The sequence below is a fragment of the Argiope bruennichi genome, chromosome 5 (assembly GCF_947563725.1).
Source record: "Argiope bruennichi chromosome 5, qqArgBrue1.1, whole genome shotgun sequence".
NCBI classification, from domain to species: Eukaryota; Metazoa; Arthropoda; class Arachnida; order Araneae; family Araneidae; genus Argiope; species Argiope bruennichi.
In genome coordinates this window covers 124,444,027-124,502,415 of record NC_079155.1, presented here as the reverse complement: position 1 = coordinate 124,502,415, position 58,389 = coordinate 124,444,027, and the positions used below count along the sequence as shown (strand labels likewise).

Here is a 58,389-nt window from a genome sequence, read left to right as displayed (position 1 = left end):
TGTCTTTTGATATCGAATATTGAGTTTGGCAGCCATATATTTTTCTTTTGCAGTTTAGGCTTTCTTTGTCTGTAATTGTCATGACACATTTTGTTGCTTCTTAAATTATTTAGTAAAATTTAGAAGGAATGCATTAATATCGCTTAACAATTAAAAAACAATTTTTCAAATTAATTTGCATTTGGGAATCCATTTTTAAAAACAGTAAAAATATTTTCTATGATTCTACTCTAAGATAATTAATATTGTGTCAACATTTTTTTTATATAAGGGGCAATTAAAAAATGTTTCGTTTTTTAATATTCTTTAATTTACTTAACCTTTTAAAAGTCAGTGCTTTAAGCTCAGGAAACAAAACAAAGCTCGTAGAAAATTGCAAAAGTAACAATCAGTACCCTGTACTGATCAGGGTAAATCCTTTCCCATAAAATATATTTAAAATAGAAATCCTTTTAGTAAAAAAATGTAAATACACAAAATCCTTTTTAAGATATATATATTAAAATAAAAGAGGAATTGAAAAATAATTAATGTTAGAATAATTCAAAGTCTTAACAAATCCAGTAAAGGAACTTCTATAATTTACCTTATTTCAAAATCATCTGCATTAAATTTTCTTAAAAAGAACAATCAAAAGGAAAATTGCAGGAAAAATGAAATTAATATCATTAATAAGGTAAAATTAATATAATTAATTTTTTATTACTTCTTCGAAATTCCTGCGGAAAAAGGCAAAACAGACGCCCTAAAATTTCTTACGCCCTAAAGTCTCTGTTGCCATCTAACATCTGCTTCCTTTCTTCGAAATTCTTTTCTTGCTTTCGTTTGAGTGATTGACTTACACCTGCCTTTAGGCATTGTTCCATTACTTCTTTGGAACAAATAAAAATCTGGTAAGAAGATATTTACAGTACATGTTGTTCAATGTAATATCGGGATTTAAGAATTTTTATATTATTCACCGATTGATAACAATTACCTGATTGTATAAAATTAGTTATATTTTAATTACATCAAGGGGAATGGGAAAAACACTCGTTTCAGAGCTATCCATAATTTATTCAAAAATTATTTAAAAAAAATTCCTTTATTGTAGTTTATTGAAAAATATTCCTTAATAGTTCACTTATATTTTGTCTATACTCTTACCTTTTTTAAAAATTTTTTGAACTATACTTCTCGCCGGATTTCAAATTAGCATATGTTTGACTCATTTCAGCGTTCATTAGAAAATTTTCTGCAACACTTTTATTTATGACAGAAATATCAATGCTCACTGTTTGGTTGTGCTACCCAAAACATCAAGATTTTCAAAATTTTGCGAAGAAAATGTGATATTTTGAACTGCCCGCATAATTGCGATGACTCACTTTTACTTTCTTGTATAGGAAGTATAGAGAAAGTATTGTAATCGTCAAACAATTTGAACTCGAGAATTTGAAGAATCTCCAGTTTTAAGACATAAGTTTAAAAAACATATTTTTGGAAAAAGTTTGTGACAAAGATAACTCAAAAACGCTTTGAGCTACATGGATGAAATTTGGACTTTACACCAAATTTGTATATTTGAATCAAATTTTGGACAAAACCATTCATCGGAAATCTGTCTTCCCGACTGTTTGAACATAAATTAATAATAAAACGAAGATAACTAAATGAATAAAATTCTGCGCAGAGATTTAACATCTTTATTGCAGACATCTATCAAATTTCAATAGACATTCGGTCCAACGGAGACCGAATGTCTATTGATCTGTATTTTCAGAAGCATGTAAAAGAGATAACTCAAAAATGCATTGACTTAAGTATATCAAATTTAGCATCTTATTTTGTGACTGCAGTTGTACTTTTGTGTCAAATTTTGGTTTCAATATATTGAAAAAAAAAATCGTACCTAAAACACTAATTCTCTTTCATAATAAAGTAGGCGAGAGTATTAGAGAGACCACTTCCCCTAGTTGCCCTTAACAATCATATCAGTTCTTTCTTAATCTATTACCCATTCGTAATTTAATCTGGGGGCCGCGGAGGCCTGATGGTAAGGTCTCGGCTTCGGAACCGGAGAGTTTCAGACTTGAGACAAGATTACATCAAAGAATCGCGTAAGTGGGCTTGATACATTATAAATCCGTCGGGACCAAACGTCATCCCGCTGAAGTGGTGTGGAAGTTTGGAGAGAATGGAACCAGCTCAGGTGTCGTCCTCGTCATCTGACCGCGGCTCGAAATTCCAAGGTCTGTCCCAAAATAGCTCTAGTGTAGTTTAAAACGTGATGTTAATACAACTAAATTACATAATTCGATTTCAAGCGGCATTGGTTTATAATTGTTCAATATATTTCAAGTTAGCACAGTTGTTTATATTCATCTTGAGGCATAGCTACTTATTTAGATGGACCCAGGAAGATCTAGTCCAGATAAAAGCCCCATCCCATGGAAAAAAATGACTTCCAGATATTTCTTTTCAAACGAAGCAAGACATTCCATGAACAACACCATTATTAATTTTAGCTGAAAATGAAGGATCGGCCAATTCTCTACTTGAAATCTAATAGCATTAAAATGACGCAGTGATCACATCAAATGGATATTTTTGTGGGCATTTGAATACATCGGTTCATAAACTTCAGAATCACGATAATATAAAGCGAATGATAATGGTGACCGCGATCGCATTATACGGATTCCGTTGTATTAAAATAAATTAGAAACTTTAAAAAAATAGCGAGAGGTCGGCTAAAAGTGAACGTTCATTTTAACACATTTAAATTAAAAACAATTAATACCATGTGGAATAAATATTGAACAAAAATGAAAATTATATAATTAAAATAGTAGTTTTGGAATTTTAAGATTGTTTAAAAATATTTCTTGTGAAATAATTTCTTCTGAATTCATTGCGAGAAAAAGAGTGCAATTTTTCATAATTTCTAATTTATTAAATAGTTGATTACTTTTTGTGCTTTAAAAAGTTGATACTTATATTCAAAAAAAAAAAATACTTTGTAAAATTTGATTAAATTCGATCTATTCCATGTGGACTATACACATACACATACTGGCAGTTATATATAGTACTCTCCCTAGTATCCGGTTCTCGATAATCCGGCTTCCGTACTTTTCGGCCTAGTTTTCTTTCATTGTAATTAAATGAGAAAGGCAAGGCGTTGCATTGGCAACATTATGTTTCCTGCATTTAAGTTAGGCATTGCAGAATTTATGTTGAAATGTGAACAGTTTATATCTTTTAACTTACTTTTTTTCTAATAAAACCTTGAAACGTGCAGTACAGTATATAAATATCAGTACAAAGCCTTGTATTTTAACTTGACACGTTACCAGCAACTGCTTCTATGATTCACCGGGCCGTGACCGCGTTCAACTTATACGTGACTTGAGATGAATGGAAAGTTTAATACTTTGTAAGAAGTAAGGAAATTCGTATTATAACAATAAGTTTTGGTAAAAAAACTTTGTCTCCTGGTATTGGTGGGCAAAGAAACGAGTTAATAGAATTCCGACCTATCCGGCGTTTTTGTTATCCGGCCTGATCTTTCGCCCCATTAGGCCGGATACTCGGGAGTCTACTGTACTAAAATTGTAAAGATTGACGCTGCAAGTGATGGAGCATAAATTATAGTACTAGAAAGCATAAATTATAAGTACTTACACAGTTTGATTTGTCAACCATTAAGTTTTAAAATAATTAATTTCTAGTGATTTCAATTATTCGAGCTGTACTCAGTGTGAATTTTTAACACTTGGGCTATATCTCTGCTTGCTATGGATCTTTGCCATCTATGTCATTACGCATGCGTGATAAACGTCGACCTTCTGTTGGTGTAGTATGAAAAGTTCGTTCTGCACATTTGTTAAATGAATTAAAAAGATACCAACATATATGATATAATCGTCCACCTGTAATTATGGACAAAGTTTAAAAATATCCGCACCTTTTTAGTCTACATTATAATTGGATAATCATATTTCAACTTTTGTTTCGTCATCTAACAATTGAGATAGGATTTTTTACCTTTAACTGATTGATTTATTCGTGTGCAAATAATTCTAAACATGAATAATTAGCAATGACCAATGAGCTGAAGTTTTACTTTTTTTCATATCTCTTCTGATTCATTGGATATTATTGTTAATATTTTCATTTAATATACTTTTTATTTTGTATTTAGCATTGTATTTTTTTCTCTTAGTGAATCACAATTTATTTCAATTCAGTTTTATTGAACAGTTTTGATTTGGGTGTTGATGAATATCATGGGTACAGAAGATCCTATTTCAAATGAAAAAAAAAAATTCTACCAATATTATATATTTACATCTAAAGTGTGCTACAGATCATATACTCATTTTTAATTTCTTAAACACTCTGCAAATATGCAAAATATTTTCTAGTACAACTTCGTCAGTCAAGCTGTAACAATCAGATTTGAAATATAGTTAACATGGAGGCAACCCGTTTTGACGGGCGAATTTTCCATTCATTAAAAAATGATAATTCATTCATTTATTAATTCAAAATTTGATATAAATGCCTCGAAAATGTATTAATTGATAAAGAAAATTATGGTAAGATTTGTTCAAGAAACTCACAAGTTTTCTTGGAGCATAAGAGTTTTTTGGGGGACGGAAGAGATGCTATGGAAAAGTATGGAAAACAATCAGTGCACCGGATGACATGGTTCATCTAAATTATTATTCATCACTGAGAACGATGGAAAAATCTTAAACACTAATCTAAAATATCCTGCATAAAGATTTGGGCAAAGTCGGTAATAAATTTGTTAAACACACTTTAATCAACGAGAAGTGAGAATGACAAAGACATCATTTCAGCCACTAAAAATCTTTATAATCTTCATCAAATCGATGCTACAGGTAATGAAATGAGGTGTAGATGTAATCATTGTCCTACTAAAAGTTGTAACTTTAAATGCTTTTATCTTGTAATTTTTTTTTTTTACTTTTTCGGATACGAAGTTACAAAGGGAAAATAGTGTAATCGTCAAAAAATACGAAGCAAGAATTTGCTGAATCTACATTTTTTCAGAGACTAAAAGATCAGATTCAGATATTTCATTTTCCCAGAGACTAAAAAACATATTTTTGTAATTATATGTGTATTTGATAGCCTGCGTATCTGTGAATGCTGTAACTCAAATACAATTGGAACTAGACGGATGAAATTTGGTATATGGGTTTTGATTCAAATTTATAGATTTACGTAATTTGAATGAAATCCATTCACATGTTGTTCAGCTGTCCGAGTACAAGTGACACGATAACTACAAAACGTAAAGAATTACATGAATAAAATTTAGTATGCAAGTTAAACATTTAAAAGATCCTTTTAAAATCCTTTAGATCCTTTTTACTCCTAAAAATCCTTTGGTTTCGTATTAAAATTGAAGCCTAATCCGGCCATCTGTTTATCTGTTTTCCCCATTCATATAAACTCAATGGCTTAGATAAATAAAATTTGGATTAAATTTGAAGTTCTATGTCAAATTTGGTTTCAACTGGTCGGCAAAAAAGGCTATCAAAATACATATTAGAATTTATGGTACTTGTGTATTAACCACATTCCAGCATTCGCATTCTAGATTCAGTAAAAATGTTAGATTGACGCTAAGGATCGGTGTTTCGTAACTATTTTTCGCTCATTACATAGATTTACATACATAAATCCCGAATTTCTTTACGAAGTACTCAATTTTTCAATATGGAAATAAAAATTTGAGCTTTTGTGGCTTTCACAGCTTTACCGCAGGCCCATAATTTTAGGAGGAGGAGGAAAGAGTCATTATACCTTTATTGAAAAGCATGAGGGAAAGTTTCGGGGATACAACTTCTGTTGGTTTATCAATTGAATTGCATCACAAAGGACTATTGAACTATTGAATTCCCCGGCGCATGCGCTTTGAGAAATCCCTTAATTTTTCTTATCAGTATAATACTGAAATATACACTAAACGAAGATTCGAAATGAGAGAAAGCAAGAAAGTTTTTTAAGTAGATAATTTTTTGATTAAAAAATTTAAACAGGCTTGGCTGATTTTAAAAGGAAACCAAAAATTTAATATCATCCCGTTTAGTTGTCCCCAGGATTGTACCAAGGAATTCTGATTTATAATAGAACAACTAGAACAAAACCTAAGCCAGTATACGACCTTTATATTTTCATACTGAGCCTGTGGAATGTTGGTTTGAGTCCGACTTACAAAGAAATGGTTATTCTTTGTCAATAAACAGTATCCTTTTGCCTGAATTGTCATCACAGCATTGATGTGCAGCAGTTGCATATATACGATGGTTATTAACCATGTGATCCACAATAAGTAAGCCAAAATTCTGCCACCAAGTCATTGTAGTCAAGAAAAGTAAAAGGTAAATACTTATAAAACTTTTAAGCAAAACTATTCAGCAAAAAATTAAATTTTAATCTATTAAATTACTTAATTCAACTTTAATTCAATAATTGAATAATTTATTTGTCCAGCTATCTTAAGGAATATTTTGTAATTTGTAGAAATTTGAGACGTTGAATCAGGATGGTTTAGACAATAATTTTTAACCTTCAGTTATGTAATTACCTGTCCTGCCACTTTTGAAATAATTATAAAAACACTTAATGCAAGTATTTTAATTAAAGGGTGTAATCATCATATCCACGAATACCTATTATTTTTTTCCTAGCCAACTATTATTTTTTTCCTTCTGTGAAAGAAAACATTTTATTTGTGGTATTTTCAAACAACAATTTTTTTTAAAGAAACTTCTGTGACTCGCATCTGTGCTTCTATTTTGATAGCACTTAACAAATCTCATGCTCTGTTAAAGAATATTTTTATGAACTAGTATTGAATTCAGTAGCATGGAACTTAGCTAAGCATGCTAGATATTTTGCTGGATTAGTGACTAACAAAACATGCTGGTTACTAATCCATCAAATTAAATATTAGTAGGAATTAATGAAGCTGTACATAATGATGACACTGTACATAATGTACATAATGATGAATGAAGTATAGACTAGTGTTGTATTTCACAAATCTTGATATTTCTTAAGAAAAGTTTTCCAAAACACCCATTTAATATGAAAAATATAATATTAAAATCATTTGGATTTTTGTTACAATAAATATATAGATTTGTATATTCTCTACCACAAAAAATAAACAAGTAGTTCTCACACTTCTTTTCTGAGCCTTTGTAGAAATATCGTGCAAATCTTGTGGGAAAGAAAATATTATCTGTTTATACAATATGAATTTGTTGAGTATGAAAATCAATAACCCAAGAGAAGAATCACATTCTCAGTCACTATGACAAGCAATGCTATAAATAGAGTCAAACAAATGTGATATGAAAGAGTAACAGGTGGCATCAGAAATGTGTACTTTGAGCAGCTTCTTCGGATCATTGAGTCTGAAGCTTGTAATTCCACTTTTGCGTTTTCACTATCCAGAGTGGGATTCCTAGAAAAAAAGTTTTTTTTTTAATAATATGTCATGATTTCAGACATATTTCAAACAAGTTTTTATAAAGATTGAATGAAAAATTGAATATGACTAATAAAAACGAACAAATGCAAAGCTATACAATCCTGTAAATATTGTCCAGTTACAGCTCCTTCTAAATAATTAAAAAATTGTATAAGTAATTGTTTATAAGTGCTTCTTGTAAAACCTTTTATTGATTTAATAAATATAATAAGTAAACAAAAGAAGATACAAGTAATTCAGGAAATCAATTTTATAGATAATTTAGAAATTAGGTTAGGTTAGGAATTAGTTTAGGTAAATTAAACTTTTCTTTCGATTATATTAAATAATTCTTCGAATATTTTGCAGAAGCGGTACTTGCCAATCTCAACTGCGAATTCGAAAATTGTATATTTAAAATTGCATTAGTTAAATTAAAAAATAATTAGTGAAATAAATTAATTTAATTAAAAAATAATTAGTGAAATAAATTAATTTAATTAAAAAATTGTATTTCGTTTTCGCCGATTTGCAGAATCAAATTTAAAATCTCTAACTAGCACATTATAAAAAGCTTACAAATGGACTTTATAAATAATTTAAAAATATTAACCGCACTTATTAAATGTTTCTCTCGATTGCATTAAATACATCTTTGAATTATTGTGCAGAAGCACTGCCTGCCAATCGCATCTACGAGTCAGAAAATTGTATTTGCAAAATTACATCAGTCATTCATTCAATTTAATTAAAAAATTTTGTTGTATTTAACTTCCGCTGAAACGAAAGAACAAATTTAATGTCTAGAAATAACACCTTATGAAAAACTTACAAACGGCATTCATAAAAATTTTTAAAAATCAATAGTTTATATGTAATCTATCAACGGTGTTGATCTGCGTGACATCATAGACACGTGATTAAAGTCAAGCTCATATTGTTTAAGGCGTTGTTTTATGGTATATTGTAACCTAGTTTTTCTAACTATAATAAACACTTTGGAGATTATAGTAGGACACTGCACGTATATGATGTGTAAACACGAATTGACCTTGCTCTGGATTTTTATTATCGTAAATTATTTCGAAATCTTTTTAATGAATGTTTTCTAAAATTACAAATTCTGATACAAAAAAAAAAAACAAATTTATATACAAAAAAAATTTATACACAAATAAATTTATTTTATATACAAAAAAAATTTATATTTTTCTTTTGATTTTGTGGAAACTTCGAGGCTTAAATTTTAGATTGATAAATAAATAGAATTAGCTATAACAGATTAATTTTATTATTAACTTATTCAGATAAATAAAAGTTACAAGAAGCTTATCATTTATCAAGCATGCAGAAACCCTTCTGAAACTCGAATTGTGATTTCCAAATGTGGGAAAGATGTTTGTTTTCTTGGAGGGCATTTATCTTGTGATGTTTTCTAAATGGTGATAAATTTAAAAATGATGTGCATTGCAGTTACTTTAAAAAAAATATATTTGAACTCAAGTAAAAAAAAATCGTCATCGTAATGATAGTATAATGATGTATTAAGAATAATGAGCAATATTTGCTTTTTGCCGAGTTTCTTTTCATTGTAATTACTCTGTTACTAAAGACAACAAATAAGACGTTACATCTTGCTGAAAAGGGAATATATTTCTTTTGAAGTACTTTTATTAGAGTCCTTAATAGACAAATTCTTAAAATTTCATTAATTTTCACATCGTCATATTGAGATTCATTTTTTAGTAGAGCTGTCTTAGCATTGTTTTACTAAAGGAAATTTTAATTTAATTAACTATTAACTGATAATTAAGCTTTGAAAATATTAAAATAATATATTGTCATCAGTATCACACGGGAATACAATATTTTAAACTTTTAATACACCAGAAAGTGAGTGAAAAGTCTACCGATATATATTCAATATATATAGATTTAAATTTTATATCCATATCTTTAAGTTTTATGATATTATATAAAAATCAAATTGCATCTTCTTTTTTTTACTCAAAATAAAATACAAACGAAATCCTTTGAAAACATTTATGACAACTAAATCATTATTAATTTTTCTATAAAAAACATTGCTCCTTTTCTATAAGAAAAAAAATATATCTATGCAGAATTTATCCCTTTATTCAAACAGTTGTCTTTAATTGATGCAAGTTTTATATAATTCATAATACAATATACAACTGATTTAATTTTTATTTTGAAATACTCCAAATTCGCTGCTTTGAATTTTATGAGTCAAAGAAATTCATGGATTGACAAGTGTTTGAGTACAACAACTCACCTTCAACTCAATTCCTTTTGTTTCAAAGGGCAGAAAGGCTGCTGCTACACTAGCCATCAAGACCAAGCCACCCAGCAAGCAAATTGCAACCACTGGCTGTTCGATTACCAAAACCTGCAAACGTTCCCAAAGGAATGAACAACATGCGAATTACTTAGGAAAACAGTCTGCGAAATTGATGTAAAATACAAAAAAAAAAAAAAAAATTATTTTTTATATATTTATTTAAATGCTTGTCTACATAATTTAGATGTCATTTATAAATAATACAAAATTGTCTTTAAGTTCCATTTTCAGAACAGACAATACTATTAGGAAATCTTTAGGGGGAGAGGGACATGAGACAGGTGACCATAGATTTTCCATTCCATATTTAGTAATGGTAATGCTGATATGAGGTAAAGAATATCATGTATTTCTCAAACGAATACTTAAGTTGATTGATTTGTATCAAAATTAAAACAGCTGTTTCGCCAATCATTTTTGCAAATCATTGAATAATATTGCAAATAAGATGAACTTTGTTTCTTGACATGCATTCCAAATTGCAATTTTCTCTGTTTTTATAACATTTATTGTTGTTGTGTATAAATTTATTTATCTATTTACCTTTTAAATTTATCATTCTGATTTTATTATGCTATGTTACAACATAGTTAAGAGATAATGAAATATAAGATTAAATTTTTAAGAGATATAGAGTAATGAACAGTTCGCAATCGAGTTTATATTAGGTGGAAAAGGTATTAGTTTCAACGTTAAGACCTCACAAAGATTTGAAAATTTCCTTTCTGAAAAGATATGGTTGTGACAAAATAAACCATTTCATCAGTATAAAAAGTGAGAACAATTACTTGAAGGTAACAGAGCTTGTTCGATAGAAATGCTCCTCAAGCCAATGCTTAAAGTTTCATATATAATTTAAATATTCAAGTCAGTGTGTACAAAAGATTTTAATAGGTTATAATCATATTATAAACACACACACACACACACACACACACACACACACACACACACACACACACACACACACACACACACACACACACACACACACACACACACACACACACACACACACACAGAATTCGAAAGTTAGTTTTAAAGATATTTATTACAATTTTTAAACTCACTTGTGCTACGTAAGGGACAATGAGCCCTCCTAAGCGGCAAAATGCAGTTCCCGTTCCCATTCCAACTGCCCGAATGGTTGTGGGATATGCCTGTAATAAACAAAAGAGAACCAATGTCTTGAGCATTAATTTGAAAAAATGTTGGTTGTATAAATTTCAGCAACAACGAATCTAGTCAAAATAGATAGAAATTTCTACATGAGGGCTTGATACACTTAACCCAACACTATCTCAGGCAGAAAAGCATTTACTAAGCAACACAGAAATTTTTTTTTTCTTACGGCATTAGGTGTATATATAAATACATATAAGAAGTAAAAAAATTTAAAAAAATCAGCTAATTAATAAAGAAAGAAGTTTTATGTTCATTTGAAAAATTGATGGATTATTAAGAATCTAATGGATTGCTTTATTGACTCATTGATGAATACAAAAGAAATATTTCCTGCCGAATCTTCCAGGAACTGAAAGTTATAACTTGTGGCTTCAAGTAAGGGAGGATCCATAGTTTAAGGGATATTTCCTTAAACCATACCGTTTATGTAGCATTTCATTTGAATATATTTCTATATACTAAATATATTTTAGAGGAAATATCCTTTCATTTTTAATATTACTTCGAAATATTACAAGTCAAATAGATTGAAATCAGCTGATACCCCTGATACTTGACATATATAATTAAATGTCATTTAACATCTAACTGCATTTCCCTTAGGCAGTGTTATGGTCATAATGTCTTTTTTTTCTGGACAAAATTTTTTAGAATTCTTCCTTAAAAATGCACATGCATTCCAGCATTAAATTAATGCCAAGAATTTCAATGTGAATCAATTCAAAATGAATTTTATTATGTTATCGTTTAGATGTCAATTTAATCAAATATTTAAAGCAACACAAGGAATTATTTTTAGACGAGTTTTCTAATTTTTAATCATTGAATTTATGACTAAGAAGACATCTCAGATGGAAATCCTCTTCAAATTTCTATGCCACACTATCAAAATTTATTAAGAAAATTTTTAAAGAACTTAGCATCTATTTATTGAAAACTATTTAATGTATTAACATAAATAATGCACACTTACAGCATATTTGTTTTCATTGCATGATATAGGTATAGAATAGTTTTAAAAATTTGCATCATACTATTTTCGGCATATGTAACTACAATAATTCTTTAAAAATGTAATGCAATATCTTATATTATAAAAGCAATGTTGCATTGAATCCTTGAAAGGGTTGTTTAGGTTTATGACGGCTTATGAGGTTTTTTAAACTTGAAATTAACAGCTGCTAGAACCACGAAAGAATATGACATATAAGGTACGTATTAAAAATATTCAAATGATGCACATATAATTTGTACTACTGCACCAAAACGAAGAAAATGTTTAATTAAGAAATAATAAAACAAACTTAATTCCTTATTTATGACCACCAAGAGGTTCCTTCCTTTGGCGTATACATTTCATCCAAAGAAATTAAATTATGTTTATTTTTAGAAAAAAATAGGCAGAGGCTTAAGATCCACATTTAAACATGGTTATTACAACTGTTGCACTTAATCCACCCGGAAAAGAGCATCTGAAGCGGAAGTCTCGACTTCTCTGATAACTCTTGCCAAGTGCCAGAGGAAGTACTTAAAATAAACTGATAAAAGACACATTTCGTGTAATAGAATGACAATATTTGAATAGAAATATTTGTAAAAGAATTATCTGTTATTTTATTACTTTATATCATGCTCTAAATATTTGGCCTGCTTCCAAATGAGTTTGTAGATCAAATTGCTCATACTGCAGTTCATTGGGCAATTTGAATTTAGTTAACTGAAACTATTTGCAAGAGGTGTGTGAATCATTTTAAATCTGCTTTTTATCATCATTAAATGATAAATTAAATCGATAGGACAAAGAAAGCTATAAACGACCGAATTACTGGTGAATGATAAAATACGCGTTTCAGTGTGCCTTGAGGAAACAGTTGCATGAAATTGAATTATTTTATATGTAGAATTTGATTGGATGGAAAATAAATAATGAGAGTTTAAGATTAATTATTTGCTTATTAACTTGATGGCCCTTAATTGGCGGCATCTCAGTTAAGAAATAAACAATGCTACAAACGATATTTCACAAGAGAATATAATAATAATGCAGTTCTTAAAAAATTTCACTTCTTAATAGCTTAAAATCTTTAATTATAGTTCAGAAAATTACCTCCTTATCTTTTTTTCAATGAATGATTTTTAATACGAAAATAATTGTTAATTAATTGAATAATAATCAGAATAACATAAGGACCAGAAATAATAGCTTATGAAAAAAGAGAAAAAAAATAAACAGTCAAGGGAGTTAAGATGCGTCCTTCTTGGGAGACAAAAAAAAAAAAAAAGCATCATATAGTTGGCTGTGAAAAATGCAAGCCAACAATATGATGCTTTTTTTGTGGACTGTGCCAAATGCAAGCTTGGTTTGCATTCAGAGAAGCAGCTTCACTAAAATGAGAGGAATGTTTCATTTTCGTCTTCAATTATTGCGTCGTAAGACAATCTTCATACTTTCTGGAGCTAGTCTTCGCACAGCTACAACTCAAGTATATTAATGTATCGATTCATTTTTCTGCATTCTTCCTTTTTTCTACTCTCCTCTTGTTTTCTTTGTTTGTCGAACTTTCTATGAGGAAAAATAGCCAAACTAATTTAGAAACAGAACACAAGCTTTTAAAATAATTTCAGGAATTGTTGAAACTCTGCAGTACTAATGAATAATGTACATAATTTTGCAGGTACGTGAACGAAATAAGACAGATTTAGCAATAACTTCAACTTATTTCTCTATGGAAGGGAACAATTTGTACACATGAAAAATAATGAAACGCTTCTATCTACATCTGGACGCAAGAAGAAAGTGTTTGAAATCTCTCCCTTGCGACTTTTACTAAGAGATTCTGATAGGAATTTTTCGACAAGCGTTCATTTAGAATAGGGAATCTTAGGTATATTTGAAGCTATGCCGCAAGTGTTAAAGATTTTTATGCCTTTGTTCAAAGAGTGTGAACTTAAAGTATCAGCAATTTTTAGAGCCAGTGTTAGAAATAATTAAAAAAAAATCAGGACTTGGATCAGGAAATAAGAGGAAATTTTAGAATAATGTAATATGGGTTATTTTAAAATAAAAACTTGGGAATTAATTAGAATTAAATTATGATACATCATTGCATATACAGGATTGAAACAATCCGATACAATGCGTTTCACAAAAACTCGGATCGATTTCGGGCTATATTTGTATATAGAGAGCGAATTTTTTTATTTACATGCTGCATCTTCTTTCTTCTTTACATCTTAGAGGCACATTTAGGGCTGTTTAACCAGGCATAATTGCAGAGAAATAATTATTGACAACTAGAGTCGTTATTGATTAAAATAATTAGATTTCTTTAAGAATATCATCAAGCCTGACTTTCCTCACATTCCTTTAAAACATGAAGAGGATTGAATATAAATTGTCCTTAGAGAATAGATATAAACCCGGTTTCGGAATACTCTCTTTGCAAATCCTTAATTAAGAAGGATTAAATGTCAAAAGGAAATGTTCATCATCTTTAATACGATGCCTCTCTTATCTAATATATACAAGTCCCATGTTCTATCTAATATGATTATTTCTACTCGTCTACCTCTTAATAATTTGAATGATTTGAATCAATGTTTTGAATAAAATGGTGTCAATAGTAAGCAACCTGTTAAACGTTTTCACAGTCGAAGAAAAGACTCCTCACTCAGTAATCTTTTATGATTATGTTTTCAAAAGTTTAAAGATTTTATTCACAAGATTTATTCTTAAGTATAAAAAGATTTCTTTGCTACTTGAAATACAAAACTTTTTTCATACCTCAGATGTCATGATGTAGTTGAGTTGAAAGATGGCACACAGTATAGCTCTAGCAGCGAACAAGAATGAGAGAATAATGGCTTTACTGGAAGAAAATAAACGTCAGTATAAATTGCCAGAATCAATGCAGCTTCATGAAGAAAAGCGAAACATATTCTTTTATTATGAATAAGGGATTTCTATTCTATTTACAATAGGTAGAATCGGATATGCTACCAAATTTAAGTTGGCATTTCCTACGTATTGATTTGGTTTGCCTTTACTCAGAAATACAATTGAAAAATAAAATATAAAATTTGTTGTAATAAATCTAAAAAAATATATTACTTTTCGCACAAGTGCGTTTATTGTTTTACATATAAAAATCTGAGCTTGCATATCCGCTATGGAGTGGTGTGGTTTCTTTATCTTGGGGACATCAGATGCGTGCAACAGATTTATCTGTGAAACGAACTCTCAAATTTCATGATTTACAGCTCGAGAAAAAAAATTATTATTTATTTTAGTTTCAAACTTGCTACACTTTTTTTGAGAAAAAAAACTGCTTTTAAGAATATATTATATGAAATGTATTATATTATATTTCAAATATAATACTGAAGAATATATTATGTGCAAATGGAAGCAACTTCAGAATTATTTTGGATACGGACTTAATTTTGATTGAGTTGTTCAGAAATAGTGCCAATATCTTGGATCCGCTTATACAGTGGATCTTTAGAAAAATCGGATTTCTGACATGAAACCACCTAGTCCCTAAGATAAGATCTTATCACAAGATGACTGTGTTACAAGAAAGAGTAGGAAACAGATAAAATTGCTTTTGACGTTACAAGGCGTTAATTTTGAACATAATTTGAAACGAAGTTCTACCATTTTCATTGGATTAAGTTTCTTTTGATTTCCATATTGCAGAAATAAAATACATCATAATGTGAATTTGGACAGGAATTTGATAAGGATCAGTTCCCATTTTGAAAATTACATACACATTTACCAATTAATTTTCTACGATATTTAAGAATTGTTATTATGTAATTTCAATATTATGATATCAGTATCTTTTAAAAGGAAGCTATAAACACATTTCAATCTTCCAGTCGTATTATTTTAATTTGACGTATTTTTTGCTCTATGGAATTTGCATTATGGAGTTATATTTCAAAATGCACAATTAGAATTTTTTAAAATATATTTCAATTTGCAAATTACTACTGATGCATTTACTCAAACTGTTACATCAAAAGAGAACATTTCTTCAACAGTCTGCAGTTATTTCACTTTCATGTACTAAACCACTCGTACCTAGACACTGATTTCAATATTCAATATGAAATCCACAAAACAGTATCTGCATTCAGTTGCCATAATTGTTTTCTATTTTACATAAATACTTGAAGAAGTGATGCGTTGAAAAAGAAGACTTTAAAGGAATCGCACTTACTGCGTTTTCAGAAGCAGCAGCATGATAGACAAGCTACTAGCGACACAAGCGGAGCTCAAGAGAAGCTTGCGACGCACGTGTTCAACAAGGAAAGTGAAAACTATTAAACCTGTAATGGAAATTGATAATATTGAATTGGTTTGATCTCTCAATTATTTAGTTAGATAACACATTCTATTTGGGGATAATTGTCATGTTGTATAAAAAAAGATCCCAAAAAAGTTTTGAGTTTCAAATAATATTTTAATCAAATCCTCATAAAAATTCTAATTTTAAAAATTTATACATGTACTTCAAAACATAGAAAGTAATAAATTCATGGTAAAATTTGAGTTATACAATTTGAGAAAACTGGGTCTAAAAATATGTTCAAGTAGAGAAAAATGACAATTTTTAAATAAAAACTGTAGTGAAGATTTATTTTCAGCATTAAAGAATTTTACTAAAATAAATATAAAATAAATAAAAGTGATAATTACCTTAATAAATTAAAATAAACAGTCAATCAAAACAAATTAAACAAATGAATAGCAAATTAAGTTAAATTAACTAAAATTTTACTGAAATAAATAGAAAATAACTTTAATAAATAAAGTAAAATAAAGTAACAATTATTCAAATCAATAGCATTCGAAAATTCTTAAAATTTTACAATTATTTAAGAAATAGTTAGTTTAAAACGAATAGTATACAGATTCTGAATATTTCAATTCCTTGATGAAATTTGAAAAGAAACAGTATAATTCTTTTTTATAGAGAAACATTTTATGGGTTTTTTTTTATTGAATACACTACACAGCATTGAAGTCCTCAAAAAAATTATGGGGCACATTCAGAAAGAAGAAAACATAAGGAATGACAGATTTTTAATCTAAAAATAAAAACAATTCAGAAATAAACTTCTTTTAAAGTGTTTGATTTTGACTCACATTATTAAATTATTTTGGATAAGAAAGCAATTCAGCTCAGAATGTTGTGGCTCTTACAGATTAGAAAGCAGTTTTTTAAGAAATATGTTCAAATAAATCAACCAATTCAAAAACAAAACCTGGGAATTCAGCTGCACTGGTCCACAGCATATCAATGTAGTTCTGTCTGGTGAATGTCGCACAAGGAACCGGATCTGTCATACTTTGCATGAAGGTTCCATTTTCATAATCTGAAATTACAGTTAGCTAAAATAAGATTCAACATTGCAGAGAGAGAGAAAAATCAACATCTGAAAATCACCAAAACCGATGAATTCGTCGTACTCAATATCCGAGTATATCAAATTATAGAAAAGTGTATATCATCAGCCGTATTTAAGAACTCTTTTTGGGATATTGCTTCATAATTTCTTCATTTAATTTATAGATTTGCAAATGAGAGGATGTAAATAACTAACAAAAATGAAATCTTTTTTCATCCAAATCGTTTTTTTATTTCAAAAAGACTGGAGAATTCTTACACACTCGAAAACAAAAACAGGGCACTTAAACTGATTGCCCAGATCACAAGTTGCTACAACTTCCTTGTAAACAATGGTGAGAAATATATTTGAAAAATATATTTGTACACAAAATAGAAAAACATTTAATATTTTGTATACGTCTATAATAATTGTTCTGTGTGATTACGGTCTCAAAATCACTATCTAAGTGACTCTCCATTTCAGGCCAGCCATTATGAAGTATATTTGTATTCATTGATGTCAGTATATTTTTTATTATTAATTACCTTGAGATATAGATGTAGAATGTATAGTAAACAGGAATATTAAATTTCATTTAATAGGCAAAGTGTATATTTCTAAAAATATAGAGTCTAGTTGTATGAACTTAAATATTCAAACTGTTTAGTTCTTCTCGTTGCTATAAGAGTCTTGTAGCATTAATTTCAGTGCCTTCATTTCAAGGGAACATACATCAAGCACACATCTTTTTGCCTTGTCTTAACACGGCTTCTTTACCTACAAGGCTGGCAGAGGTCATTTTTTGGATATTGTTTCTGTGACCAAAGTCGTCAAATGTATTGCCTACTCAAACAATGTTTCTAACTATCGTTACTTCTATGAACATTAAAGTTATTAAACAAGGTTCATTTTGAATTACCTTGTCTAATAAATTGAAGTCTTATAAACTTGGGCAAGTTGATTATGATTATTACTCTATTTCTTTTCTGTAATATAGCTGCTTTGGAATAGACGTTTTCATTTTGCATATGATATCTGGATAGAAGCTTTATTCCACCGATGGCATAAAGTTCATGTAGACCTTATTCTTGACAATTCTGTCGTGTGTCACATGTCTCTATGTTAATGTGTCGTGGGAATTTCGAGAGCGGACTGCAATTCCTGTACTCATTTGTCATTTGCTGCAAATCGCAATGACGATATCCTTCCTAGATTAATCCTCGTGCAACAGCAAAATGAATGTCAATACCTCATGTAAAATATTGCCACACAGATAAACTGTACCAGCAGTCCTCATAGCTCAGTGGCCAGTCAGCCGTAATAGTTTAATTCAAGAACTGCTTTTTTAATTAAAATGATATTGTTTATTTACTTTCAAGGCACTTTTAGATCTTTTTATAGTCTTCTTGGTAATCGTTTTAAAATAATGTTCATATATTCAAATACAGAGTTAGATGAATTTATTTGAATATCGTTACAGATGGCTTGAATATTGAAAATGGTGCTTTTCATGGAATAGTTTTATAATATGACAAAAATAATCTCATGTGGAAGAATGAAAATGTTCTTAACGAAGAAGCAGACGTTTTCGAAGCTGTTTCTATCTATAAAATTATTGAACGCTTATTATTATTGAACGAAAGAAATAAACGGGAAAAAAATCATTTTTCACTGGTTCTAGATTAGTATTAATTACAGAGTTGAGGAGTCTGACTCACGTTCTATAATTTAGAAAATAAATTTCTTCTTAAGATACCAAACATCGTTTTGAACTGGACTGGCTAAAGTTAGAATCGGTACTGATATAAAGGTACTTCAGCAAAAATGCCACAAAAAGGACAGAAATATCCAAAATTCCAAATAAAAAATGTCAATTGATGATGTATTAAAAAAAGCAAGTCAAAAGAGATGGAAATGTTACCATCAAATTCTTTTTTCAAATAATACCTAGAATACATAATAAAAGACATTTTGGTAACTACTTCATGAATCAAGTTAGTCATGGTTCCGTCAAGTTAGTCATCGAAATCATCCGATCGTGACCAAAAAACTGTTAGTCATTTTGTACATGGTTATTGTATCAACAACGGTGTTAGAACTAAATACTTTTCTTCAAATTTCTTCTCTCTGAGATTATTAGGAATTCTACAAAAATCCAAAATTGGATTAAAAAAAAATTATGAAGTGAGTATGGACAAATCACTTCACACTAGGTAGCTCCAATACGTAGCTTACCTTTTTCCTAATTTAGTCTTTGTAAATGTTGTTCGGCCACTTTAGATGGAAGAAGTTGGAATGCTTGTATGATGACCTTTGACTTCTGAACGGTTTTTGCGCTGTTATTCTAAGGGTGGTTTGAATCAGGGCAAAAAGTTAATGGTGGTGCTTGCACAAAGAAGTGATTTCGATTTGCTGAGTTGATTATTTTGCTAATACAATTCATTGCTCAGTAGGCCACCTATTCTATCCGAATGCTTTATCAGGTTAGATTTTCCTTCAGGATATTTAATATTAAGTTACCTGATTATCCGCTATGTATAGATTATGGATTATTCGTTACCTGATAATCGTAAATGGGTCATATTTCTTTATATTTAAAATTTAACACTAAGCGTGGAGATCTCTTTGATTATGTATTTGTGTTTCAATGACCTAATTCTTAATTTTTATGTTTAAATACCTAAAATGTATGCATTTTTTTGCATTTATTACTATTTTCCCTATTTGTGAAATTTTTTGAAGATGTAATGTTTTTACCTCTTTCATACCCAAACATTTCATATTTTAGATATCATACTGAATCCCAAAGCAATATCAGCATCATTTTCGTAGAATGTAGACAATTATTAACACCATGATGAAAGACCCTAATTATTGTAAATTAACTTTGTATTAAATAGTGAGAATATGATAAAGCTTAAAAAAAGTAAGTAAAATAGTAAAGAGAAAACATTATGGCCATCTGGTTTGAGAAATCGGAATTGTATCATTTCGTTTATCCCCAATCCACGAAGATCAGCAATTTTCATTTGATTCATAAAAGGAAAGCAAAATATATCAAAGTGATTTAAGAGACGTCTTTCGCTACAGAAGGATTGCAAATCTCACCAGTCATTAAACTCCCTTTCTGGACAATAAGTGGACTTAGAAGGCATATTCCAAAATAACTGAAGGCAGTCGCAAACCTGAAAAAGAATTCATAATATATATTACCACACGCTTATATAGTCACTAGCTGTAACTTTGCCTACATAAACTTGAAACTTCCGTAGGGCTTCATTCTATCGGTTTAGTTAAACGAATTAATCAACCAAGAATGAAAAAAAATACTTAAACTCATCAAATATTGGCATGTAATAAATTTTACTATTTTATCGTAAAGTAAGTATATGTTTTATTCAGCAAAAGAATGCATTTGAAGAGCATTAGGTTAGAAAGAAAGTGCTCGAAGAAACTGTATGTTTTGTTGTTTTATTATATCGTCTACAAAAATTCTTTAATAATTATAGATTCTAATTTTCTATAAGTTAGATTGATAATCACATCAAAATACAACGCAAAAATTACTAAAAAATAAATGGGCCGCTTTATTTGTCATATTTAAACAGAACAACAACCAGTTATTTTCCGATTATCATTCATTGAAACTAAGCATTATTGCTCCTTTTTTTCGGCACAGACTTTTAGGCTGTGATGAAAGGTATCATTTAAAAGCAACCAGCATCGGGTCAACCAAGGCAATCTATTTCTACTCGTTCTTACAAATCAAATAATCAAGTTCCCGGAAGAATAAGAGTTTAGCATGATGATATAAAACTGATCAAAGGGAAATTGCTACTATGACAAATGGACAGTTAATTTTCTTTCATACGCAGCAAAAACATCATCAATAAGATGTATTACATTCCATCAGGAATTAGAATTTTTGCCGTATGATTGAAATGTAGAGGGTTTGTTTCCTATTTACTTTGTAATAGGAAATAGTAATTGTCCTAACTACTAATAATTAATAGTAGTTGTCCTAACTACTATTATTCTATCATTAAAGTTTAAATCAAGATATAGAATAATAAATATTTCACAGAAAAAAAGTTTAGATAAGAATATTTTAGAAGTTACAAAAATATTCTTATATTAAAATATTCAATAATTACCAAAGAGACATGGGTTAAAGTAATAATGCTCATGTGGTAAAGCTATCATATTCATTTGAAAAATTTACTTCAAGATTATCCGAGCAAGAGAAAAGTATTCTAAGGAAATATGTTTGTAACTTTGTTTGCAATCAGGTATCAATATTTTTCTAAACTTCGTTACCTCTTTAATTAGTTATATTAACATCCCGTCTTAAAGCAACACTAGGGCTATTTTATGGCGGACTACGCAATTTTGAAACATGGTCAGATGATGAGGATGACGTCTGAGCTGGCACCCCTGCTCAAAGCTTCCAGGCCACATCAGCGGGAGGATGTTTGGCTCCAACGAATTTAACACGCCCCTTACAGGACGGTTCTTGGAATCGGATCTCGATTCCGAAGCCGAGACATTACAAATTGGCCACCGCGGACTCTCGCTTCTCCTTTTTTACCAAAAATAAAAAATATCTTTCGTTGTGACTGCATAAATATTAAATTTTTATGTTTTTATATACTGAAAGAGAAAAATAAAAGTAAAACGAAAGAAAAGTAAAAAAAATACGAAGGAATAATATTCATAGAACAATATTTTAAAACAGGCTCTCTTCAAATCCTCATTAGATACTGTGTTTCGAAAAAGATTTAAGATTCTTATAGAAACACGAACACAATCAAAATCTTCCTTCCGTGCTTACCATATATACCAAAAGAGTAGAGAAGTTTTTCTATATTCTTTGCCAAGCAGATCCTGGAGGCGTCCTCTCTTGAAATCCAATCCCACTTTCGTCAATTCACCGGGGGGCAACTCCTCATAGTTTGTGGTGGCCATAATTTCCAAAATTTTCACAGCTCGTTCTCTTTGGTCGCTCACCAAATAGAACCTCGCACTTTCTGGATACCACTAGAAAGAAGAACTACATTTATTTCATTTATCATATTTTCATTTCAAATAGGTTTAATTATCTTCAGCAATAATTATTCAAGAATGGGTGTACGTCTTCTAACGGATTTTTCAGAGATTATAACAAAATTTTTGTTGAAGAAATGAAAGAAGGATTATCATAAAAATTATGCAAAAGATAAAGGAACAAATGACGCATGTACTTAAAAGTTGTGTATATCATTCCCCATGGCAGTTATTTTTTTATTTATAATGATTTTGCATATGCAACCAATTTATTAACTGAATTGTGCTCATATTGGGCTAAATGATTCGAAGGAGATCCCACAAGCTCTAAGAACAGTAGAAGTAAACTGTCTCCCAGCATACCTCGTATCCAGGGCTCATGATAACATAAACCTAGGATGAAGTCTTTAAAACTATATTAATGTCCAATCTCTTCCGTGAAAGGTAGAATGAATCATCAGAATAAAGGTAAATCAGTTGTAAATGATTATTATACCCCAAGAGAAGCAAGTACTTTACATGTAAAAAATGTAAAAAACATGTTTTACTTTACATGTAAAAAATGTAAAAAACATGTTTTACTTTACATGTAAAAAATGTAAAAATAATGATAAAAAGTTACATCCATTCCGCCTAAGTATTCAGGAGAATCCAAAAGTTGTAGTAGCATCAGTAGCGATGAAAACTGAGAATGGAATTTTAACGCTCGTAACTGACCACTAATTTAAACACTTACTTGGGAGATACGTTCCCTCATCGGAGTGGAAGTAGTCCCTTCTCATACCATTGCTATTCTTACAAAGAAAGCTAGAACCGATTATTTAAACAAAGACGTTCCTTCTAAGAATCCCTTTATTCGTCCTAATGAGGCAAAAATGAAGGTAACACCAAAAGTAGCAATTAAAAAGTAAAAAAAGTTTATATATTTGCTAAAGAACGTTGTCAGGCATAAAATGAATTGGGCAATTTAAGCCGTAGTGACCTAATTAAAGACATTGGGAAAGTAGGCGGAGATTGTGATTGTGTGACATATCTGAGATGACAGACATGAATTGAATATATGGGATAGTAAATGCAAGCAATCGAGTAACGATGTTTAATATAAGATATATTTCCAAATATGCCTGGCCACTATGAATGATTTATCCGTTTGCATTTAAAGTAATCATTAGAAGTAAAGAATGAAATACATCGCTTATCATTAATATCCATCTAGACTTTTAATATTTTCAGCTTTACTATATTTTAGCTGTGTTTATGATATTCAGATGATACTCACAAAAAGTGGACAGCACCTTGTGAGTATAAGGAACAAAATGCAAAAAGAATTCTTTATCTAGCCTTTTGTTCCTCATCATGAACTCTGCCTTAAACTGAGCCAATGTATATATATATATATATATATATATATATTCTGTTTGTTTATTTATTTATTCATTTCTTTACTTATTTTTTCATTTCTTTATTTATTTTCCATTTCTTTATTTATTTTTCATTTCTTTATTTATTTTTCATTTCTCTACTTATAGTTTTCATTTATTTATTTAAATTTTTTCTCTTTGCTTTTATTTTTTTTCTTTTTCTTTTACTTTTCCGTTTTCAAAGTTTAAACTGCCTATTTTTGGTAAATATTATTATTAATTAATCATTTTTCAATGATACTGTAACTGTGGAATATTATGTAGGCTTTTCTGCTTGAGCCATTTAGACCTTCTCCATTTTTTCTTTTCATGCTCCTTTATTTTTTTGTCCAGGCTTTTTTTCCTTTGGTTGTCTAGCTTTTTTTGCATCTAGTACACACGCATAAGAAAGTTTTTTTTTGAATAACTAGTCTTTTGATAGCTATTTAAAAAATATATTTTTTATTTTAATTATGAGCTTTTAACCGGTGTAACGCCACTTTTGGCACACGCCTAATCATCATCAGAATATTTAGATGATTCTGTGAATGTACAAGATTGATATATATGATTTTGATAGTTAATGATTATAGTTTAAAGATTCAACGAGGTAAATATTACAAATATCAAAAATATTCAAACACTAATTTCCCCCTTTAAGTGGTAAACGAACAATGGTTTGTAAAGCAATATATGTAAAAAATGTTTAATAGCTCTCTAAATAGTTAAATATAGTTTGGAAAGATATAGGTAAATAACGTTCTTGCACACTTCTCTTTAGTTTATATGGATAGATCATTCATGGAGTTTCACTAAAATGCATTATAAAAATATGTTTTATCTCACTTTTACTCATTTACTAATAATTATGTTGCTGATATTTGAAAACTTAAAAAAAAAAAAGGTTAATTGTATCTTAGATATATCCTCACACATGCACATCTTCTCTGTGGATATGTCAGCATTTATTGATATATTCTTTACTTATTTTTTCTCTGCGAAATGATTTTCATCTGCTCTATACAAAGCTTTGAAGAGACAGGTGAAGTCTTCCGTGATGTCTTGTTCATTCAGAATTTGGTCTGCAAAGGGTAGTTTTTGTTCGCCTTTGACTGAACACTTATCTTAGAACATAAAAAGGGAGGATAGATAACAATAACATAGCATGATAACTGAAAAGGAATAAAGGGGAAAAGGAATAGTACAAATCATCGTCACAACATAGATCAGCAAATAAAAAACATAATATCAATATATTTTAATATCACAAGTATTTTTAAAGTTTGCACATTAAATGGGTGAATTATCACCTTTGATTTGCACAAATCCTATTATTTATATAGAAAGAAATAGAGAGAAATCTTTTCAGAATAGGGATGCGAAGAATTCATGTCGATACTTTATTTCATTTGCAAAAGCCTGATGCATTAAATATTGTGCAATATAAGGCTAAAATTACAAATAGAAATATACTGTTATAAACATAAAATAAATGAGTTTTGATTTTTTCATTTCTATCCTAAAGGATGTGATGAATGAAACAAGAGTTAAAAGTAATCATAAAAACCAATAATTCTCAAACCAATGAAACTGAAAAAAATTCCAGTTGAATGAAAAGGATAGAAATGAAAATGTATTTTAGTATAGCTACAAAATAACCTATCAGATAGTTCTGAAATTTGTTGAGCACCAAATTGATTAAGATGTGACCAAAAAAAAAAAAAAAAAAAAAAAAACAAACCAACAACCAAAAACCAACGGAATAACGATTTGCAAATGTTCTATTTATCACTCTCCATTCAGGAGCATAGTTGTCCAACTGGATTTTCAGAGGAGTAACAATATTCATAGCTGTCACTCAATTTTCAGAGGAGAAACAATATTGAAAAATGTCGGACTATTTTTACAGTATTAAGCAACATTTTGGTTACTCATGTTTTTCCATAATATTAGAAATAAAATCTAATGATGAGAAAAACCTGCTTCCTTTTTTGATATTGAATAAATGAGGGCACTACGAACATTTGAACATATCCGTCCAATGTCTTATCTTTAGTGGCACATCGCTTCAAACAGCATTTGAATCGTTTAATAACTTAAAGGAACTGGAAATTAATGTCCCGAGAAAAAAAATTTCAGCTGTAGCTTAATAAAATAGTAGATATTTTATCTTTCTGGGAATGCATAATTTATAAAATATAAATTAATTTATATAATTTTTTAAAATTATTATTTTATAAATTTAATAAAAGACTTCTAAAAATGGAAGAAACAAGAGACCTTCTCATAAAAACAAATCGTTTGCTGCATTTTTCTTAAATCATGTTTTAAAAAAAATGTTGGTAAACAGGTATAAAATTATTTTTATTACATGTTTATACTATAATATCTATAATCATCATGCATATTTTAAATTGAATTTCTATCTAATTCTATATAGAAATACAATGTTGAGATGCTCAAAGTAACGAAAAATATCATGTCATTTTCAGATTTCTAAATCATATGGTATACAATATTTTTTTAAATTATCATAGTATATTAAAATGAAAATAAGTTCGCAGTAATTACCGAAACTTAGCTCACATATTATGTTAATTTTAAGTAGATTTTATTCGTAATTGTTTATTCGGAAAATTGATTGCGTTTGCGAACAAAAAGATTATCGTATTAAACACAAGTTTGGCATGCTATTAAAACAAATACTTGACAAAAATATTTGTGTATTGCTTTATAATGAAAATATCATTTTCTTTCTATATATACTATGCATCTCATAGAGATAATCTTCATTAATAACTCTTATTTCAACGATTTTCATTCTCAAAAATGTTCCTTTTCTCTTAAATTGTAAAATATGCAACAAGTGAACTTTCCTTTTATTTTATCCTTTCCGTGAAAACTGAAAAAAATTATTTTCCTTCTTTGCTAATTATTGATATTTAAGTGTATATGAGATTTTTCATTCGTCTGTATTTCAAATCCAACACTACACGCGACTTCGCAGATTTTATTAGATTCAGCAAAAGCAATATACTTTGCCAAATAATATATCAAAGACTCACCAAACCATAAGAACTGACGATGAAAGGCAAAACTAAAAGTACTATAGGACATATTTTGTGAATCATTCGTCTACAAAGATAGAGTTTATAGTACCAAAGAAAGTTGAGTTCTTTATAGGCAGGTGGCTACATGCCATCAATGAAGACATCAATCGATTTTATAAGATTTCACATTTTTCTAGAGAAATATATGACTTTGTAACTTCATCGTACAAATATGTACATTCTCAAGTTAGAGTGGTCATTGCCATTTTTTATAGCTGTAAATATTCTACTACATTCTGGATGTTTGTTCAGAGTCTCGATTAAGGACATGAGCCACGTGTGTCATTTTACCTATTTATAGAAATATATAGTCAATTTCAGTGATGGATTTATAGAGTTTTGTTTACGCTCGTGGATGTGACGTACCTTGCAGTCTTATTTTGGGAATCTGGTCGGAATGCTTAAATTGTGAAATTGAAATAATTCTGTGCGGAATGGAAATGGTTATCTAAAATAACATTTTATTATCTTACTCATAAGACATAAATCAGTTACACAAAAATTAAATCAAATCTAGTAATATATTTTAGTTTTTTATAATCTTGTATGGCAGTCGGCAAATAGTGTCTCAGCACCACATCTATACAATTTGATGAAATTTTAATGCATATATTATCCATATAATGGCAATTTTATTTATTTTATATGTCTTGCAAATTTTTGAGATAATAAATTCAATTATTTGCATTGTACTTTACTTAAAGGTGAACAATTCAACGTAGGTGGAAGACTGTCCTTTTCTGATGTCACTTGTTATCAGAAAAGGAATAATACAAGGAAGCGAATATATAAACTACAAAACAAAGAGCTAGATAAATAAAATTCGGTACACAGAATTAAAATCTATGGTGTACACACCTATTAAATGTTGAGCCAAATCAAACGAAGGGTTGGCCATCTATCGGTCTGTACTTTTCAAAGCATGTAAACTCGATAACTGAAAGGCGCCTTGACTGAAATATATCAAATTCGGTATGGGATTTTGTGACTACAAGTAGTTTTGTGTCATATTTTTTTTTCAATTGGTTGGGAAAAACATGTAAAAAACATAAATTTCATTTTAGGATAATATTAACAGCATACTGAGATTAATCGCCAAAGAACACTCCAAGGATGACTCTAGAGATTTGGTAAAAATACTGATTCCGAAAGCTTTATATTTTATGACTATCCAAAACCAATGCCATGCAAGGTTTTCTCTGGGTAATACCTTTATTAGAGTGTATGCGAGATAGTTGGGGTGAAAACTCGCACTGCTTTTCAATGAGATTATTTTATCACTTATTTTGGCAATTACAATTTACTTACAAATATTTAAAATTCTGTCAGAAAACCTGGCTAATTACAAATTGCAACAACCACAATAAAAATTCAATTTAAAATAATTATAAAAAAAGAAAATGATAATTTTTTTAAGCTAAGAAAGTTAGTTAGGATTTATTTTTAATATTTAACTGCTTAAATATGTTATTTAAAAAAATAAACGTTACATTGCAATTTGAATACAACAACTGTACAGTAAAACTTCGAAAAATAATACGGTACAGTTCGCATCAAACGAATTCAAAGTACTTAAAAAGTGATAAATTATTTATTGCTCTTTTATTGAATGCATTGCTCAGGGTAGCGAATCTGCAGACTAATAAATACTAGACACCTAAGTGACGTCATCTGAAAGAGAAAAGTCTCGGTGAAAGCTAGGTAAAAATGCCTTTAAATGAAAGAGAACGAATAAAGACATTTTTTTTAACGTTCTTTGACATCGAATGAATCACAAGAAATCGGAGTTACATTCGATAATTTTTTTTTTAAATAAGAGCTTCAGCGATCAGAGAAAAACTGAAATAAACGACGCTTTCGAATGGATTGATTTTCGATGTATTAACAATCAAATCAAAAGAATGAGTTCATTTAAAAAAACTTTATTGTTGATAAAAAAATAATCAAAATGGAATTACTCACTTTTAAAGACATTATCACTATGAGACAAGGAACAGAAGCAAAAAGTAGAAGAATTCTCCAACTACCAATAAATTCCATTACGAGCCACATCAAGAGTACAACGCCGAGAGATCCGAGAGACCAAAAGTACTGTCGAGAAAATAAAAAGCACATTTTCAAACAGAATATACATGACATTCATAACTTTATTTTGGAATGAATGTAAGAGTTTCAATGTTAATTACATTTTGAGTAGTATTGAGTTGTACTGTATCAATATCAATGCAGTCAAATCTGAGTGCAAATTGGACATAAATAAATTTTGGTGTTACAAAATTTTTAAAAATAATGAAATAAATCAAACAAAATAAATTAAAATCGAGCAAAATGTTTGATGTTTTCAGAATACAATGTAAGATCATTCATCTATATTTTTTCTTTTCCTATTCCCCCCCCCCTAATATTTGCCAAAATTTTCTAAATGAGATAAAAATTACTTTTTAAAATTGCATCCTATAAGAAAATATAATATTATTTTGCAAAATTTAAACTTTAAAGATATTCAAACTATTGTGCGATGAAACAATAGATAGAATATGACCACGAAAATGATGCAGATATTGAGATTGTGTATAAATTTTAAAAAAAATTGTTCTGTGTCCTTATTAGACTCAAAAATAGACATCATGTCGCTAATCGTAGACAAAAAAAAAAAAAAAAAAAAAAAACCATTCAATTTTATTATTATTATTTTTTTTCTCTATTTTCCTACATTCCTTTCTTTCTTAAAAATAGTTTGACGTAAAAACTCCTCCAAATAGAGTTTCGTACGCTTGCTGCGTGCTATTCAATATAATTTTCTTTGTTCTCTTCTCATAAATCACTTATTCAGAAGAGAAGAGGAACAAGCGAATATGTTACGCAATGCATTCCGTTTCGGCATTTATGAATAAAAAGAATTTTGCAGATACTCTATACTTATTTTTCTAATATTGTTAAAACTAAACTTTTAATATTGTGTCAGAATTTAGGTTTAATGCAGAATAAAAGACAGTCTGTTTTATTAAAAAAATATTTTTTAACTAAAGATAATTTTTGGTGGTCTTATTCATCGTTAATCTGGTATTTTATTTGGTAGAAAGAGTTTTAAAATGGAAAATTATTTCAACAATATGTGTTTTCTACACTGCTAACCATCAGTCCCCTTTTTAGATTTGCTAGTTTACTCCATATAACTAAGATTTGTCGAAGCTCCAGTCAATATTTGGGTATCGGCGTCAGTGCTCTGAAAGAACTATTAATATCTTACATACTTATCTAACGACATATATAAGATTCTGAATTTCTTGAATATTATGAGCAAAAAAATCCTGCAAATACTAAAGTTTATTTGTCGATATAAAGATCTGAAGGATATTCATTCTAGGGATGTAATTTTTTAAGTGCCAAGTTGTTGTTATTTATGACACTTGTCTTAGACAAGAACGTTGACGAAGTCAGCAATATAAGCCAAGTTGGTGCAGTAGCTTCTGAGGGTAAAGGCCCCTAAACACCCGAGGGCAGAAGTCTGACTTCTAGCTCATATGAAGTTGACACTCACTCACTCGCTTGCACAACTCCTTTTTACAGGGAGTCTCTTTCACACACCTCATAGATAGAACACGTGATAGAGAACAACCATGCCCGAACCATAACTCGACCCCGGGACACCCACATAAGGAGGAAGACGTGCTATCCTTATGCCAGGACGCCGGCTTTAGTGCATAATTCTACTTATGAAAGAAATTGTATTCAATTTAGAGATTACACTTTACATTATTCATTATACATTATTGATATAAACAATACATTAAGCTAAATGTCAGGAATTTCTATTTCATTTAATTTGAAATAATTAAAACTTTCAAATAGATCCAAATTAATTCTAGAAAATGATATAAATAATTTATCCATAAATATTAGTAAATAACACTAAGACTGATAATCAAATGTGTTTGGTTATTTACGCAAATTAAGGTTCCAAACAATTTGTATTTGTTCATAAACCTAGTAGTTGATTACGGATATATATTAAATTACTTCTTATACATATTCAGAAGTAATTCAAAGTAATATATATGTTAAATGAATTACCCTGAAAACCGGTATTTGGCAAACATCAATATTTTCCAGTTAATACTGTCATTCTTCTAGTAGCTTGGAGTGTGTCCAGAATATTTCCCAAATATCATTATTTCTTATTTACATCGGCCAATGTCCATATTCAGCATGCATTAAGGATGAGTGTTGAAAAAAAGTTTTTATTGTATTAAGACAAAACTGCGACTATTTAAATCCTATTTTATTATCAAAACATATCGTAAACATATATATGTATTAAAATCGGAGAAAGCTTAACTAACAGCACATGCAAATAAATCACTGGATTTAAAACATGCAATACATTCTAATTAATAAGAAAAAATAATAGTTATAAACTTGCACCAAAATTATGCGACTAACATTATACAATTTTATTTATTGCAAATTATTTTCGCATGTCTGAATATGTCTCCTCGGCTTCTGCGTTTGTGGATTAGCTTGTCGATAATTCGTATGTATAAGAATATAATCGAAGTCTTTCTCCGGCCTGATTGGTATGTATCAACATTCATCAAAGAATACTGATGTTCGCTAAATTGTGTCTTTCACGGTCACATACATGGAAATACCACAATAACCAATGTAACGAAAAAGAATAGAAAATAATCAAAATAATGGAAATACTACAAACGAATACAAGAATCTTATGGCCACTTTTAGCATGTAATACAGCTTGAATTCGCACGGAAATCGAATCACACAAGTCCTGAATAGTACAATATAACTGTAACAATATTTTACTGTTTTTCATTGTGAAAGTTGTGTAAGAGATGCGTGTGGAGGTTATCAATTCAGGGTTGAATGCCCTAAAACAGTTCGTAATTGTTCGATTCTACTAAGCTCGGAGGCCTGTCTGGGATAAAGTAGATATTTCGCTTCATCCCCATGTTCATGAAAACACGATTGGACATGTTCTGCTGCATGACTAGGAACATTATCATTCTGGCAAATTTTGTTTCCTGTAGGCAGAATTTAATCATAGAATGGACCTGGACAGATGAAACTTTCCTATACTTCTACCTAGTTATCCTTCCTTTCAAAGTTACGATTGGGACAGCAGAAAACCATGACACTATTGCCACAAATCATAATAAATCAGCAGCCATTCCTGACAGCTGGATGGATGGATGGATTGTTGGTTTTAATGGCACAAGAGCCAAAATAGGCTATACTGCGCCATACATATGGTCCTGACAGCTGGAAAGAGACAGTTGCGATCATATTCTTTTACAGGTGTGTTCCAAACATGTATCCATGTTGTTATGCATGAAAGTTGGAAAGATAATTCACCTGACCATATAATTGTCATGATTCGACTTCACTTCTCAAAAGACCGATATGTGTGGTCATGGCACTAATGTAGACGACGTTTAGCATCAAAATTTGTACAAGTAGCGTGGGGTTTGCTTCTTCGCAGTACATTATCTGTTTATGAAGGCGCTTCCTAACTGTAATTATTGCCACTGGAGAAACCAGATGCCGAATGAGCTCTGCGGTCTCTGTCTGTAGTGCTGTTGTTTTCTTTTTAAATATTATAATCCGCTTTTTTCACTCAGCTTCTCCTTCCGTCCACTTTACCGAGTTTGTTTTGCCGTGCTGTATGACGCTGCCATGACTTTAAACCCATACCTCTAAAAACGCCTAAAAACTGGGTTGTTTCGTTCACAGTTGCTCCAGATACTCGAGCTCCTACAATTTGATCTCATTGAAAGTTTGTGAGGTCTAACATTTTACGCTTTTCACAAAACCCCAAGGCGTATACAACTCCAGTAAAGCGACCTTATATTACCTTGATATATACTTTTTATGTTAAAAAAAGTGGTAGTTAAGATTATATTTTAATGCCTATTGTACGGATTCTTAAATGTCACTTCAATTCACAGGTGTTTTTATTATTTTAATGACCACCTGTATATTTGTGAAAGCAGAATATTACTAGATATATAGATATGCATTTCATGCATGTATAATTAAATTTGTGAGTAGAATTTTAAACCTGTTACTTGTTAGTACTTTAAATACATTGGCGTGTCTGACTCTTGCGTCGAAATAAAAAAAAAATATTCTGAAACAGGTGATTAAGTCTGAAAAATAATTGATTTAAAAAGTATTATTCGGAAATGCTTAAACATTTAGATATTAATTAAGTTCTTATATGGTAACTGAAATATCAAGAAAATGGTCCTTGCCAGGAGGTGTTACTTAATTAGGAGTTTAAGTAACATTTCCTGTTCAATTTACTTAATAACTATTGACAAGTAAGTCTATTTATTAATTAATAGATCTTGAACAGTTTAATTAGCAATGTGATGTACGTAGCGTCATCCTGGCGGCGCTCGAGTCATCACTCAACAACCAATAAGAAGCTATCTGATTCCCGCCATTAAAACTGCATTCAGTACTATAATAGCGTTCATCGATGTAAAAGCGGCCCATCGTTCGTCCAGTTCATTAAATTCGTTTATGTTAAATGAGTGTGTGATTCTTGTAATATGAGTCATCTCTAAGCATTCATCTCAACAGGGCTTTCCCCTGGGACCCGTGAGGGATATTTGATTTGATACATAATCCGATTAGTAGAGGCCTGTTTTTCGAGCCAGAGTTAACAAGTCTCTACAGTAATACTAAGTCCGTTTTAATAAAAGTTGCGCAAGAAATATTGGAATGAATCTTTTAATTTAGATTTTATCCTTGCAAATCACTGCAACTCAGAATGATAAGGTTCAAACACAAAAAGAGTCATATAGCATTCGAATGGGACAATAATTAAATTTATCTTCACCTTTCTAAAAGTTTTGATAAACGGCGAAGAATTTAAATATTTTCTTCTGTAAGTAAATAAATAAGTAAAAAAGTAAGTAAGTGTTTTACTTTACATGTTAGTAGCCCTGATTAGAGAGGTATGCTTTTAATTCTGCACGAACGTCCAATTTTAAATTTAAAAAAAAACTCATTTTAGAGAAATCAATTAATTTGAACCTTTCTCGATTTATTGAAATTCTCTGAATATTTTTTTGTAGAAAAGTGAAAACATTTACATAAAAATGTTTCTTTACAGACAAATGGTTTTATGCCAACAGGTGAAATAAATAGTCCGCAGATTACCTTAAATAAACCTAGCCGTTTCGCTGTTTAATCATATGTACACAGTTTCTGAGACGAATACATCAGAAAACTTTTTTGAATGAATGAATAACATGAGTTGAAACATCTTTTTATGCAATCTTTGCGTGATTCAATAGTATGCACGATATTATACTTTTGTAAATAGTAGTATCTTGCTTTCAATCACCCATAAAAGAATTTCAAGATAGATTAAAATGACAAATGCAAAAAAAGTATTTTCCATACACGTTTCACTAGTAATTCAACTAAAAAATGCAGAAATTAGTCATATATGAGGGAAGAATAAGGGTGATGTTAATATATTCTATTTTAGATTTTGAAAAATAGTATTGAAAAGTATAGTATTGATTTTGAAAAGAAGTATTTTAGACAGAAATAAAATCTTTAAAAAATAAAATATTTCCAAAACATTTTGGAGAGATTCTGGAAAAAATATCAAATACCTAAAATACTTCTGTTGAGGAATTATATGAAATACATTTCATACTCGGAACAAAATTTGAAAGATAAATGACTGTACTTGGATCCTTCTCATATTTGATTCAGTGGCGATGCAAATTAGGCATGTGAAACTTTCACTTTCACTTTTATTTGAAATGATTTTTTTTTAAAAAATTTATCTACTTTGAGTAAATTTCATTTTTTCTTGTAAAGATCAAATTTTTGTTACAGATTTCCTATTCACTTCCTGTAATAATAGCATTTTGAAATTTTACTTTTGATTATGCGTTCTCAAGGATATTATATTATCACAATATTTTCAGAAATATTTATCAATTAATCGATTGATTTAATAAAATCAGGATTCTATAATCATGAATCATGAAGTGACACATTAGATTTTAGAACAAAAATTATTCCATGGTATTTATGAAAACTAAAATTTTGGAAATTTTTTTAAAAAATTACTTTAAGATGCAGTGGTAAAAGATGTTTTTTAAACCCCTTTGTTTAAAACCAATATTTATTAAATTTATTTGCTGAATTAAGATTCCATTTTAATTTTGTGCGAAGCAGATAAAGAAGATGAAATCTGATTAAAAACAATATTACATTTCTTAGCCTAAGACATAATTCCTCTAAAAAAATAACAAACTTTCTTTTCGTCATATGAACTCTGAAATAAAATTCGAACATATGAACTCTGAAATAAAATTCGAATCCAGTTAAGTCTGACCAAGAGGAGGGATGAGTTTTGAAGAATCTAGTATACTATAATTAGTGCGCATTGTCAGCTGCTTAATGTATCTTCTTCTTAATTTTACTCGTTTTTCTTTTTCACTTATAAAAAAGAAAACAGAAGCCTCTAACATAAATCATTGTAGCATGATAATGCTTTTTTATCATTATTCTAACATTAAGAAAGGCACACGAGTGGAAAACGTTTTATGAAATAATAAAATTGATTTGAATTTCATTATAACCATATTACAATTTTTTAAAAAAATAATTTTGAAAAAAGTATTAAATTAAGCCCCCCCCCCAAAAAAAAAATACAATTTAGATTAAAAGGTGGTAGGAAATGTTTTTTTTCTTTCTGGAATTACATGCTTCAAACCTATTGAGGAGGAACACTAAAATTTCGTTTAATTTTGAATCAATTTAAAGTCTAATTAAAGTTTAGAGAAACGATTTCTTATAAAGAGATGCTTCCTAAAAATTAAAATTACAAAGTGCGGGACATAAGTCTTATCTCTAAAATATTGCACTTTACATCATGAGTTACATATCATGATGTAGTTTAAAATTTTTTCAGTTTACTGAAGGCATAACAACTTATATATATTATCATGCTAAAACGAACTGAGCTTCTGAAGAAACCTCATAATCGAATGATTTTTAATATCGTTTTTGGATTTATTATCTGCGTTAAATATTTAAAATTTCTGTTTGATTTTTTCTAATTTTCTTATTAATAGCTTTCAAATTTTTGAACTTTTTTTTTTATTTCATAAAACAAAATTCCACCAACATTTCTCAAAAATATATCGAATAACACGGCGTAATACACTACATACCATTAAAGGGGTAATATAACATTTGGAATAGTAAATAAAAAATATAGGGGTTTAAATGCAATAAAGGAATATAAATTACCTACACATATGAAGAACCCAGCTCTTCCACGAACATTAGTAGGACAGTACTCGCTGTTTAACGTCACTCTGAAACAAGGCGAAAATATTTTAATTGCAACATATAAAATTAAATTCTTTACATCCGTAAATAAAATTTATATTACGGAAAAATACTGCGGTGGTCAAACAGTATCCAGAAAGCTTCATTTAAAATTTATCTATCGAAAAAATCGTCTTAAAACTTTTATCAAACGTTTTTATAACTTCTAAAAACATCTGATAATAGTCAAAATGTATTACTTTTTATCGTCTGAATAAATTTGTTTCTAATGAGATAAGAAATTTTTACTCAATCGATTTTTTGAAATATCAAATATTATTGAGCAAAGAACTCTCATTAAATCGTGTTATTGTAACAAAATCCGGCTACAAACGTATTCGAAATGTTACAGAGCTTTTAAAGACAATTATTTATCAGACAAAAATATTTGACTGGTACAAAAAGTTTTAAAAATGGTAGAACATGCGTTGTGAATAATCTGCGATCTAGCATACCATCCAATTCGATTAATGATTAAGATATCGATATGGTTAGTGAAAATGATGCTTTATGATTGTCGTTTGACAATGAGACACATATTTGAACAATATATCATTTGGTGTATGCCAAGGAATTTTTTAATGAAATAATTTAAGGTTCCCACGTGTTTCTTCTCCAATTATTTCAAGAACTTTAAATTTATTCTAAAAACAAAACGTACTCAATTCTCCTGAATTAAAGGTATTATATTTGATTATCGTAATGTTGTTCATTATGAATTGCTACCAAGAGACCAGGCAGTCAATGAGGGCTGTTATTTGAGAATTTTCCATCGTTTACATAAAGCAATCTATAAATATAAAAAACCCAGATGTATAAAATTGAAGACACAGAAATCACTCTTATTACATGTTATCAAATGTTAAGAGTTAAATGTAAACAAATCACTCTACGTACATTTCAGGCTACTTCAATGAACGTTGTTACCTCAATTCATTTAACGCTTCGATAATTAATGAGGCTAAAAATATTATTAAAAATACTATCGATAAGATTCAATAAAAAATTTGTTCTTTCAGAAGAAGAAATTTTTTTAAAAAAATTCAAGAAATAGGCGTCAAACAAAGTTTAACCGGAAACGAAAATTTAATTTAAACCATTTCGAAGTAGGTAATCTGTAAAACTTACCTTTGGATATTGCGGTCGTACTTTCCAAAATTATTATCTCACAAAAATGGTTTTTGTAACATAAAAAAATTCTTTTTTAAAGCTATTAATTTCCTTTTTGTATTACATTTTCTTTATTTTTAACAATTTTTTAAATGTAATAGATAATTTGTAACAATTTTTAATATTATGAAATTCAAAGTCCTCCTTGGAAACATTCAATAGCATACTTTTGCCTGTGTTAAATCAGAGCCTCAAAAAATGCCTCCTTTGGTCACTAATACCAGAGTAGAATTTTTATTTCTGCTTTTATTTTGTAGTACAAACATTTTTTTAAAGTTGCACGCGTTAGATTTGTTTTGAATTATTCAATAAAATTCATATTTTTGGAGCTTATCAAATAATAAAATGGAATTTTTAAAATATACATTTTGCATTAATACTTATCAAATTATAAAGATAATAATCTGGGCTAACAAGCTATTCGACAAAGACGGTTAGTTTGTTGAAAATGGTCTGACATGTGGGGAGAAAAAATTACCAGTTTTATTTCACGATAATTAAGACTCACGAATAATAATCGTATCACGATAGTAAAAATATTATTTGTGAATTTTTAACCAAACATCTCGCAAATCCATTTTTATAAACTTCATATTCATCTAACATGGAACCGTGTCACTTATTACCGCTTTTGAAGCCGTTTCTTCGTGACCACCGTTTTGAGTCTATAAATTTTCTAAAAGAAAATTCGCTATGAAAAGCTTGAAAAGATGTTCATAAAAACGACTTTAAGTAATATTTTGATGATTGGAAATAATGCTGGCATCAGAATAGGAAGAGTTTATTTTGCAGCAGATGCAAGAAACCGATACCCTTTGTTTTTTGCCGCCATTCTGGAATACTTTTTGATTACAGTAGCTTACTATTGATTATGTATAATTCTATAATATAAAAATAATACATGATTAACAGAGGTTTGCTAATATAAACCTAATGCAAAATAAAGAGTTTTGTTAGAAGATTCTTTATCTAATCTAGACAGAAGATGCGGCATAAAGGATATTTTATTTAGATCATCGGAAGATTTTTTTCTTGATCTAGGTAGATGAAATCTTAATATCTTTACTTTCATTTTTTGCCCTTTAGGAAAATTTGATTTGTAATTTATTGAAAACGTTTTTTGAAACTTTGATGATTGTAGTTTATTTAATTGGTATTAGAAACGAAGGGAATATTTAAATTTGATAGAAAAAAAAGTCTTTTTAAACTACCTCATTCGCTCCTTCTTCCATTACTACTAGTATTACTATTATATAAAGTAACAAGTAATAAATTTGAAAATCGATAGATTTGGGCAATGGCATTCTCTTTCTGAGAAGTAGACACATTTTAGCATTCTTGTGCGCTAAAATAATTGAATAATACAATTTCGTGTCATTTGTGGGTGTATAATTAGACAAAAAAAAATTAAAATGCATGTAACAATGAAATAGAGATTTTTAGTTTAGAGACATTAAGTTTAAAACAAACTTTACATAATGTGATAACATTCGTGCATAATTCAAATGGCTATAAATTCCTTATAGACGACAAAGACAGAAAGAAATTCGAGCGCAATACAGAAAGGAATTTAAAATATTTGCTTGTAACTCATTCCGACTGCCCTTTGTAACTTCTTAAGGACATCCACGCAATATACTATTTTACGCTACCATTAAGAGGCATGTTCGTAGCCATTCATGTCACGCAGAACAAGCATGTTGCCATTTTATATTACTTTTTGTGTCTCCATTTCATTGAGATACGTCACATGCTCTTTCTCAACGTCTCTACAGTTTAACCATTAATTTGATTTCATTGAGTTTTTCTGGCGCAAAGTGCAATTATCAAAGTATTGAAAATATGCATTGAGAAAGTTCCATGTGACAGGAAAATGGGTTATCGCATGATATTTGTATGACCAAAAGATTTGTATTTGGCAGTTGCGATTCCATAATAACTGCCAAATAGAGAAATTGTTATGTAAGCAAATAAAACTTTATAAACTTCTTTGTTGAAACAAAACTTTTTCAAAACTTCCATGTTGAAAATTGTTATCCTATTATTATTTAAAAGAGAATCATAACCATTGGTTTGGTACATTTTGAATATTCTTATGGTACATGATATTTCAATTCTTACCCCTGCGCAATACCACCCAGAGAGAACCCCATGCATGATCTGAAGATTACCATCCAGATGAAGGAAGGAGACGCGGCACTTACTGCCCCAAACAAGAACAGGAGGATAGAAGACACAGCAAGAGACTGAAGCAATAAAAGAATTCATTGCAAATAAGTAACGTATTGTTTAGAAATTTTTGAAGGCATATTCATTAAAATATTGGCTGTGAATATTGCGGTATTTTATAAATACTATATTGAAGCAATTAGAAAATGGTCATTTACCACGTTGAGTGCCGAGTCACCCATATTTGGATGACAGCAAGAGTTCTTATTCAATATAGAATTTGTTGCAAATAGATCACGCTTGTATTTAATTTATATCTCCTTGTTTTATATCGTTGTTATCTATGTTAATCGTCTGTCATTGAAACCTACTATCTAATTAGATATTCTTTTCTGTATTGCGATTAAAAATTAGTGAAGAAGTAAGCATCTAATTAGATAGTATTCCGAATCACAGTATGATTCATTATAATATTTTTAATTACTTCGCTTATTTACATGTGCCTTATCATTCCTAAAGTGAAAATACTATAAACGTTTTTTTTGAAAGTGCTCGCACTATCAAATAAATAATAAAAAAATCATAAAATTATTGAATTAAAAAGGAAAAAAGCATAAAATTAAACTAGCGTCATAAACGAAATAATTTTTGAACTGAACATGCAGAAAAATAATTCCTTTCAGACAAAAGCATTTTAAACTATAATTACACAAGATCGATCATACAAGATAAACATCGACAATAATAAAATTTAAAATAACCGATAATTTTGTAAATTTTCAGAAGATCTTTAAGGATTTAAATTTAATATTACTGGATTTTTTTTGTATAACATTTAAATATTATTGTTTTTTATATCAAACAAAAAAGAAAATCTTCTCAACCATATAAACAATAATTTCATACAATTTTTGAGAGCTGAACACAAAAACTGTGGAAAATTTTCACAATTGGTTCTTATTTAGAAAAGATGGAAGAAATCTTTTCCCTTCGTTTCCTCCAAATAAATACAAAGACTGGAATTTAGAAATGTATAACTTATAAATTATATTAATACAAAAAATATATCAAAGGTCTACAAAAAAGAATATTTTTTAATATTTATTATGTTTATATACATTATAAAAAGTATAAATATATATTAAATATAGGTAAGTTTCTAAAATCCATTTACCAAGGCAGAAATATTTTAAAGCTTACGAATTTCTATTACGGAGTAAAACCTTCGGTTAATTTCTTCGACTTCGCTGATTTCGTAACAGCTCTGCAATTAAAATAATTCTTCTCAATGGCGTCTTTGTTGTAAATTGAAAGCGGAAACTTTTTTTGTGGATCCCACATTAGGCCGAAATATAGCAACTTATTATATGAATGAGGATAGGACTAAAACTGTGAACTAAGTAGAAAATTTTTTATGAAAAAAAATAGGGAAATTAAACATTTGAAAAGGAAGACAATTTTAGCATAAACATCCTTATATATAAAATTTAATGTAATAAAATAAAATTTTGAAAACCACGGACGAAAGTAGTTTAAAATATTTGAATAACAAATTTCCTGTAATCGGTGTATTTAAACCAAACGGGGGAGTTTTTCTTAGTTCACAGATCCATGAGTTCTTTAAACATGCAAATTTGAAATTGTAATATAATGAAATGAAAAAGAGTACTGGAATAACCTTGACTTTAAGAAATTTATTAAAAAATACGAAGAAAATGGTTTAAGAACTTTCTGATGGACATTTTCTCTGCATGCAAGGGGGATTGAAATTTGATTGCTTAGCGTGTCTTAAATTGCATTTCCTGCAGCGTCGGTTGGACTTTTATTCTGTAAACTGTGGGTAATTAGCATGTCTAGAAGTTTCTCCAGGATATTGCTAAAATCGATAAACTATTCTAGGAAAGCTAATCCACTATAATGTTGGCAAACTACTCTTTTATTATTTTTAAAGATAACTCTGAGAAAATGCATAATCGACAATCCAAGTGATCCCATAACATAGAGTTAATAGGTAAATATATATGACCTTTTGTATGACCTTTTTTATGACCCTTGTTTCATATTAAAAGCATTAAGTTACAAAATCGTAGGAATGGGAACAAATTTCAAATTTTCATTGTCATTATGTGTGTTCAGTAATCGAAATTAGCAATAAATGTCTATTTTAATATCAGAGAAAATAATAATCGAAATCTTTATGTCTCTTGTTATGAGTTATTTTTCTTATCAACTAAGATGAAAATATTCTGTATTTTTACAACTATGATAAAGTTTTATGAACTATTTTAGAATGCTATTTTTGATTGATTTGGTAGCAATATACAGTTTAAGGCAAGAGTTTTAATTTTTCTGAGTTAAAAAATGTTTATAAGATGACTGACCCGCTTCCTACCGTAGACATCTGCGACGGCTCCCAAGACAGGGCTTCCCACCATAATGCCAGCAAAGACGATCTAGAAATTCAAAAAAAAGTTTTATCATGTTTTAAACATTTTGTATAGCATGATTATAAAAGAGTATACAAAATTTAAAGCACAATAGTTGCAATTCGAAAAACTATTATAACCATGATTTAAAAATTACTTCAATAACATTGCACATTTATAAATATAATTAATTCATAAATATCCAGTACAACATCTGCAAGAATTCCAAATGATACTCGATATCCAAATTTGAATTATAATCTTTATAGTAAATATGTAGAGTTAAGGTTAAATAGTTTGTTCTATTTATAAATTTGTCAACGTTCAACGATGAGAAAAAAGAAAAATATTCGATTTGATTTCTGGAACTTCGTGTCATGGGCTTTGTACTTCATCCTAATTTCAAAAAGAAAATTTATGAATCCTCTGAAATTTATATAAAGAACATTTCAAATTTAGCTACAGAAGCTATTTAGAAAATATCTCGGGATAAGTTGTTCTAATTTTGAATTTGCAATAAAATAAATATCAAATTTTTCTGTTTCAGATTAAAATTTAAAAAGACACGAATCCTTCAGTACTGACATATGATTATACATATTTTCCTATATTTCGAGCAATAGTTTGTCGAATATTTGGTTTCTACTGATAAAGTCAACTCGTCAACAACTCGATCTTTTATCCTAGATATTTAAGATAAAAAAGTCCCTAGCAAAGAAAATTCATAATTGGTTACAAAAATGCTTCCTAGGTTCAGTGATGAAACGTTATATCGTCATTCGCTCGGTGATCGGTCTGTTATCAAGTTTAATTAGTCTATTATTAAATTACAATTAATCAAGTTGTCGGCATGTCATAGCGATAACAGCAATTTAAGATAACTTTTAAAAATAATTGTTTTGCCTTTGGATTCAGCAAATAAAAATTCCAAAGAGCGCATCACAATTATTTGTAATAGAAATTTTCTAGGTGTTTGGTTGTGTATATGCTGAGTAATTGCCTAATATTCGAATGTTCATAACCGAACCGAACCTGAAAATGTAATAATCTGTTACTTAGTGGATTTTCGCACTGACTGTGTAATGAGAAATCCAAATAAATAATAATTATTTTTTGAGTATATTATAATTTAATGCTTTTTCAGAGATGTACATATATTCTTTAAAATTATGTTCGTCTTCAAGTAAAAATTTTTAAATAATCGGTTCTCTTCGAACCCAGTTTTTGAATGATTCTATCTGCTTCAATAGCTCACAACCAGGAACGCATCTTTTTATATTCATTAATAAGATTAATAGTCAGCTTCTACTCATTCTTCTCCAACACAGATGAAGGGAAATAATATACTTGTTGATTAAATTTTCAAGTATTTAGGTGAATTTTAATTTCTTATATTACTTCTGTAATACTCCAATGATTTGAATAATATATTTATTTTTGCAGCAATAATAAGACAGTTACAAAGTGATATTAAACTCTGTTTGCTTCCTTATTAAAATAATCAGAAGAGTGGCATTTAAGTAGCTTCATATTCAGGGGAGCGTAAAAACTAACATCATTAAGTTAAAATTGGAACTTCCGATGTTAACATAGCTTGGATAACACCTAACTTATTGCTTTACTAAGAACGAAAATCAATATAATCATTAAAACTTGTATTGTCATTAGCAAAATCTGTATTAACATAATTTCACAATGTTTGAATAACCGATGGATTCAATTCCTATTTTTTTAAAGGATTCGTTTTTGTTATTATAATTTAGTATTTCCTTATTCTCAAATACATTGAAACTTTAATTAAGTTGTGGCTTATTTAACTTTTTAAAAATTCTCTTTAATTACATTGTTAGCATTTAGATAGTTACTCCTTTTATTACAGGAATATTTGTAAAGAAAATTGACAAATATTCAAACGATGATTTAAGTGAATGAAAGACAAATATTATGTTGAATAATTAGAAAAAAACTTTTTGATTTGTTTTATTACCTTTATAGATACACTGTTTTTTTATGAATGTAATTTTTAAGGGCCATTATATTCATTTTTATGTAACTTCACAAAGGTGACAAAATTTATGAAAAAATTGTTTTGAGAAATGCTAATATAATATTAATAAATATTCAGTAGATATTAATTAATGCTTTTCAAACCATAACGGGTACAATCTCGATTAAAATTAATGGTAGTATACGTTATAGCAAAATAGTACAAATATAAATTAATAATATGCTTAGTAAAATGTACCAAGCATATAGAAGACATAAAATTGACATCCTTCAGAGGTTAAAATATTTTTGCTTCTACAAAGGTGGAGGAGGAATCAGCAAGAAATAATTACTGCTACTAAAAAGAAAAAAAATTATGAAAAGAAATATTTCACGAAAATGAACATATTTTACCATAGATGTTTTTTCTTATACATATAAACGTTATTAACATTTAAGTGTTTAGGAGAATTAAGTGTGTGTATTACACTTTAATAATAATTCTTATTTTATATATATAACTATATCAACAATTCTTTTATTATACGCATCACACACATATTTGGGGAATGCGATATAGTAGAAATGTTTATACTAGGAATTTTTTCTGTCGTCCCTTATCTTTCATTCTAGAATTTCTTTGCATCGCCTCTTTTGAATCCATTGTTCATTTCCCTCTTTCTCTGAAAAATTATATCTCTGAAATATCGCGTCGTTACGATTATCCAAATAAAACTGTGATATGATTATAATTGGATAATTGTAAGGTTTTTTCCCCTCTCTTTTCTTCTCTACAGTGAACAGGAGTACTCAGATTCGAGCTACACTTTGTAGTTTTAATAAAGAAATTTTATGAGAAATTTTTTGTACATACTGATGTCAATAGAGCAATTTGCCACCGGAATAACGTCCAATCGCAGGCCATGAAATCTCCAATAATAGATAAGATGAAGATTTCGAAGGCATCGGCTAACTGGAAATAAGCATAGAGAATGCAATTAAAATCGAGAAAAAGAAAAACCAATTCTTTCAAAGTGAGATATACTTAAGAAATAAAGTGAAATATAATATGAAAATATTCTATATGGCAAAACAAGAAAAAAAATAGGCGAGATCTTTAAAAGGCGATAGGTCTCCCTTCTCCCCCCCTCTTTTTAATAATATGGTGATAATTCATTTTCACATTTAAACATACTTTTAAATTACTCAATCTTCTAATAATTTACTTTAGGTTATTTTTTACATTTTATTAATTCTGTGAATTTTCTTTATTTATTTATATATTCTTATCAGCTTTTGGCAACTATCTATCTAGTTTGCTGGAATAAATGGGCGTTAAAATTTTGCTTTAAAATATTTTATGTCATTTTGTCTTAATAGCTTCAATAGAAAAATAATGCTAAGCTTCAAATTTTGATAGTTATATAACTCATACAATTTTAGAAGTCTTATTCCCTTCTGTTCTTTTCACTATGCATTTCCAAAATTTTCTGTTACCTCTCCTAAAATATGAAATTTAATTAAAATTGGACGTGTTGAAACTTTAACCTATATAAAAAACATTTTTTATTGAAATCAATTATGTTTTTTGAAACTATGAGATCAAAAAATAGAATAATTCAGCATTAAAATCTTATGTGTGTTAAAGAATTTCTTTTTAATTTTCTTGCAGTTTCTTTAAGAATTATTCGATACAAATTTTTTTTTTGACTCATTATACAATTCAGTTTTACTTTCAAAGGAATTTAATTGATGTAAATAATATAATTTATTTTGTGTCTTCCAATGCATAAACTTCTAAAAAAATTATAAAATCTAAATTTTATACAGTCTATAGGTTTTAAGAATCATATTCAGTAAATTATTCTCGACACAACGGCAGTCATGTTTATTCACAAAATGTATAAGTTATCCTCTATAGATTATTTCATTCGAATTTTGTGTAGAGATACATTGAGACATTCATTAAAAACTGTTTATCGATTCTTTTAACCAAATATTTCTACTTCTTTTTCTAAGTAGATGGTGAAAGGCAAATGATTTTTTCCCCCGCGCCAATGAGACAAGGCTTTAAAAGTGTTTCACCTATTGTTTTTATTTCTTGTACTATTAATTGTAATTTACTTTCATTTAATCTCAAAATCTGTTTCAAATATCTGTTCATGTTATAATATTTTTATTAATTTGTTAAAAATTATCGTTTTCTATAGTTTTAATTAAATTCTTAAAATTGCAATTGCAAATTATAACTATGTTTGAATTTCAAAATGAATTCTAAAAGAATTTGCCTATTTATTTATTATTTTTAATGTGGTGAAATTTTAATTGTAGCCCCTTATCATTTGCTCTTTTTTCATTGAATTAGATATCGTGGAGTTAATTTCAATGATTTTGAATTTTTCAGAATAAAATCATCTTCCAATTAGAAAAAAAAAAAAAATTAAAAAAATCAAATTTTGGAAAATCACTTGTCGAGTTCTCTGATAAATCTTCAGGCGACACCTACATTTTCCTTAAATTGTTCATCCATAAGTTCTAATTTTTGCATTCCTCATAAATTAATTCTTAAAAAAACAGTTATAAGTTATAAAGTTTCGAATATCTATGTCAGACACGAACCCACTATTTACTATTTACATCCTCTGTTCTTTTAAATTAAAGAAATAAAACGTTTTTATGATAACGAAACGGCTGGAATCAATATTATCTTCAAGGTTTCTCAAAAAGTATTTTATAAACATAGTCCTATAAAATTTCGTAAAACGCTTAACAAAAATTATGTGTCAGTCATGAAACTAAACTTTATTTGTAGCTTTTATGATTGCAATACTAGACCAACATTTGTCTATAATAAACTTTCTTTTTCTGGTTCTTTTAGTTTATAATAAAAACAAATGGATATAAAATTTTTATAGCCACGAAATGGCTGCAATCATTATCTACAAGGTTTTCCAAAAAGTTGTTTATAAATATTTAAAATGTGTCAGACATACAGAAACAAGGTATTTTTGTAATGGAACATTGGGCCAATATAGACGATTCTCTGGCAATGAATCACGTAAATGAAAAGGAGTCACCTGATAAAATATACAACACAGATTTAATAAAGTTTGGATTTATATTCAGTTATACAGGAATAATGACATGCGAAAGATGTATTGCTTCGAATGGCAAATCTCCGAATACTTAATTTAAAACTTTGTTGTCGATATTGCATACCACTTGCTATTACAATATGTATCGTGCTGAATAAAAATGGATTATAGTGCTATAGTAGATTCATATTTCATTCATTTTGAATAATGCATTTTATCTGGTGTGACATTTTTATAAATTCAATTCACTGAAAAAGAGACTTTGCATGTTTTGATACAGAAACGACTCGCTTCTGTAAGCCAGACGACTTCACTGAAAAAGAGTCTTTGCATATTCTGTTACAGAAATGACTCATCTTTGTATGTCAGATGAATAAAATGACTCGTTTCATTACGCCAGAATACATCCCCGAAAAAGAGCCTTTGCATATTCTATCGTAGAAATGACACATTTTTGCATGCCAAATGAACAATAGATTTCAGATATAAATAACAGCAGTATGTGAGACATTATCACTCAAGTGTGGGTGAGTAAATCAAAGGATATATTTTATTCATTATCTCTACGAGATAGATAGCATACAGGGAGGGAATGTTCATATTTTCCATTTAAGTGGATTTCTATTCATTTCTTAAGAGTAACGTTATTTTATGTTCATGTCATATGTTGATGGGGAATTTTAATTTTGGAATGCATTGCGCGTTTTGGAGAAATCCTAGACTGACTACTCCGACCCAAGACCGGACAGTCGCAACAGCAACTCTGGAGGGAATTGTGGTTTAATCCCAATGGCCATCACCGGCTCCGGTACAACCCTTCCCTAAAGAAGTACGTCCGGTCATCGATGGGAGGTAGTGACCTCTACCCGATCATGTACCCTCAAGGGTGGCGAGAACCAGCCATAAATTACAGAAGCTTCTCATCCTCAATTACCAGGTGCCCCCTTCCCTGAGGGACCGCTTTTTGCAGAAAAAAAAAGCCTGATATCAAAGAATTAAAATCATTAGATCATGCCCAACATTAAAAATAAATGGGGAGATAGATATTAAAAAGCATGAAAAATTATGTTTGGCATGAATAGCATCAAATGAAATGATTCCATTTTTAAAAAAAATACAAGATGATAAATCCTGCGCCGTTTATGAAAATATTTTCATATTTAATTTTTCTCTAATAGTTTAAAAAGTCAAAATACTTATAGTTATGTTTTCAATTTTTAATTCTTGTAACATCTCGGAAAATTATATACTGTGCGAATCAATTCTTAAAAACTATCATAAACTAATTTTTTCCTCCATAAATATACCTATATAATATTTTAAGATCAAACACTTAAACATGAATCATTATAATGTACAAAATCCTCTTACCTTTCCTTACTTTTATTTTTAATGAAAACTAAAAATTGTTACAAATAATTATAATTTTTTTTTCGTAATTTTAAAGATTGATATGAAATTTTATCAAAGATTGCGAGTATCAACTTGAATACAGATAAATAAAATGATTAACGTATCTATAATGTTTACTTTCATTATTAAAGCAACACTAAATGCAAAGATCTTTTTTTCTATATATGAAAACAGAGCTTTCTAATGAATAAAAAAAATAATCATTTAATAAGTGCTGCGATATCATCACTAAAACCTTACTCTTGTTACTATATTTCAAGTAGATTCTGATGTTCTACTAATAAAATAATTATTTGTTTAAAGTCAGGTGTTAAAAAATTTGCTCAGATATCAAATTATTATTAAGGGAAGATGGACGAATGAAAGTGCTGAAAGATTGATGAAACTTACCCATCCGAGACCCGCTAATAAAGTGAGTTTCAGCTGAAATTTTCCATAACCCACTTTGTTAACAGCATCGTCCACTGAATACACAAGATTTGCTGAAAAAGCGTGAAATAATTGTCAGCGAATACAGCATAAACTGGAACTAAAAATCTATTGTTACAAATTTCAGTCCAAAATACAATGTTTTTTAAAAAAAACTATAAAACGTTTTGTTCATTTCTTCGAAAATTGGGAAGTTATTTTTAGAATGAATGACATACACTTTCGGAAAGATATAAAGTTATCACAGTTTTTTTAAATATTGTACAGTTCTGAAATATTTTGTGAGGTCCACAGATATGCAAATAAATGAAGTCTTAATAGATTAAATCGGCACTCGATTAAATGGAAGACAAAAAAAAAATAACATAGCAAGTGTCTATGTTATTTTTTATGTTAGGAAATGTTATTTAAAACAAATGTTAGGAAAACAAAATTTTGGTATTAAGCCTGTTTATCTGTCTGTTCGTCTGAGGAAAAAAGAATTCAAAACACTTGAAACTAGATGAATGAAATTTGGTAGAAGTCCTTATTCTAAATTTATATATTTCTATCGAATTTTGAGCAAACTCTATCCGGAGAAAGTCTGTATGTACTGCTTTTTCCCTGTAAGCTAATACGATGGTTACAAAACGAAAAAACCTAAATGGGTAAAATTCGGCTGTACGCTTTGTATATATTATAGGCACCTATCAAATTTTAAGTGAAATTCAATAAGAGGCTGAATGTCTCTCTGTCTGTACTTTCAGAAGCACGAAATGTGATAAATGAAAAACGTACTGTCTTAAATATAGCAAACTTGTCATGTATTTTTGTGACTAAAATTGTAGTTCTGTGGTAACCCGTAGTTTGAATCGGTTAGGAAAAACGCGTCTAAAACACCTTTATGTATATTATGAGAGAAAGTTTTGGAAGACTATTCCCGCTTTTTGATGAAAAGATTCATTAAATATACCATTGTAACTGAAAGTAATATATCTTCTATTCAATAAGCTAAGAGTACTGTACCAGCCTACTTTCATTGTTCCTTGATAAGTTTAATATTAAAATGTAAAAATAGAGTAATCCATCAATGGTAATGTCTTTTCTCCTAGCCAGAATGATGATCTTGGGTCTGAAAGATTCAGCACTTGTGTCAATTTTTCTACTGGCCTCATTTTTTTCTATCACTTTCAGTTCAGTAGATGTTTTTGGTTTGTTGTTGTAATTTAATATATTGTAGTCTTTTTTTGTCTTTGAGTAACAGCTTTTGATAATTCAATCAAATTATTGATTCTGAAAAAGCTAAATGAAAGGGAAACAAAGCTTATTCTCAAACATGAAAAAATCTATAAATGACTCGTCAACAAATATGATTTTATGCAAGTACGAATGAGCTTATTACTGCTAAAATGACCGTATCAGATTATTTTGTTACACCAATACATGAAGACATTTTTTAATAACTAGAGGGGAAAAGAATAAAAATTTGTTCGATGAAAAAAAACATGAATACGATGCCATTTTCTCAGACTGATTAAAATGATCTCAAATCGATTGGGAGTAACTGAAAAAAATGAGCAATATTTTTGTTGAATTTGCAATTGAAATTATATTCCAATATTTTTAAATTCCTCAAAACATAGTCTGAACAAAGTTTATCTAATTAAAAATCATATGAGACCCCGTTGTCACCAATGAAAAGTTAATTAAAAATATAAAAAGGTTATAGAGGTACTAATGCACTAAGGAAATTGGATTTTATCAAAGTATATGTTTACTAAGTCCATAAAATATGCAGACGGTTGAGTTTCTATAAATATCTCTCTTTTCTTAAACTCTACATCTTTTATTCATTTTATTGATTTATTTTGTAATGCCTTAACCTATTTTACTAGAAATATTGATTTTAGTATTGCTCTACGTTTTGCAGTATTTTTGTTGAATAATTAGGATTTTTCAGATATAGAGTTGAAGTTCATTTCACCCTAATTAACGGAAATGTGTATTACAGTAAAAAGAGTCTTGATCATTGATGTCATTAAATTTTGGTAGCACAAATAAACCATTTTTGGTGACTTATCGCTGCATTTTTAACGACTTATGATATATTTTTGGAGAATGAGTGAAAGTTGCTGTAAATTAACAGGCTTTCAAACCTCTAACTAGTCATACTGTTCTGCTTACATATTTAATTAAATTTATTCCTTGTTTTTTCTCTTTCGATCGTATTAAATAATTTGCTAGTTTAAGTAATTATAATAACTACATTATAATGATTCCAATATTAACAGTTCAATTACGGCTTAATAGAAAATATAAGGAAAATAATAAATGCTTATATGTTCAATATTTAATACTTTGCAAACAGAAGGTATCAAATGCGATTCATATTTAAAGATCAAGTGCAATCAAATATGAATGCCAAACAGAAGATATCAAATGTGATATATCTCTTCAGATCAAATTTAATGAATGCATAAAAGTTTGTGGAAAGATTTTAAACTTTGAGAAGCTAATAATTATAACATTAAATTAATAATTCTGTATAGAAATTTATTAATTGTGTTAAAAATAGAATAAAAATATTTCAAGCAAGGTTTTAGAACTTATTATTTATGTGTGCTTATTTATCTATATAAAGGCATGTCGATTAATTTGTTGTTGACTAAAGGACTCAGCTAGAATGAGCAGTTACAATCTATTCACACAGCTTATCTCAAAAGATAATTCTTAATGCTCTTCTAGAATTTTATTTTGCGTTATTATTCGATAGAAAATTACGTACCCATTGAGAGGTGTAATCTTGAAATCATGCGTTTTCATACGAAATAGTTGAAATAGTACAAAAGTTGGTAAAATTGAGTGCAGTAGCTGTGGTTAGGAGATTTTGTTAATATTTTATCTTATAATGAATTTATGTAAATTATTGTTTTAAAGATTTGTCTCAAAAATGGAAGGGAGTGTGGGGGGGGGAAGAGAGAAATCGGTAGTAGGTGACTGTTCATGACATTTCAGAAGATATAAATATTTATATAAAGCAAAAATTAGAAGACTCAGAACAGTTGATGGAGTTTAAGGACTGATTCTAGTTATTTAAAAAATATCTGGCTGTTCACAATATCTTTGTTGACAATAATAGAGGAACTAGGCAAATAAGATTTTATTTTAAATTCAATCTTGAACTGCGAGAACGAGGTCAATGTATTCGATGTCATAATTTTGCGATTTATGTTTCTGCGTATGCTGGCTAACAATTGTTCGTTGTCTTAAACTGTGTTACATTCTTTTTCTTGCTTCAAGCTTTGCACATTGAAATGGTGCTTCATGTGATTGTAAACTGGCCATATTTTAAGATTTCAGTATGGCCATATTATAAGTGTGCAGATATTATAAAATCTTAATATCTACATACTTATAATCTTAAATTCTTATCAGCATAGGTTTTAACAACAACAAAAAAAAAGAGTAATTTCAAAAATATATATAAACAATCATGAAATTGAGCAGTGATAGGCAATTTTCTTCATGTTTATTTTTAGGGATTCATTATAAAACTTAATCTTACAAGGCCATTTCGTTCTCTAAATCTTAATTCAAATTCAAATTATGGTTACACTTTAAATTTACAAAACAATATCATTATCTCATTTCTTGATCGATTTGATGCTTTTTATGAGTACATAAAGGAACTCACTAACTTTCTTAACTACTGAAACAAAAAGAAAGGCATATCAAATAAGATATTTGGTTTCTTACTAATGATTTTCAAGATGAAAAAAATGCAATTATATATAATGCAACGATGCAATTTATATACAAAAAAAGAAACTTGCACCTTTAATTCGTAGATATCATGGCGTGATAACATTTTGTGCTTAATTCATTTGCCTTTTTTTCGTCTAACTTTATTATATCAATGGTTACGCTTTGCGCGTAATTTGTTTCTATGTCATTCGATATACAGCTCTAAATGCATTATGATAATAAAAAAAAGATAAATTTTACTTTAAAATTGGTTTCTAAAAACAACATTTTTTTTAATCTTAATGTTATTATTTTCAAAATCAGTGGAATAAGAAATTTGGCGAATTAATTATGTTGGCCCGAATTTCAATACAATATAAAAAAGCATTGTTACAAGTTGTATTTGAGAATTGATTTTGGGAAATGAAAATTAGAAAAAAAGCAGCACGGAAATAAAATTGGTCACTGCAAAACTATTTTTTCTTAAATTTTCAAATAATATAAAAATGATTTTTGCATGATAATATTCTAAAAAGTTATTCTCAAATATTATTAGCATGAGAGTTAATTTTTTAATTGAAAATTCAGCAAAAATGTTTAAAATTTTAATATTTTTATTAAAAAGCACATAGTAAGGGAACTTTAGCGTCAAATTTTGTAGCTCTACGGTCTATTCTATAGAGAGTTTCATCCAGTTCATTATGTATCAATGTTTCTCCTTGATTATAAGAATCTTGTGTCAAGTAATTTACAGCAAGCATGTCAACATAAAAATGTTAACAAACCAGAGGGAATAATCAGCCTAAAACATTCTCACATATTCTCTAATAATTCATTATCCCTCAAAATCTGGAAAAAATGTGGAACTTCTGTAAGGTAGAAAACACCTTGCTTAACCTTACAATAATTACGAAATATTAACCTTTGGCGTAAATTTAGCACTTTTACTTATTCGTGTTATCCTTGGTGAGTTTTTTTTTTTTTTTTGGCGATTAATTCTTGACGTGCAATTAACAGTATCCGGAAATGGAATTTGTGTTTCAGACGAATTTTTCCATTTCATATCAAAATTTGACACAGATTGTAGTCACAAAATGATTTACCAAATTTCATGTATTTCAGTCATTGTGATTTTAAGTGTATATGCTTCTGAAAGTAGTGATGGACAGATTTTGGCTCAAAATGTTTTAGGTTTCTAAAATAAAAATATATCTGTGTTCAGAATTTTCGTCATGTTGAATTGGTCTTGTAGTTATCGCTTTTACTTATATAAGAATAGCCATACAAACAGACTTCCTCTGAAAAGATTTTGCTTCAAATTTGATAGAAATCAACAAAACCGTATACCAAATTTCATCTGTCTATCTCAAAGCGGTTTTGAATTATCCTTATCACAGACATACAGACGAAAGGATGGACACACAGAAAGAGAAATGATACCAATTTTCAAAATCTATTTATTTCAAAATCTCAACAGTACCTCTATACATGTTCTTGAATAATTCAAGAGCCTGAAGTCATTATCCGCATCAGAATACAAAAGTTCAAATATTTCATTGAAATTTACATGGCATATTGCAAAAACAGTACATGCTATAAATTTTCTGTCATCTTCCTTTGTCCATTGTTTTTTCTCCGCGAAATTGTGGGGCCATTAAGTTACGAGTTTGATGAACTAGAAGATTCTGCTTTTAATCTTGCGATTAGAGTGACTCATGCGTGATTAGGAATGCACATGAATTGATAAAAATTGCTCTAATTAGTAAGAAAGATTCGTGTAAATAGTATTTGCAATACTTGTAATAGGATGCTTGTAAATATTATTACCTAATAAAATTGATCATACACACTAGCTGAACATAAACAGATAAACCAGTTTGCAATATATATATATATATATATATATATATATATATATATATATATATATATATATCTTTCAATCAGGCAGATTACGTTACTGACCTCGAGAAAAAAAAATTGAGAACTCGATTGATTTTGAGATGTCCAAAAACCATTGTTTTTCTAAATGTAGGTAATTGCGAAATATGAGCCGTGTGAGAGCATGATGTTTTTCTGTCGCATTAATACTACGTGACTTAAAAAAATAATGTTCTCACAGGATAACTTGAAATTTGCGATAGTAGATTTCAATTTTCTTTACATAATCTTAAATCAATGTATACTTTGAATTTCTTAATTTGCCATGTCTTTTACTAATTATGAAACTAAATGTATTACAAAAAAGTGAATAACTTAAAGGAATTTTAAAAATTATTTTAAAATTGATCACAGACTTTAATACATTTTTTTGATGTGGGGGATAATTTTCCCCCCAGTTTAAGCAATCGTTTTTTCCAGAAGGATATCATAGTCGAAGTTTTTCAGAGGGATATCATAGAGCACGCAACATTCACATTAAGATTTCTTTCGGTATATGGTCGACGTTCTGTGGCTTTTAGCCATGTATTTAAATTTACAGTCGAGGAAATCACAGGATATGATGAAATTCACCTGATAATAAGACAGTACCTTTCTGCATAATTCTGCCGTCATTTCTAGGATACGCTTGATGAGTTTCAAAAGTACTTTTTGATATTGGGATCATGCACTCACATCAAGCGATAAGTTTGTAAATTTACATGGCCATTGCTGTACCATATTATTGCTTACACGGCATACATAATTTTTGGTTTCAGTTAAAATTAATTGTAAATTTGAATGCGTTGTGCAAACTAAGATGACGCTCAAACATATAATGCTCCTGAAGCAAAGTGTAAAGTACAGTCAACGAAACATCGCCAAATATTTAATCCGCATTCATACCTATACTTTTTAAGGAGTCTTGATATTCAAAGTTTATTTGATAAGTAATAAAATGCCCAGCATGCAATATTTAAATTTTAGATATTACGAAGCTTAAAAGAAGTAAAAAATCTGCAGTTGGAAAAGAGAGAGCTAAAAAAGAATGTGCCTTCACTTATTTTAAAAAGTATGACTTAGAATAAAAAATATTATTGTGCATTTTATAGTGGTGCAATAAAATACACAATAATGTGATAAAAACTACCAAATTTATCAAGTAAAGTAAAATCGCATCCAAAAAGCAATAAAAAAATCTCAGATAATCTGTCATACTTAAAAAAAGTAAAAATGAAAACACTTGTAGAAAATGACAAGATTTACATTGGCAAAAGTGCGCGAATGATAAATGTGAAATAAATATAATATTTTGGAAAAAAAAAGGAATTGCTGAAACTTTTGTTGAAACTAATTTTGGAAAATTGATCGGAAATCATTGACAAATTGCATGAAAATGTAACAGATGTCAATGGGAACTTAATTTGTTTTGACTTATAGTTGATGCTAAAATAAATTTTCTGTGGTGATAAGTTCTAAAATTATGTCAGAAAAATATAAAACTGTTTTACCCTCATTTCCACTCTACACAGGGATGCAGAAAATTTTGAATAACGCACTTAATACTTCCAAATATTAAGGAACTAAACGAGACTATTCCAAACATTTGCATCCATGAAGAGGGGAGAGGGATGGAATTCTATAAGGTTCGAATAAACAAGAAAACGTACATTTTAGATTTGTTTATGCATTTTATATTAAGACCCTCATTTTTATAATAAATCAGAAACCAGTATCCATGAAAAAGTGCCTAGATGCTAGAATGTTCCAGAGAGAAATTTAAAAAATCTGGCTTCAATAGCGCAACTAATTAGCTCCAATGTTTGTTGCTTTGTAGTATTTGACTCGAGTAACTCTTCCTTTATACGCATATACGTGTCCTAAATGACGATATAAAATCTGCTTTCACCTTAGGGTTGATCTGCTCAAAAGATAAGGATATAAAATTTTGTATCAAACATCGTAATACTCCATAAACTCTTATCAAATAATACACTTTTTAATGGCTATAATTCTTCTTCGTAGTCTTATCTTTGTACAATCATACTACTCATTCCTTAGATGATAGTAGAAAGAAAGGCTAAAAATAGAAAGAAATGAAATCTAAATAATTTCTTGTAAATCCTGCAGCTCACTACAAAAGTAAGAATTTAAAATGTTTACCATAAAAAGGAATTCTAATAGATACTTTGTTTCTAGTAATCATGTACCAATTTCAGCGTCGATTATAAGAAATACAAAATTTTTTTATCAGAATTCTGCCAAGAAATCGTATTTCAGTTGAAGAAATTTAAGGATGAAAGTATTTTTACTTGAATTTGATGTTTATATTGTCGAAAAAAACCCAAAAATGAAACTGTGGAAACTGTGGGAAACATGATTGGATGAAATTTTTTCAATGAAAACGAACTAAACTGAAAGTATCCAATATGAGTGCAAGATTGGTCTAAATTTAAAAAAATGCAGCATAATATATATTTAAATTTTAGCTAATCTATCGTACGAATTGTGGAATTCGTTAATTTTAGTCACATTTCCAGTTGTAAACTAAAAATAAAAATAAATAAATAAAAAATGATATAAATTTTCCAATCACAAAATTGCATACAGTTAAATCTACAACTAAATTACCAAACTTAATCAATAAGTAAAAGATGACAATCAAGTAATTATATTCATCAAAATATAATCAAAACAAGCCTTTCTTTTACACAAAATAGAAATAAAACAATAATTAAATATAAAAAAGAATTATTCTATTTTCAGTTTTAAGAGTTTTCAAAACAAGATTTTTAGTTAATTTAATTTTTTAGAAACCTATGCAAAACTGTAGAATATAAATGATGAATAATTTAATGAAAGGAAATTTAATGAATTTTATATTTTCTTTTCCTTCATAAGTTTAGTTTTATGCCTACGATATTTATTAAAAAAATTTTTTAGACATATTTTCCTACATCAGATATAATAAGATGAATTTTCCTTTACTTTGAACCTATATTTTAAAGCAAACTCAATAAAATAATTTAATTATAAAAAATATATTGGTTACCATTCTGTTTCGTATCCATTTTGCAATCGGCTGCACCGTAATCCTTCCCATTTTTTAGAACCTCGCCGGATTCGTTTTCATTCGCGGTAACCTCAAAACTTTCATACATGCCTGGAAAAGACGCAACCGTTTAAAACATAAATCAAATAACAGAAGAACATTTCGTTTCTACTACTATCTTACAGAACAATGCATTCCGAGCATGCGCGGTGTATGACGAAAAACCCGCTAACGTTCATGTTCAAACAAAGGAATAATCTCCCCGTACGCATATACCAAGCTACACTTCCAGAATGAGTGTGGAATCCAGTGGATTCTATAGATGACTTAAAACTGATAATTGTATTTAGTAATGGTGACATAGCAATGTTGGCTGTTATAATCAGCAATATTTAATTCACGCCTCTGCTTTTGCAATTTCAGTTAATCGTTAAATGTTGAAAATAGAAATACAGTATTAGTATGCAATCTTGCATAGTTTTGTTTCATTATTATCATTTCGGTTTGGTTCTACATAAAGTGACCTGTGTCAGGGTTAAAAAATAGTACAGGCACTAAACAAATAAATTAAAAAGATGTTAAATTTATGAAGACATTAAATTTATCGATTGAGATG

General features: G+C 29.0%; 1 protein-coding gene across 1 annotated transcript; it reads right to left on the bottom strand.

Annotated features, from left to right (window-relative positions):
• Positions 1-7,097: 7,097 nt before the first annotated feature.
• Positions 7,098-57,993, bottom strand: LOC129969204 (synaptic vesicle 2-related protein-like). The gene is made up of 15 exons (XM_056083650.1): positions 57,774-57,993; positions 49,040-49,131; positions 45,016-45,114; positions 42,111-42,182; positions 39,682-39,806; positions 36,314-36,377; positions 28,966-29,094; positions 22,282-22,487; positions 20,559-20,635; positions 17,325-17,435; positions 16,277-16,385; positions 14,833-14,917; positions 10,934-11,023; positions 9,798-9,911; positions 7,098-7,495 (listed from the first exon to the last, which is right to left on the bottom strand). The coding sequence occupies exons 1-15, from the start codon at positions 57,880-57,882 to the stop codon at positions 7,478-7,480; spliced, it is 1,500 nt and encodes a 499-aa protein (XP_055939625.1). The 5' UTR covers positions 57,883-57,993; the 3' UTR covers positions 7,098-7,477.
• Between the last annotated feature and the right edge of the window lie 396 nt (positions 57,994-58,389).

Bases quoted from the DNA above. Each gene is read 5' to 3' on its own strand.
- LOC129969204 (XM_056083650.1), bottom strand. From the start codon at position 57,882: ATGTATGAAAGTTTTGAGGTTACCGCGAATGAAAACGAATCCGGCGAG. The intron at 36,378-39,681 runs GTAAGAATTGAA...GCCTTGTTTCAG, and splicing joins CTGGGTGGTATTGCGCAGGG to AGTGACGTTAAACAGCGAGT. The intron at 11,024-14,832 runs GTATGAAAAAAG...TGTTTATTACAG, and splicing joins ACTACATCATGACATCTGAG to GCATATCCCACAACCATTCG.